The 72,089-nt window shown below is 42.1% G+C and overlaps 2 protein-coding genes and 1 pseudogene across 2 annotated transcripts; 2 read left to right on the top strand and 1 right to left on the bottom strand.

The window, feature by feature from the left end:
• Positions 1 to 23,496: 23,496 nt before the first annotated feature.
• SWP (RNA polymerase II transcription mediator) lies at positions 23,497 to 56,093 on the bottom strand. The gene is made up of 7 exons (XM_086495950.1): positions 55,748 to 56,093; positions 44,948 to 46,036; positions 44,227 to 44,321; positions 43,131 to 43,305; positions 27,264 to 28,535; positions 26,027 to 27,156; positions 23,497 to 25,399 (listed from the first exon to the last, which is right to left on the bottom strand). The coding sequence occupies exons 1-7, from the start codon at positions 55,964 to 55,966 to the stop codon at positions 24,502 to 24,504; spliced, it is 4,878 nt and encodes a 1,625-aa protein (XP_086352076.1). The 5' UTR covers positions 55,967 to 56,093; the 3' UTR covers positions 23,497 to 24,501.
• LOC147429706 (uncharacterized) lies at positions 40,036 to 43,079 on the top strand (annotated as a pseudogene).
• A 9,980-nt stretch (positions 56,094 to 66,073) lies between the features above and the next one.
• Positions 66,074 to 66,596, top strand: LOC147429704 (uncharacterized). Its single transcript, XM_086494921.1, has one exon. The coding sequence runs from the start codon at positions 66,074 to 66,076 to the stop codon at positions 66,587 to 66,589; it is 516 nt and encodes a 171-aa protein (XP_086351047.1). The 3' UTR covers positions 66,590 to 66,596.
• Positions 66,597 to 72,089: the final 5,493 nt, after the last annotated feature.

Genomic DNA, 72,089 nt, shown 5'->3' with positions numbered 1-72,089 from the left:
GATGATAGTATAAGGAGAGCTCACACTTCGTCATCGAAATTGATTTTCCCTTATCGAAGTTGACTTATGTTTGTGTTAAAGTCATTTAGGTGTTCTGCAACTGAACCATTCTCTGCCATCTTTAGATTGAACAAGCGCTTCATAAGAAATACCTTATTAGATGCTGATGGTTTCTCGTAGAAGTCGTCAAGTGACTTCATCAAGTCCTCCGTGGTCTTCATCTCCGAAACATTGAAGGCCACCGTTGACGCCAAGCTTAACCGGATTGTTCCCAGTGCCTTTCGATTACGGACAATCCATGCTTCATCTGCCATTGTTGCGGGCTTCTTCGCAAGACCGCCTAGTGGCAAATAGAGGTCCTTCTAGTAGAGATAGTCTTCAATCTGCATCTTCCAATGTTGGTAGTTTTTGCCGTTGAACTTCTCAATCTTGAGCTTCCCTTCCTCTGTCATAACTCCCACTCAATTCAAGGAATCCTTTCCTTGAGATAATTTAGCTACGAGCAAACCTTGCTCTGATACCAGTTGTTAGGAAATAAGACGTAGTTGAATAGATAATTGAGTAGATTACTTAATGGAGAGAGACAGATTTATATACACGAGATTATAGAGTAGAGAGAGAGAGAGAGAGAGTACACACGATATACGTGGTTCACCCAATGTGGGCTACGTCCACGGGAAAGCTGCCACTCAATGGCTTTAGTACTTCAAAACAAGAAGTAGTTTACAAAGGGATTATACCCTTAATGGAGCTCCCGCCTTGCTTCACTCTCACCACCTCACACTCATCTTGTTGCATCAACTTCACACTATGAAATGTGTGTAGAAATGGCCTCCTTTTATAGGCCAAAAGGGCTGCCCTCTCTTTTGAGAGACAGCCATGTGTACCCGCCCTTGTGCGAATAAGTCCAAATCGGACCCTCCAATCCGCCCATGTGTGGCGGCCCTTGAGAAGACAAGTCCGCTTTTGAATTCGGCCACCGGCCACCGGCCATTGACTTCCGACCACCGGCCACCGACCAACCGACCGGTTGTTTTCCGACCACTTTCCGGCCGCCGTCCGGCCATAATATTCCGGCGAAAAAGAATATTCCGATGAAAAAAAGTTCGGGGGCCTTTAAAGTTGCCCCTGATTCTTGTCCGTGAAAATTTTGGTTTTCGGTGAGTGATTTTCCTTCACGCACGATGGCTTCTCCTTATAATGGGGGCCTTACAAATGTGCGCTTTTACCACAAAAAATTACAAGGGTAAATCAGGCTCCATACTTAACATCTTGTAATCCCAACTAATAATGGTGGTTTATGTATACATCTAAAAGAATAGAAAAATGCAAGTCAAGATGACAAATTAAGTGACTGATATCGTATAAAAATGGAAAATTTTACAAAGTGGGGCTACATAATATAGCTAATAAATGTCTATCTATTAGTAGTATATATCTCTTATAGCTAATAAATGTCTATCTATTAGTAGTATATATCTCTTGACTCTCCTCTATGCACAAGGCTCATGGCACTATAAGGGATATGATCTATAATCCATGAATATTGAGATTACTCGTTATGGAAGAAGCCATCCAATTGAGGACAATGACAAAGGTGTCCTAGCACCTTATGTTTGATACAACCAATTAGGTCATTACACACTAACACAATTAACGAGGTCACATGCATGCATATCATTGTTTCTATATAAGCCACCTCTCATGAACACTCTATGGTTGAGTTGTTGAGTTAATGACATTGTTCCATCTCTCTCTCTCTCTCTCTCTCTCTCTCTCTCTCTTTCTTTGTGTGTGTGTGTGTGTGTTTCCAAAATGGTATCAGAGTGGCATTTTTGAAGTATGATTATCCTAAGATTAAAATTTATTTATATTTATCTATGCTCATATAGTCCTATTGGAAGCTGAGAGAAATTACCTTATCTACTTCACCAACTCTTGTGAGGATTCTCTTAGGCAAGTTTTCTTAGGCAAGTATGGATTATGGCTAGATAATCAATGAAGTCATCTAAGCTTTTAAAACAAAGGCTTTTTAAAGACAATTATCAACACATGTGGTATTTCTCTGTCCTGCTGAGCATTTTCACTTGCCATAGCTCTATAGATTGAGCTCTTATGCTTGCACTCTCATCCTCGAGCCCTCAAGGGAGCACTTTACATCAAGTGGGGCCATCAAGGCCATTCCCAACTCACTCTTGGGCCATCGATGGCTAGCTGGTATCACTATTATCACATCTTTAGCTACTTCCATGCACCATTTCCAACTATCATTAGGCATCATCCACAAGCCCTCAAAGGGTACCAAGTGATTGTTCCATACATAAGCACCCAATTAGCTACTCATGCGCCAAATTTCATCATCATAGGTGTCAAAGGTCACCACCTTAATCCCTGTTCAATTTTTAGAACTCAAAAAGCTTCAAGGATTATATTAAATTTACTCAGAGTTATTAAACCTAAAATGGATCGTTTTTATAATAAATTCATTCAAAGTTATTAAACCTAAATGTATCAATCATTTGGCAATAACAGAAGCCATTTAATTATATCTATTGCATTTGATGATAGCACATCTTCTATTAGATTGATGGTTTGCTCAAAGCATCGTAGCTACAAAGATCATCATGCTTGCAAGCTCAAACCTTGGAGGGAGCTTGCACAAAAATGCATTGAATTATAATTCAAGAAGAACAACAAGGGATTGACTGCAAATGTACCTTGGCATATAAAGCCCTGCTACTAGTAGCTACCAAGCTAGACCTAGCTACCATGCTAGGTCTGCTTCTAGCCAACAACATGGAGCTCTTAGTGTCAAAGATTTGTAGCACCCACTTTTGTAAGGGTAACGACTCAAGTTTTTTCAAGGATTGGAGATCCATTGAGAGGGATTATATCAACATTCAAGCTTAGTGCAATGCCCTTGACTAGAAACTATTCTCTCTCCTCAACCCCTTTGAATAAAACCATAAAATTATTGTTATTTTTATATTTCATTTGATGAATAATCTCAAAGCCTTTTCACTACAGCTTGTTCCTTTGACATGTACATATGCATTGTTTGTAGGGTGTAGACACTACCCATATCTTTGACTTTTGGTAAGAGTACCATGCATTATTTCCCTTGCATTTGCTTGAGCTATACTTTGAGACCACTTTTTCATTTCTCATCTCCCTAAAGGATTTGGATTCATGGAGGGTTGTGCGTCCTCTAAATCATATGTAGGACATGTATGGCCCAACCACTAGAACACATACCTCTAAGCTTATTGGCATGAATAGTTAGTTCATATGACATCATGTTGGTGCTTCACTATTTCTAATTCAATGATGCATATGCCAATTCCATGCCATTTTTACCTACACCAATCACTTTATTTTATAGTTAGTGTCATCTGATAGGTTAGCTCCCCCAATGAGTTGTAGGGGATTTGTTAGTTCTGTGGGGCACCATATATATGCTAGCAGTACTCTATGCTTGATATATTCGTTTAACTCATTTTACACAGACACAATCACTAAGGTCGCATGCATATCATTGTGGCTATATTCGCCACCTTTCATGTACATTCTATGGTTGAGTTAGTGATATTGTTCCATCATCTTGTTTCGTCTTAGCCTTCTCTCTCTCTCTCTCTCTCTCTCTCTCTCTCTCTCTCTCTCTCTCTCTCTCTCTCTCTCTCTCTCTCTCTCTCTCTCTCTCCACTTGGGTGTATGTGTGTGCTAATAAAAAGAGGACAATGGTATAACCTTTCTATCACCCAAGTGTGGTAGATTGGTTATGTCATTTTCCTCTTGAATAATAGGTCTTGAGTTCAACTCACCTCGTCGCCGTGGATATATCTTTAAGGTCTCTTGGGATAGTTTCCTACGACGTTAAAATACTATTCTTATGATACACCATATGTGATAAGGCATGCCAAGTACGCACCAAATATAAGGCCGTTTCCAAAAATGGGTCAATAAGTCGTTCAACCACGATAGGATCCATATGATAATAAAAGTGTCTATTCTAACTCTAAGAGCTAAAACAAGAAACAACTTTTCATGCAAGATTAAAAAGGTTTGGATCAACACTTGAAGATAAAGCATTGACATGACTGCAATTACTTAATGCTAAATAGTTTAGAGATGTGGATGCTCTTTAACACAAGTTTATAGAAGAATTCACTAAAATAGGCATCAAACATAACATTATTGGGATCCGCAACTTCAAACACGAACCTACAGCAATATGTAGATAGTTTCAAATGAAGGAATATTTTTTCACTTGATTGATTAAATATCTCTATTCTTTCAAGGATTCTTGTCTAGTTCAAGCAGGCATACAATCACTTTGGTAGGTTTCTTGGAGTTGAGGCAAAATATGTGGATCGATGAGGGTAGAAAGTATGAGTATATAAAAGTGAGAAAAAAAATCTCAAAGGATCAAGAACCCAACGTGAGAGAACCCAATGCCAACACTCAGAAACAAAACCCACATCTTGATGATAGTGCTTATGGAAGTTTACGCCAACAGAGTAAAGTCTCAAAAAGAATCCTCACAAACCAAGCAAAAGAAAACACTCAAAATCAAGGAAACAAATGATGCCAAGCAATGAACAAGACTAAAGATCCTAAAATGAAAATAAAATAAGGAAAACCGAGTGGAATGAGCTCAAATGAGTATTTAAGAGGTCTACATTATGGACTCAAGAGTGCGAGATTGGATGCAAAGGATGGCACAAGTATATCCCCCTTGTTCTTTAAGAGGTTTAGATTCTAGAATAGAGACTACACCGGCTCTCTTAGGACCTACATAGCCTACGCTCTTTAAACAAAGGATAATTTCATTACCACTAAAGGGAATGATGCTTCAAGAGAATCATGTAACAAAGAGGAACCTATTTAAGCCATGGACCCTTAAAAAACCTAATGAATAAAAAGATACAAGTGTCAAAAAATTCTAGATGATACAAATTAAAGATATTAAATGAATGGCGAATTCAAGTCTATCAAATATCAACCTACTACCCAATAAAGATTGTCTCCAATTATTCTATACTCAAAAGGTCTTCAATAATTACCATTTAGTCCAAGGAGGTATACAATTACTTTGTTATGTTTCTCTATGAATTTGGGGCAAAGTATGCGAATGGATGTGAGTAAACTCTTTTTAAAAAAAGGTTAAATTGTATTGTAGCAACAACCAGGGTTGCATGATTCATTATTCGACATTAGTTTATTTGTGAATAATGATCTATTAATACGTTTCAAATATTTATTCGCGCGTATTATTTGCCGCCACGTCATCAGCTTTATTCAAAATAACGTTTTACTACTTATATATCAATCGATATTGTATCGATCAAAAGTCTATCGATCAATAGGTATCGAGTGAAACAATATCGATCGATTCTGACATAGTATGAAAAGCTTTGATTTACATGCTTTAGGTACAATTCCCTACAACAAAGTGTCAGGTTACCCCCGACATAGAAAGGTTGAATTGTCAGCTTAAAAGATCCTTTCATTTTTGAAGAAAATATATTATTTTTAATGTTAAAACATTAAAAATAAAAAATTTGGATAGATTTGAATCATCTATAATTCTAAGCAATAGAAGTTATTCTTTAACTCTATTGTTTTAGTATAAATAAATAATTATAAGCACTAGAGGCTATATTTTTAGCTATAGTGTCTTAGTGTGAATGTATAATTCTAAACATTAGAGGCTATACTCTTAGCTCTATTTGTTTTACAATAGATAAATAAATAATTTTAAGCATTAGAGGCTATTTTTTAAAGATATAATGTATAATTCTAAACATTAGAAACTATACTCTTAGCACTATTCGTTTTAGAATAGATACTAAAAGTGATATTTGATGGTTAAAATCTATCATAGCTATAATATGTGCATAGATGTAGTGTTAATTCATACATTTTGGAACATATCATTCACTAGGTATATAAGACATTGATTTAGAATATTAAAAATAAACATTTCTATGTGCAATTAAAAGGTTACCAAAGGTTATTTCAATTGTAATACTTCTATGCTTGGTTGTTTGAGCATGGTCTCCTACTTCTAAGTATGGATAAGATATACACATACATGTAGGGTCTTTTGGTTGTCATGAACAAATGTTCTTACCTCCATATAGACATATAATAGGTCCACTTAGTGCCTCTTGGTTGTTATGAGATGATTCTCTTACTTAATTCCAAGTGAGGTTTAAGGTATGAAGTAGGATTCACTTGGTTGTTATCGAGCTTATGCTCTTACCTCTAAGTGAATTTTATGGTGGATCACCTATAAAATTCTCTAAGTTTTGATCGACTAGTGAATATTAGTCATGCATAGTACTTAGGAGTCACATGGATGTTATCGCACTCATGCTCTTACCTCTATGTTGATATAGAAATTAGAGACCTTAGTTATTTTAGGGTCAATTGGTTGTGTTTGAGCAGTAGCTCCTACCTCCGAGAGACATAGATAGCGGAATGTGAGATGACTCCATCACTCATCTAGGTTGTCTTGAGCAAACGTTCTTTACCTCCTAGTAGCCAGGAATGTCATATCCATTGGTGATTTTTCATATCATAAAAAAATATGTTATGATTTTTTGAATCAAAAACCTTGCATGTATGAGATGCTATCAATAGGAATGTGACTAATTCATACAAATACACATTATTTTACATATTACAAAGAATAATATAAAGCGTGGTGTCACGTGTGTATCCCTCTCATTGTAAGGATCTAAGCAAATCCTAAGCACCAGACGTAGGGGTTTTATTCTTGTTGTAAGAGCAAAGGATAAACGTTCGATCCAGACGCCGAGAACGATCACAATTTAAAAATCAGTAGTTCATCAAATAATGGTTCTTTTTCCACAAAATCGTGTCTGAGAGAAACTCCTCCCGTTGTAAGAACCGAAGATCGTGATGCGGGGAGTAGTTTAAAGATTACACTTTTCTCATTACAGATCTACAATGTAGATCTACGGATCATGTGGTCTATGAATACATATATTGAAAAGTGTATAGCTTAATGACTCACTAGATAAAAAATTTATTTGCACAGATCGTGTTTAGGAGTAACTTCTTCTGTTGTAAGAACCAAGGCTCATATGCAAGAAAAAGTATGATTTTTTGTAAGCTCACATTTCATTGGAGCTTATTTTACCTAAAGCATCATATAAAGTAAAAGTGTCGTAAGACATATCAAACAAATGCACGTGCATAATGTGCACATTCGATTTCACTCTTCTCCATTGCCCCAATGCCCTGTCTCGCATTGAAGGAAATGGGAGCTAAGACGAATGGCTGAGATAGTGCGTATCGCCGACAAGGGGATAGGCTCAAGCATGTGTGTGTGAGTACGGGTTCCTCTTTCAGTGAAGAACATGGTTTTGTAGTTGGGGGCAATATGGGTGGTGTAATGTATAAAGCATGACCCACCGGATTTTTCCCAAGCCGTAATACATTGACGTTGTAGAAAAGCTTCATTCAATTGGGAGTAAATTGAAGCATCATGTAGCAAGTGTAATACATACCATCTCCCAAACCACTTCTTTATGTCTTGCATCCATCCCGTGCTCAAGATCTTGCTTTTATGCATCTTTTGAACTTTTTTGCTTGCTTCCCATGCAATTGTAGGAAGTCGATGTGAGGGGTTTTGACGCATCTTTTTCATGTACTCCACAACTCTTTCCATGCCCATAACCTCAATTGGAAGACATCCTGACTCAAGAAGTAGGAGCATATATGGTATTTGTGTCTTCACTTGAAGAAAGTTTGTAAGAAAACGCTTTTGGACATTCTCAAACTCTTTCAAAGTAGACTTTGAGATGCTCCCACCCCACACTTCAACTCCATAAAGAAGAACCGGTGTCACCAATGCATCAAAAAGATACTTCTTGAGAACCCAACACTTGATGTTTCCCGCATTACACATGTTCTCAAATGCATAAATTGCTCTCTTTCCCGCTTCCAAATGACGCATAGCACATTCGTGCCACTTGTGATTGGACGGAATCTCAAGGCCAAGGTACTTAAAGCTCTCAACAACTTCAAGTGTTTCATTGTTGTACACAATGCATGGCTTCTCCTTATGGTTGGTTTTCACAAGCATAACCTTTGTTTTGGATTCATTCACAACCAGCCCACTATGCAAGCAAAAGTTCTCAAGGACAACCATAAGCTTTTGTGCATCTTCTAAAGTGTGTGCTAGAAGCACTACATCATCCGCATACAACAAAAGCATGATTATCGCATTGCAAATAGTGACCTCTTCAATGTCTTCTTCTTGCATAAATTCAAATACCATTTGTTCCAATTGATCGATGCATAGACCAAAGAGAGTTGGTGACAACGGACATCCTTGTTCAACCCCAATAGTGCTTACAAAAATTCTGAAATTTTGCACAATTGACAAATCACCTTCTCATAGATTCGAGAAACCACAAGCATAAACTCACTTGGAACTTGGTATTCTTCCATCCTTTTCCACAAATTGTTACGTGGAATCATATCAAAGGCTTTCTTAAAGTCCACAAAACAACAATACAATCGCTTGCCTTTCAACCGACTTTCCTCCATGAGAACACGAAGAGTGACAAGATAATCAATGGTGCTATGGCATCGACAAAAACCCGCTTGTCCCTTTGCACGCTTGTCATTCTCTTTAGCCCAATCACTCAATTTCATCTCCATTATGCACCCAAATAACTTTTCCATAAGAGACCCAATCATTATAGTCCGGTAGTTGTTTACATTCTTTACATCCCCTCCTTTATGCAAAGGCTTAACCCAATTAGTACTCCAATCATAAGGCATACCATGTTGAAGTGCAAGGTTGAACATATCACACATCCACTCATGGGTAAAATCTCCCATCCATTTGATCATCTCTGGCTTGATACCTCAAATATCTCCGCTTTGTGAGTGGCCAACTTTTCAAGCCCACCGCATAGATCATCCATAGTAAAAAAAAGAGGGCATACATGGGAGCGAACCATAAAATTGTATTTTTTCAGCATTTGCTTGCTCATATAATTGCCTACAATGTGTGTACATATCCACAAGACTCAAGTTACCAAAATTCTCAATCCGCTTGCCCCTCAAGTTTCTCCAAAATCTTCCATATGCATGTGCCTTTTCTTGGACTTGGAAAAGTTGTTGCTTTACTTCCCATCTTCTTCTCTTCTTTTGAATCAATGCCTTGTATGTATGCAAATGAATTTGATAGTTGTCTTTGTCCATAGTTGCATTAAGATTTATCAAGGACTTTCGAGCATCTTGACATTCTTTATCAAACCACCTTTTGCGTGCTCTATCTTTGTTGATACCATGGAGATGATTTATAGCAAAGCATTCTTTGGTACAAGAACAAATAACTTTCTTGAAAGATTCCCATTTAGTTTCCAATGGTGCATCATATTGAAGCTTCTTCATCCATAATTTTTGCTCAATCATTTCAATGTACATTGGTGCCTGTTTGAAATTCATACATAGTGATAATTTCTCTTTCCTTTGGCTCAGATTATCATGCTTAGTTGCTTCTCCCCATGAAAGGTCAATACATAAGGTGCGATGGTCAAATTACGGGGTCCATTGGCCAAACATAAAACTATTTATGCGATACATGATGGCTTCGGAGAGTAGCATATAGTCAATCACACTATCCCCATTATGTCTCCTACATGTAAATCATGTAAATCCATTGGTTTCACTCCAGAAAGATACACCATTGGCAATGAGCATACCCGTGCTATTACACATGTGTAAAAGTAACTTTTTACAGTGATTCGGCTCTTTCTTATCCATTGAAGAACGATCATACAAGTGAACTTCCTCCAACTCCCTTGAAATGTATGGCATATCAAATTGTTGAGTATCATGTTGCAATGTTTTTGTGCGAGCATTCATATCCCCAAATACAATAACATCACCTTTACCTTTGAAATAAGCAATGTCCTCTTCTGAATCAAAAAATGGTTGATCTCTATCCAGGCAAGCATAAAAGGGGGAATCATGATGAGGAATGTAGCAACCGGCTACACAAATGGGTGCTCTTTTTGGTGTCATAATTTTCAGCCATACATAATGTTTGTACTTGTCATCTTTCACAATTGATACAAAATCTTCCAATCCTTTCTTAACCATACATGCTATCCCTCCTAGTCATCTTCATTGCTTAATATTCTTTGACCACATCAATGAATGTACATTGTAATTTTCCAAGCCGTTAATCCTTTGTGTATCATGCTCCCAAGTTTCAACAAGAAGTACAACATCTGCTTTGTTTGTTAGTTCATCAATGTCAACCCCCACATTCCATGGGTATCCATTACAATTCCAAAAGCATATTTTCAATTGTAACTCGGTCTCATAGGTCACGCATCCCTATTTGCTCGAGGGATTTGCCTCCTCCTTGGGCACATTTTCTTCATGAGAGATCTCCTTGCTTTTCTTATTCTTTTCCTCATATGCCTTGCACCGCATTTTTTTTTCTTAATAGTGCGATCTTCACATACTTAACATTTTGTATCCCTCAAATAGATCCAACTATTATCAAGGATAATCTTCGCTTGGTCTCGTTTGCATGGTGCAGACAATTGGACGTTCTCCCGAGCGAGGAGCTCTTTGCTTCCCCACTCTATGTGCTCCATAGACCATAACTCCGGACTTGTCAAAGTGGGTTTTGAAGAAATCTTTGATAACAATGGCAAGAGAAGGAGGTGTCTCTAGCTTCTCTTGGAGAATTCCACGAATGACAATGTTCTTGGAACGTCGCTCCTGTTCCTTCAACTCCTCCATATCTACATTCTCAGCATTCTTTGTTTGAACCATATCTTGCATGAATGAGGAAATAGAAACCACATTGCTACCACATACATTAGCCCAAGACTTGTTTGTGCATACATTTTTCATGTCGCATACATCTCGGCTCATGGTGTCAAATTTCTCCTGTTTCAATATATGGTCATGCTCTACTTTGCTCATCCGCTCCTTCAAAGCATTCAAGTCCACAAGAGAGCGTTTACATTCCTTCACTTCCTTTTCAAGTTGCATCAAACGTGTTGTTTGCATCTCAAGTTTCCTCTTGATATTCTCATTCTCAACCACAAGTACCCTTAGTGTGCCATTCTCCATTGCAAGTGCTCGTAAGTCTTCGCCTCGTTTGTTCACGGTCTCTTGCAATGATACCAAGTATGCCATGATCATGGTTTTCAATGTCATTGGTTGGGTGGTTGGGTGGTTGTGTTCTATCTCCACACTTAGGAGATTTTGGATCATTTTTCATAATTGTTGTGGACCTTGTTGAAGAAGAAGAACCCTTGCGAGTGCCGGAAGACATTGTATGTAAAATAAGAGATGAGAGACAATTTTTCTGAACCTGTTCACTTCGAAAATTTTGTTACAAAAATGTCTTTTATAACTCTAAAAAATTCTATCTTTACATCAATGCGTAGAGGGCTTTGTGCTCTTTGATTGAGGCTATAGATCACCCAAATCGGAGTTCGGATGAAAAGTTATGATCAAAAGAGTGAATTGATGTCTACTAGGTCAAAAAACGGTTGCGTTTTTTGTTAGAGAGAGAGAGAGAGAGAGAGAGAGAGAGAGAGAGAGAGAGAGCTCTACAAGCGATCTCGATCAAAAACATATAAAAATGTGACGTATTTTTTTTTTAATGATCTACCGTATCGATCGATAGTCTTTCGATCGATTTCGGTATTGAACGATATAGTGTCGATTGATATTGTTTCAATAAAAAGACTATTAATTGATAAGCTATCGATCAAAAGAATAGAAATTATTCAAAAATACCACTTATTATACGAGAATACGCAAATATTGGCGATTTATTTGGTATAAATTGCATTATTCTGTCGAATAAATGCAACCTTGGTAGCAACCAAGCTTAGAATTGAGTGGAAGGACAGAGAGAAGCTAAGGTAGGACACAAAGGAAATATATATTAGCAAAGTATGTGAGTTTATTGTGAAAGTGATCAAAAGATAAAGGATCAAGAACCCAATGCCAACACTAACATATCTTGATGCTAATTTTTGTGGAAGATTATGTCAATGGTAAGGTCTCAAGATTTATGCTCACAAACCAAGCAAAAGGAGCAAGGAAAGAAAAAGAAAACACTAAAAATCAAGGAAACAAATGATTCCAAGAAATGAACAGACTAAACATCCTAAATGAAAAAAATGAAACTAAGAAAAGGAAATCCAAGTGTAGTGAGCTCTAATAAATCTTTAAGAGGTCTAGATCACAGACTAGATAGTGCCAAACTAGATGCAAAGGATGGCATAAGTGTGCCCTCCTTCTTGAAGAGGTCTAGATTATGGAATGGAGACTACACAAGCTCTCTTAGGACCTATAAAGCCTTTGCTCTTAAAATAAAGGACTCATGATATTTTCATTACCACTGAAGGGATTGATGCTTCAAGATATTATTGTGAACAAAGAGAAACATATTAAAGCGATGGATGCTTAAAGAAACCTAATGAGTAAAGAGATACATGTGTCAAAAATTGTAGATAGTACAACTTAAGGTTATTAGATAAATGTGCCAAAGGTTGGGGCCAATTGGCCAAACAGGGTATGAAATCTCATTTGTGAAGCAAATATGGATGTATGATTCTATAATCAAATGCAATTTCTAAAGTAGATTTAGATAGATCGGAGCTAGATCTTGAATTGCAATTCATCTGTGAAGGGGATTTCATGTGAAAGTAGATTTAGATAGATCGGAGCTAGATCTTGAATTGCAATTCATTTGTGAAGGGGATTTCATGTGTCATAGGACAAAAAATTGAAACTTCAGAGACCTTAGCATCATACATGGGTGAATTCAATGCTATATTGAACAATTGGATTGAGGAAGAATATGTAAAAAAAAGACCTGCATCTAAGCATAGCCTCTTGTTAGATAGAGAATTTGTTATCAAGTACAAAGAAGACTTGGCAAAAATAATAATTGATGTATTCAATAGAATTATACATGCAAAAATTTTGCATAAGGGCATGTTGGTGATGAGATCTAATAGTGCTTTGAACAACCCCTTTCAAACAAAGTTCAAGGCAAAAGGGGAGGGGTCTTTTTTTTGTACATGATGTGTTTGACAATGGTAGATATCATCTTAATAAAATTTTTGGGAAGATTCATAAGCCAAGAATCAATGGCATTTGGGTTGAGCCTTATGTGACAAGAATCATGTGAGAAAGCAAACCTTGGACATGGAACACTTGAAAGTGTTCCATGCTAACATGTATCTGCGATGTGATATGGGCCACCCAAACAAGTTTGAATGATTTTTTTAATGCTATTGAACTTCACATATGTAGATAAATCATGCTACAAAGATTACAATGGTGTTGTGTGCTAACTGTATTTAAGATTCGAGACAATTGCACAAGTAGCCTACTTTTGCAATTTTTGTACATAGAAATGTGGATAAATGAAAAAGTGATGAAGTAATGAAAAACAATGAAGAAACTAAAAATTTTCTAAGATTTTGGTTGTGATTGAAGTGAGGGTTTGAGGGTAGAAAAACTAGCACGAAGTCTTGATTGTCATGTACGGTGGAGCTATTTGGGAGTAGAGGAGCTTCTCTTACTAGTCAAGGGTCTGAGACAAGGTGTGTCCCTCCTATACAAGCTTCAAAGTAAGGTAGTTGATCTCTATGTTTTCGTGATGCTTTGCAAGCACGGGATGAAAAATGAATATCTGTATCTCATTTGTATGCATTATTGGAGTTTTTCCAATATTATGACTTATGCTAGAATGTGTTATGACATCAAATTAACTGAAGTGTATGCTAATTATGGATTTTAGGGCAATTAAATAAGGATTGATACCTGTAATTTAGGATACAAAGATGTTGTCAAAATGCAGGTTTAGAGGCTAAAAGTGCAATACTTGACACCCTCTCCATGCCGATCTTTACGGCTTGTCAAGTCCTTACGAGGAAGATATGAGCAGTACAAGACTTTGGCTATTCTGGAACCACCACGGGAGGTACACAATAGGGGCACCACCTAGCTTCGAATGCGGCTAGGATGCATGAAGGGGGGTTGGCACATAGCACAAGGAAGATGTGAGAGAAGGAGAGAGATGGATAGAAAGAGATCATTAGAGATTCATTAATATAGGCTTCATAGACACCATACAAACATTTACGAGAGGAATTGCACATAATCAACATCTCACAAGCTCATGTGTGCATTGTAACTCTAACCTCTTGGCCATTAAGAAACCAAAACGAAGGACCATAGCCAATACTATGCCATAGTAGAACTATGTGTGTGCAAAGGTGCATACATAAGGATGTACATATGAGAGCGTGAGTGCTAGATCTTGATTCTGTGTGTGTATATCATTTACAAAAGAGGAGGTCTCCTTTTATAGAACAAGAGAGTGATTAGGAAAGAGATTATGAGCAAGAGGACTTATTACAAAATAACCTCAGCTAGAGGCATTCCCCCAATGGTAGAGCTCCATGTGCCCTGCTTATTGACCAATTTCCTCCTAATCGCCTTCATCATGACGAGCTTTGTCTCCATGCCTCCTTCCATAGCTTGAGTCCAAGAGCTTCCTTATAATACTTGAGAGAATCTTGATAAAATAAGAGAAAATCCAGCAATAATGGAGAGAAACCTATAAGAAATTGTGTGTGTGGAGTTGGATAATCATGACTTCTTCCCATGTGGACACATAGGCTCCAACATTTGGTCCATATCTCCCAAACCGTAGCTCCAAAAATTATTTAAAAAATAGGCGCAAAAAGATTAGCTCAACCCCCATAGCTTTGATGTTGTAAACTTTTTCCAATTTGGAATGGAAAAAAATGAGAAAAATCCCACAAAATATGTGTCCGTCTTTTCTCTTCCAACTAGGTGGTCCCCTTTTGACTCCATGTGCAAGCCTTGTGTCCACAAGTAAATTATGATTGAATTTGATAATATTTTGTTGACTCCAAGTCCATACTGCATAATAATCTACTTCCTTTCACTATTGAGTCTTATTCTTCACCTGTAGTGATCGTTAGGTAGAGTCAACATTTAGTGAATTTTTTTGTTTTCATAGGGTTTGTTCCTGCCTTTCCTTATTTTTGAGATCCAAATTTGTCAAAACCATAGCTATGTACAAAATACATATATAGATTTTTTGTGATTTTCATGCATCAAACCCTCCTCCTCCGCAAAGTCTTGAAGCCTTGCCATCAAGTGCATACCAAGAGAGAGGTGGACCAAAATTTGAAAAGCGGCCCTCATTAGCCCTCCCTCTGAAGCTAGAGGCATTTTATGTCTCTAGTTCTATACTTGATTCTTATTCAGTTGAGGTGGAGGAGTCTCCCTCATAGGACAATGCAAGTCTAGGTACTTAAAGAATTTTATGACCCACTATGGGCACATTTGCCCATAGTGACACATTTGCCAAAATCAAAGATCAATATTGGTATGTATAAAGATGTGGTACAGTTTGTTGAAACTTGTGATGTATGTCAAATGTACTCCGCTACAAAGCATTGTGATGGATTACATCCAACATAACCATTATGCGTGCACTTCAAATGGGTAGTCAATTTGATTACCATGCTCATAGGTTTATGGCGAATGAGGTAGAACGTGCTTGCTAGAGAAGATTTAACAAAGTAGGTTGAAGGCAGGGCTTTACAGACCAAAACTACAAATTCGGTATGCAAATTTTTGATTGACAATGTAATATGCAGGTATGGTTGTGCTGGAGGAATTATTGTAGATAGAGGAGAGTTGGATGCTAATGAAGCTAGGAACTTTTTTTCTCGAACGTGTATCAAGTTATCGCTCACTACTGCATACAATCTAGAAGAGAGAATGGTAAGAGCGAAAGGGGGACATCCTTCCATCATCAAGGCATTGGATAAAGCATGTAAGGGTCATTTTGGTGATTGGCCTCGATTGCTTCCATATGCTTTACGGGTAGACCGTACTGCACATAGCACAGCTATAGGTTTCATGCCATCAGAGCTTATGTGTGGTCAAAAGACTATTATGCCTCTAGAGGAGAGACAGTGATGACATGGAGTATATTTCCCTAGGATATAAAAATGAGCAAAGAAGACTTACTTGCTTTGAGGATTCGACAGCTCAAAAGGAGAAGTGAGGGTGTTGAAGCTGCAAAGGAAAACCTCAAGAATGCTCGTTTGAAAAATAAGGATCTTTTGACAAATGGCACATGCTAAGTCCAAGTGCTATTCAAGAAGCTGATTGGGTTCTTGTTTATGATAGCATCTTGGACAACCAGTATATAGCTATGCAAAAGATTGTTAAGCGGTAGTTTGGCCCATATGTGGTTAAACATGTTTTTCCTTATGCTATCTATTTATAGGTTATGTGCGATGGATGGTACGGAGCGAAAGGTCCCAATTGTAGTAGGTAAGCATGTCAAAGTATATAAAAAGAGAGATATAGAGCTTCTAATTGAGAATGAAGACTTGAATGCGCCAGGAAACAAGGATTTGGATGATGAAGATGAGCTTTCACATGAAGAAATTTCCTTACCTAATTTTCAACTATGAGCACGGGAAAATGAAGTGGATGCAATTGAAGTTGTGCTTGACACTACTTTAGTCAAAATTTTGGGTGCTTGGCAATGCTTTGATTGGTATGCAAGCTAAATGTTAACTTGGCAGTGTTTGGGTTGATATGTATGTCATATGTGATGCTTCTACAAAAGCACATAAAGTTTTGATGGGCTATCTCTTTCGAATGTCGTAGTTTGAAATACATTGATTGAGGATATGCCCTACATGGCTATGGTAGGAAGCTTTGGGCTATTTGAACCGATGCTAATGGAAGGCCTTATTCGAATGCAGTCAGTGCAAGTGAGATTGTTGATCAGGGGAAGGGATCGTCGGAGAAAGATACCGTGCTTAGCGAAGGTTGGCACGTACTGGAGGATGTGCACGTTTAGAGGGGGTGCATGTCGTGCCTCTTTACATGCATGGGATGAAAAATAAAATATCTATAAGCTTTTTTGGAGTTTCTTACAATCTTATGACTTATGCTAGAATGTGTTATAACATCAGATTAATTGAAGTGTATGCTAATTGTGGGTTTTAGGGCAATTAACTAAGGATTGATGCCTCTAAGTGAGGATAAAAATATGTTGTCAAAACAAGCATTTATAGGCTAAAAGTGTAGTACTTGAAACGCTCTCTATGTCGGTCTTTATGGCTCGTCAATCGGAGTTTGAATGAGGCAGATATGGGCAGTACGGCAGGGACCTGACGCGTGATAGCAGGGGTCTCAGAGTTGAGATGATCACTTCTCAAGCTCAATTATGCGGGAAGGTCAATGGGCATAATGGCCTCGTATGGGACCCAAGAAAATGGGCTCATGTTTGGATTGCGGATACAGCTATAGTGGAATTCAAAGTGACCAGAATTCATGAACAGATGGAAGCAACAAGGGATCTGTATAGTTGTGATGGAAGGAAGATTAAGCGAGGAAGATCAGATCAGTCCCCCTATCGTTTGGAGCATGTTATGTATCAATGCGGGCCACATAGAAATGGAATGCAACCAACATTGATGCTTATGCAAGCCTTGGATGGGAGATGTATCCCCCTTGATGAAGATAGCTAGTTGGCGTGTGTAGTACTTGGAAAATACTACAAGTGGTGCGACGGTACCTATCAGCAAGGACTTGAGTGAATGCTAGTCGTAGATGGATAATGGATTCCCCCTCAATGAGGTGGGATGCATGATGGTGTGATGCACGCAATGAGTGCTCGATACAAGGCTCGGCATATGGGGTAGTAGAGGATTAAATTCATCAGAATGCATCAACGTTGGCGACAACGCGATAGCTGGCTATGCCCAAATGGTACAAGATTTAGCAGAGGATAGCGGATTATTTTGCATGGTTTGAAGCACATGTAATGGGTCAATGTAAGCACTGTTGGGGAGCAAAACCTCTAATGATGGAGCTGATGTCCGCCAAGGATGGTCGATGGATACCCCCTTGAAGAAGTGATTTGGGAGACACACACCTATGCAAGATGCATCCCATGATTGTCGTATTTTACCTAGATATGAGGTTTAGGTTTAATTTACTACCTGCATGGCATGGAAATGGAGGTCAGTGAGTACCAACCTACATCTATTGCATGTAGGTTGTTTACACAGAACATAGAGCTAGCAATAGGTATATCTAATGAAACTTATGGAACAGTCATAGATATTAAGTATAGCAATATAACATCTATTATATCAAAAATTATATTACGTGTAAATCAGACACAGTAGAATGAATGTCTAAATATAAAAAAAAGACATACAATGAAAAATGATACCATAAAACATATTTTCCACTAGCACTAGCATATGCAATGACTGGACATAAATCTCAAGGATGTACTCTTTGGTTAGTCATTATTAGTAGTTCAAAAATGTTTTTCTCCTGGACTATTATATGTCATGTTGTCTCAACCAATTGACCGAAAGAACATTAAAATATTGAATTCAATTACAATCGATGATTTCTAAACGAAGGCCAATTAACAATTCTTATAATTACTATCACATTTTCTTATTAAGATAAATTATTTTTCTTTAAAATATGTATCCTCATTTTTAAATATTGTCATTATACATATAAACATCATTGACTTACAAAAGTATACTCCAAGGATTATAACAAAGGTAATATACGTAATTATTTTTTACCAAACTTAAGATGCTATAATTAATTACACACAAGAAACTATAAATAAATTTATTTTTATGTTTTTAAGATTTAAAGCTAAACAATATGGAGGTAAGCCTATATCTCTAATCACATACTTCAATATCTATAACTTTAAATATATAACTTTTGTAAAAATATATTAGGTCGACAATTCTATCAAAGCTAAAGCAAAATCCACAGTAGAGCTACAAGAAAAATAATTAGGGAAATTTGGACTCTCAAAGGGGCCCTATAAGGAGGTTTGACTTTGCCTCTCTTGTCCAAAGTGGGCAACCCAGTGAAGTACATAAACTTTTTGTCAAAACCTTATCAACCAACATATCATTGGAAAGATCTTAGAAAGTAAGTTCTAAATCCCCAAACTCAGACAAATTCGGAGTTGATTTATAGAAGTTATGGCCTAATCTTTTAGAGTATAAGAAATTTGATGGCATGCTATATATCAATGGATAGATCTCAATGAGTACATTCTAAATCCAAAAGGTCCTACAAGTTTTGATTTTATTTGTAAAATTTTACCGTGCACTCGTTTTGGACAAGAGGGAGAAAGTCAAAGTCCTTCTAGGGCCCATTTGAGAGTGCAAAATTTTTCTAATGAACAAGAAGAGCAACGACAATAAAAAATGCAACACAGAGAAAATTTCTTAAGAATCAAACAACTTAAATATGCAAATATCTCAAGAGGTGATCCAATAAATTACATTTATGGTTGGTCGTCTTATGATGAGCTAAAAAAATATATGGACGCGGTCGACAATATGTTTCCAACATGAAAAAAAACACATACTACTAGAAAATTCCCCGCATACATATGGTACATAATTCGACTTATGTTTTAGAAAATTTATTTATATTGTTCATAATTCCAAATATAACTAATTCAACTACACTTACTTTGCAGGTCTAACAATAAGAATTCTTAAGATATTCAAAGAAGATTTACCAAATAAAGATATGATGCTTGAGCAATACGAAGCTCAAGCTTTATTAGATAAATACGCCAATGGAATGTCAACATATGTTATGAACCTATTGCATTTTGGCTACAATATTCCATTAGACTATTTACAAACTCTTGATAATAGACTAGCTTCAATCATTCTAAAAGAGTATGAGCGACTATACAACGTAAAAAACAACAAAATCAAATCACTTTGGAGAGCATTACAACATCACTAGATATGGACTTTGCAAGAAGACAATATGGCACTACTTGCAAATTTTTCATTGCTATGAATCAAAGCAATGGTATAAAATCGTAATTTCTTCTCTATATATAAATCATGATATTTTTCAAGCTAAAAATAAAATTTATTGTTTATAGATATAGCTATAGCTGATAGAGGAGAATCATCTTCGCAAACAAATTCAATACCTACATATTCCATTTATTAGTCAAGGTACAATCTCACATTTTATTCAAATACCAACAAATTCAGTATATAATTTTTTACGAAATATCAACATATAGTCAAATAAGACATTCTCACAGTTCTCTCTCAAACTCTCTCTCTCTCTCTCTCTCTCTCTCTCTCATGCTCTCATGTGATCCCCTGCTTACTTGAAAATGACAATCTACATTTCAAAATATTTAAACAGATTTTAAATACCTCTTATATCTACACTAAAACTCATAAAAATTCCTACAAAATCACTTTAATAGAGTGTAATTGTTAATTTTTTTACAAAACTAAAGTCTCTCCGAATAACACACAATCAAAATACTTCTAATAAACATAAAGTGTTGATTTTAGAATGTTATATTCAAAATCAACACTTTACACTCAAAATACATTATAGAGGTAATCTATTGCAACAAAGGTATATGTTTCACATTAAACCTAACCCACTTTACACTCAAAATACTCTAATTTTAAAAAAACTCCTAAACACAACCAATAGCTAACTGCCCCATACTAGTTGATATTATGGTGGTCTATAGGTAGGCTTGTCAAGTAAATCTCCCAATTCTTTGCAACGTATGGCTTGATTTAGTTACAATTACAATTGATGTGGATCAAGTAATATCTTCAATCACTTCGAGATCTTGTAGATCTAAATTGATCCACGATATGATCTAATTGGTTGAGAATAGGAGGGCTTTATTGAGAATCCTAATGAGGGGGATCATGAAGGATTCTTGAGACCCTAGATGATGTAATGCAATCCTAATCTCTTTTCAAAACAATCTACCTAAAAGCATCTTGTATTGAAAAAGGTGAAAATGTGGGATGGTGATTTATAATTGATATCTTTGTACTTTGATAACATGTTTCTCAGTCATCAAAATGAATCGCATATTGTTGATTTCAAGGCTAAAGTCACATTTGATTGTTGGGGAATATGGTTTAATGATGGACTTATGACTATATTCAATAAAAGTATACTAACACATCACTATGTAGATTTTCTCTTGATGACTCCAAGTCTATTGTTACTCCTATGGAAACATGTTCGAGTTGAGTCCTAATGGTGTTGGAAGTTAGTTATGATATCATGATGGTTGAAGGTGGTCAGATGCTATATAATATTTGAAGACGAGACAATGACAAACATTCAATTTGCATCCTAGCAGAGTTATGCACGGTCAAGAACTAAACGATTGGAAAACAATTAAGTGTTCTTTCAATTAAGTGAGTAGTGTCGGTTACCAATATTTTATCCCAAAGGGAAATCATTGACACTAGATTTACATTCTTCTATAGAATACAACTCAGCTAGTTTTTACCATGCTCACATGTCAAGAAATGATTTTTGCTTCATGCTTTGAAACTCCTCATGCATATCATGGTTTTACTTTCTATGCATACGTTGAGTTGTGAAGCTAAATAAAGGATAACCTTCACAACTACAAATGAGTGTTTTTTTGCTTAAATGCCTTGTTGGGTGTTGTTTCCATCTCAGTACCACCCTGTTGATAGCCAAAGCGCATTAATAGTTGTGAGGAACTTAGTGTAGTGTTTGCATTTGCACGTTTTTACACTTGGCATATGTGCCAGCACAAGACAACCTTGTTGATATTTGTGCCAAGGCTTCCCCATGTGAGAAGTTGGAAGCTTCTTGCAAAGCTGTTGGCTTATTGCCCTTTGTTAATTAGTCATAATCCATAGGGTCTAGGACTTCACATGAGTGCTAGCTTTGCACCCCATAAGATTTCAAAGAGGGGTTTGTTATCTTGCTATTGGTAGTGTGCGCTAACTTTTTTATCAATAAGAGAGGAAGACACTCGTGTCTATTTTACAAGACAATGAAATGTGTTAAGATTGGAAAATATTGAGATTTCATCACAACGAATGTTTTAAGGTTATCAATGATGAGATTGAAGTAGATCATTGATAACCTTAAAACATTGGTTGTGATGAAATCTCAACATTTTGCAATCTCTAACACATCTATATTAACTTTGCTTATTATATGCATCTTTATGCTTAGGCTTACGTAAGGAAAATTTAAAATGACCTAGCCATATATTAATGATTGACTTAAGTGTAAACGAGTACAAGGAGTTGTGTCATGAAAAGGCTTCATGCAGACATACATACATTCCTTAGTAATACGATCCTCAAAACATGGCATGACAATGTTGTTATATCTTCACCTCCTGGCTCTCCCTTCTATGCCTATGTGGGCCTCTGTATCCAATAGCCCTTGGAAATTTACTAGCTCTAATCTCGTGGTAGACGATTCACCGCGCTATGTGATATCATGAGAGTTGGACTTCATGAGTGGGTGTAGCCTCTGTTAGTTGAAAGGACTAAATGAGCTTAGTTTGCCAACTTCAACAATTTGGAAACGCTTCAACAACTATGAGAGATGTATCAAACTCCTCTCAATATGTCACAAGGAATAGATGGACTTCAAAAACTTTATGGGCGTGCTAGCCTTCTCCATTATGAATCCTTATGCGAACACATAGTCACCATGAATCGATTTTGGTGTGCAGCTAAAGAAAGGTGTTGATAAGTGTGATCAACTCCAATGGGGCATAGGGAGCCAATATAGCAACCTTTATGTCCATCTAGAATACTTACTCTATCCTGCACTACATCGGCAACCAATTCCGTGCACCCTCAAAAGGAATGTTAAGGAAAATTCATAGATAAGGGATTTTGATAATATCCCTTGAGCGCATGCAACAAAGTAGTTTTACAAAGAGTAAACACCTCGAGAAGACCCCACTTTGGACTTTGATTTGTCTTTAAGAGCATAACCACCTCTTTGCACCATCATCTCCTCCCTCCTCCCAAGATGAGTACACAATGACCAATCCTAGTGATATCTTAAGCTCCAGTACTGTCCTATTTTGTCTCACAAGCAATAACTTCTTATGTGGCCAAATGAAGGCTCCTACCTTGCTAGCAACCGCTTGCAGATTTGAGAGCTAGGGAGACGCTCACATTGGCCCAAAAACCATTCACACTTTTGATGTGTTAAGATTCCAAAAATTTGTTTGTAAGACACTTAATAATGAATTGCACAAGACATTCTGGATCAGTATTGCTAGCTTTAGAACATGGAGATTCTAGTTCAGAAAGGACCACAAAAAGGAAATGTCCACCGCAGACTTCAAACTTTAATGGCTATCGCATAGGGAGGAGGCAGCATGGTCAAATTTCTGAGCCTGAATATGAAGCATGGAGTGCTCATCAAATTCTACCATAAGGAATTTGAACAGTTCAAAAAAAAAATTTGCCACGGCCGATGCAACACACAATATAACACAATCAATTAGGGAAAAAGACTTTAGCAAATAAAACCATGACAGAATGCTAAAAATTTTGGTTTGTAATTAAAGAAACCACCTCTGCTGCCTGGAAAAGATGAATGGAATTCCTTGCAAGGATCAGCGGAGCACTTATTGATACATCGGGCTCTACGTATTTTACTGCTTCATCAAAGGCCTGAATCTCATATCTTCAAGTAATTAAAGCTTATCAACTTGTTATGGTGCTACTGATCCCAGAACTAAGACAGGTTTTTTTGGAGCACAACACTCCTTGAATCTGAGCCACAGTTGACAGCAGAACAAAAAGTCGAATGGCACAAGTAGGGGAAGTGCTACACATGTGGAGAGGCATGACATGAGCCGCTGGAAAGTAGCTGAGGAATTTGCAAGGCCAAAAAGGCATTACTCTATAAGCAAAGTTCCCTCATTCCAATCCAAGAAACAGAACAAAAAATTAAAAGCTAGATGATGTTGGAGGGCATCAAGTGAGGTGATGGGGAAGTCTTTGCATAGCAGTACATTATAGTAAACCCCTCATGTGCCTGAACAGAGGATTATCAGTAAAAGCTCATTTCACATATACAATGGCCTCAAGTCTTTTGCGACAAAGACTAAGAACGAGCATGTGGCAGGAAGTGTGATAAGCTATTTTACATGTGCCTCACTGTATGAAAGGCATATTGCCGCCGCTGCTGCAAGTTCGCCTCTCATGGAATTGTTAACAGATGTGTAACAAAACTTGTAGCATCATCATTCATATACAAGTTTACAAGATCCTCACTATCTCCCCACCATGTAAAAAACTGTACAGGATTCTGCTCAGAGCAGACTTGAAAAAACTATACAGCTGTTAGCGAGCCACAATGCAACTCGCTCTGTGGACATTCAAAGCAGCATGAATCCTCATTCTGTCAAGACCACAGCAAAGTTTTGCGAGGAGGAATTTCACAAGGGGACACCCATGTGCAACGCCATCGACTCCAATGCCACCCCTTGAGCATTTTCTCACAACGATGCAGGCTGCCTGCCACTCAAACATCTGTTCACAGTGAGCTACCTGTGGGAGACAGGACATTGGCCGACCCTTTTCGCAACTGTTGTAAAGCAGATTGAAGAGTAGTTTGAATAGCTTCGGCAACTGCCCGCAACCTCCCCCCCTGCCCATCAGTAGCATTTCCGCTCCCTGACACCTCCAATGCTCTTGCAATTCTCTCTTTGCATCTCTCCCAGTCTTCAACTCTAGACCAGCAAGCCCGACCACCATGACTACCTTCCATATGAAGAAGCAAGATGCTACTGCTCTCCCCAAACGCATACCTCAATCTTATTGCCACACACTGGGGTAACCAACCAGCTCCCCCTGCCACGTTTATGTGTGGGACATGTATCGGGTCAAAGATTACTGTCAATGTAAAATCCACAATTTTTCGAGCACGATCATAGTCAATACTACTCTTTGGAGAAGAGGTGCCACCTCCTGAGGCATGTAACAATGTGTTATCCTCTTGTCCACTGCCATGACTTTGACCCGATCGATTTTCAAGGCAAAGCTCTATTTTGGGGCGAGGAATTAGGTTCGAATCTGTGGATTGTAAGTGCTGAGCTGCTTTGGCAGCATCTCTTTTCCAGGCTATGAGACAAATGAATTCACGCAAAACGGGGACCGGAAGAGTCAGCATGGTTACAAACGATGCTAACCTCGATGCATCGTATGGTTCAAATGCAGCACGTCTAGCAAAAAAATCTCCAATTTCTTGCATCTCTCCAGGGCTGAGATCACTGTCTGACCCGGCCGAGGGCTGCTGCGACGTTTGTGATTGCTGTTGTTGCTGCTGAGATTGTGCTTGGGACTGAGGTTGAGGCTGATGCTGGAAACGTTTCACATTAATAGCTTGAAGCACGAGCTGCTGCCGGTGCACACTTACAGCAAATACACAATTCCTGCACAGAAAATGCAGGGTTTCTTAAAACAAACTTGAGTGGATCATGTTGAAATCACCATTACTCCATAGAGAACAGCAAAACAGAGTTAACAAACCACATCCCACAGGAAAGGGGAAAAAAACGAAAGCTGCTTTGCCACAAGTCTGTTAATTGAATAGAAGGCAGACAATGTACTAGCTTTAGCCATCCTGACTCCTTACTACGCAGATGAGGTATCTTACTTGCTACTCAGCCATAAAACTGGAGTGTTGGTACAACGAATTGATGATATGTTCAATATTTTACCAATGTGGAAAAAATTAATGTAGCAGTCATTTCGGGCTCAAAAAACCATGCTTTCAATCAAATGTGGAAATGTCTAGACCCCTCAAAATGGTGCCGCCTTTGGTATTGTCCACAACTAAGAAAAGTTTCTGACTAACAAATGATGCCCTAAGCAACAGGTCTTGGCCTTGAAGTTGTTATATATAAGCCACGCTAATTTTCCTCATGGTTTCTTTTTCAAAAAGAAAGGTCTACTATGTAATGGTTACACTCTTAACAACAAGCATTGTTCCTTACTAGATCTCCAACGACAATGTTAAGATTTCAGTTCGACAAAATTGAAGAAGGTTGAAAACTTACTGGACGTAAAATCGCAAAGCTGGGGTCTCGGGATCATGATTTAAGAGAGATCCTTCATTCTCCTTCAAATGTGAAGCTAAAACTTCTTTGATAATATCAGGAAATTGGGCAAAGAGCCAGACAACTCCGAGGTAACGCAAGGTTCCTCTCAGCACTTTTCTGAGAAATGCAAGGGGCACCCACACCCCTCCGTAGCCACCATCATCTGAAAAAGTATAACCAGCAGCATTCGACTCTCTATGAGAGGGATGAAAACCCATGCTCACTCCAGGGACAATGCTTCGCCCTGGTGCCATGCTACTTAAAGGAACCAAACCTTGGGAATTCAACAGATTTCCGGGAGTTCCCACGCGCAAGAGTGAAGGAGCCTGTGGATTTCCACTGCCTAGACCTGACCGTGCAACACCAACTGTGTTTGCATTGACCCTACTTGGCATTCCTTGCATCAAACTTTGAACAGAATTTCCAGCAATTCCCAATGACCCTCCTTGACTAGACTGTGCTGACAGTACAGCAGCACCAGCCATAGGTGATGCATCCATGCTACCATAACCCGTTGTGATCTGTTCCATGACAAAAGGTCGAAATTGTGGACAAGGAAGTGAGCCCTTTGATCCAAGTCCAACCCCCCGTGGTGGCGGAGCCGGCTGCAGCCATACCTGATCACCAGCAAAACACCTCATATCAACTGCAAATTGCCTACGATAGACAATGCGGATCCAGAAAGGAGATCGTAGAACAACTGATACATCCGTTGGTAGCAGGGAGCTAGGCACTAGGCCTGTTCCTCTACCATGCCCAGAGGCAATTTCTCCATTTTGTGAACCCTGAGTAGAGCTCATGGGCACATTGTTGGAGCTTCCAGGCAGGGCAGCACTCGAAACTCGTCCATTATTATTCGAAGGAGATGTAACCAGGGGAGCAGTCGGTGAGAGAACCTGACCAACTGCTTGGATTGCTCTTGCAGAGCCGGCAAGAACCAAGTTAGCTGCAGAGGTTATTGGAGTGGTAGCAACAGGCATACGAGCAGGTCTTATGGCCCCAGCAAGGGCATGTAGCGGTCCAGCAGTAACACGAATACAATCAAGAAGTAAATGCACCTCTCCTCCATTTATGAAGTCCTCCAAATACTGCAAACATAACAAACCACAATGTCATTCCCTTCAGCAATAAACTTATCTTAAATGCACCCAATATTTTCTGAATTAAACAATCTATAGATTTTGGTTACACAAACCTTTGTGTGAGGCCACAGTTGATCTGGTGAAACATGCAATGTGCACCCTATTTTTCCTTTCTCCCATTCCACCACAAAACGAGCAATAAAAGAACCAACATAGCTGAACCACACACTTGTAAGCCCAATAGCTTCAACTCGGAATGCCCTTCTCATGACTTCCCATGATTTCTCACCTTCACCTCCACCTCCTAGAAGCCCTTTACGATGCGAACTTGGAATTCTATCTTGCCCAAGTTCCCCTTTTTCATCAACCTTATTTTCTAGGAGCCACCTCATTTCTAATGCAAACGCTCGATTGTTCCATAGGCGATTCAAATCTACCATCATGTTTCTTATGCTGTCATCCTCTATTGAATAATAATTCAGAACAAGTCCATCACTGGTGCAGCAGATGTGAGAGTCAAATTCACAAGCTATGACTTGAGCAGCTGCAGTAGATTGTGGAAAGGACTTCTGTTTTAGTCTCACACTCCATGCTGGGCTTCCAGGGTTGCCAAGACACAAGCAAATGTGCTCCCATCCACACAAGTCCCTTGACCTGGGGCTTAATCCAACTCTAAAGGATTGTAGCCGAAAACACAACTCATTAGAAGATTTTTGCAGGCCTACTTCCTCAAGGTAAGAAATATTTAGCGCATCCATTTGACTACACAAGCGGGCCATCTTGATACTCGAGGAGCATTCTCTGGATACTTGTAGAAGAAAAGCAGTATAGGAGAACAATGGTGCTTTCCCTTCGTTGGCTGCAGCTATGAGTTGAGAATACTCCTGGCCCACAGATATCTGTGGGGCATTAGAAAGGCCACTGCCATCCGATGATGTGACTGTAAATGATTCAATCGGCTGAATAAATCCTTCAGTGCCGACTTTTCTTCTCTTCGAAACAGGGGATCTTTTCACTCCTTGAAGAGAGGGCAATGAGAGAAGTGAGTCTGAGCTCTTACGTTTCTGTTTGTTCACATCGTTAGTTGCCTTAATTATTGCATTTGAAGGATGTACCCAATTTGAAACTGAAAATTCATCCTCTTTAACAAGGAGTGAACCCACATCAAGATTCTTGTAGCGGACAAAACGCACTGGGCCACTGAGCATTGAATTTTGTTGTGGTTGCCCTTCAATAAGGGTAAGAATTGGCATGAAGTCACTATTCATCTGAAGCATCAAAAAGAAGGACATGCAACAATCAGGAAAGGCCAGGATAAGCGTGTCTGCTCCAATCCTGGGTCCTTCAGTTGGTGGTTTGAGTCTAAGAGTGCCTTTCTCAAACACCTGTCATAAAGCAAAACCAAAAGAAATATAAAGCCTCTCACTTTGAGCAACAAGCGGTTTGAGCATAACACACTAAAAAGACAGTTATATAGCATAATAACACAAACCTCACTATGTTTTCCAGAAGGAATCTTACTAATGATATCTTTTGAAGGTCTTAGAGAAAATATTCATTTACTGAGAATGTTGATATTTGGTTGTTAACGATGTACATAAAACCATTCATAGGGTGCGTCATAACCACAAAGAGAGAACAGCTAAGGCCCCGAAGCTAAGATATGCCTAACTACAGAGAATGGAGTTCATTACAACAGAGCAGATACTTGCTTCACAAATGGAAGCACACTGCATTATTGTGGTTGCGGCAGTACCTCATCAAGTTTGGCTTGAGCAGGACTTGTTACAAAGAATATCCACTTTGTTATTTGGCAGATTACACACGTCATGCATTTACTGCCAATTTAAGCTGGAGGGCATGTCATTTGAGTTACCTTTCAATGCACGGTTACAATGTGACATAAAGAAAAGACCTGCATAAGCATTTCAGGCATAGCTCACAGTTGTGGGATGCCATCCCAGAAAATTTCTGAGCAAGCTTCATTGAATAATTTGGGCACGTGTTTGAAAACTCAATCCTTACACAAAGTGAGCATGTTACCTCTTGCATATAAAATTTGCGCTTAAAAACTTACTTTAAAGCTCTTTTGCCAAAGCAATACAGAAGTTTGTAATGGCCCAACTAATGCAACTTGACAAGCTTAGCCCCCCCCCCCCCCCCCCCAAAAAAAAAGCCTCATATTGTTCATCATAAATCATCCAACGGCATGCTACAGTCTGTATCAACTGCTCTCAGCAGAAAGACGACAAATTCGTAATGCCATCTCCCAAATGCTTGTCCAGCCCAGGTACAACAGCCTCAGTGCCACACATCAGCTTTCAAGCGACCAGAGCGGGTGGCCCATGAAAATCAAGAATTAATCACTCACTTCAATAATCGCACAAGATACTGCAAAAATGAGTGCTTGCACAAAAACTGCTTAGAGAAGAAAGAGAAAATTGTGTGGCACTACAGACCAGAAGAAGGGCTGGTCTTCCCTCTTTCACAACTATGACTTAATACGAGAATTCAGACCCTACACGACAACACAAGCAAAAGACGGAAGAGCAAATTTTTAAGTAGTAATGTAAGCTAAAGACTAAAATGAGATTCTGGTATGTACCCACCTATAAGAGGCGAAACATAACCACCTAGAAGCGCTTTGCAAAGCATGGGGCAAGGTACGAGATCAGGAGGCTCTCATTTTCTTTGACAACAGAACCAAGGCCCGCTTTATTTCACCAGAGGGCAGTTCGACTCGAAGTAAAGCTTGAGGAGATACAGCCACAAATGAACGCCGTTCTAGGGGCACCACGGCATGAGGTTGCAGCGACACCTCTAATAGCCTATAGGCACGCTTGGCTTGAGCTATTAGGATCACATTGGATAGGAGGATTTCCATACCATTCCACTTGACGTGTCACATGCACATCTAATGTGCATGTGGACAAGCTATAGCTCCTACATCTAGGGTTTAGCCTAGCAAGTGTTCTGGCACTTGGTAAGCCTATTCGCAGGGCATGCCTGTCTAGGCACTTAAGTTAGTTGCATACCCTCTAATAGCATAGGATCACAAACAATATCTGCGGCACTGGGAAGTGGTCGCATTTAGTACTTTAGTATCAGGCCTAGGTAGTTAGGAGCATGTGAAGCACCTCTTATTAGTAAGTTCATAACTTATTAATAAGTGACAGTTTAAGCAAAGTCGTGGGCCATGTTTTATGCTTCCGCTCGACCCATCACATTTGTAATATAAAGGAAAGCTGTCACAAACTGGTGACGTGGCTGCCCCACAGTACACACCCACACCCGCCCCGGCTGGCTGCAGTGCCACGTGGCCACCATACGGACTTCCGGAAATGCCGCCGCAAAACGCGCTGACAGGGTGACGTGGCTGAGCGTACGGATTTTTGTGAATTACGAGCAGCTGTACGGACGCTTTTTCTATGCAAAAGCTGGGCAGAAATCCTACGCAATGCTGATTTTGGGTCTATTGCTTTATTTCTGAATGAAGCTTTTGATTTTGAAGCTTTTGGGGCTCTGCTTTTAGCACCCCTTGTAAACCTTTATAAGTATGGGCAGGGCTCCCACTCTGCACAGCATCTGGATGTAGAGTCTGAGAGTGAGACCCTCCCACTCCCTTGTACATTGATCACACAGTGATACAAAAAGAAATACCGAAAGGGGCGCCAGTCTTTGCAGCCAATATCTCTAGGCACGGAACTCCGTCGGGCCGTGTCGAATCAATTGTGAACTGTGAACTGTTTTGAAGTGAATCTCTAAAGTGTCGCGGTAGAATCTCGACTTGGAGTGTCCAAGTTTGTTAACAGAGCGCGGCAGATTTCTCTTCTACCGGGAAATCGGATCCTTTTCTCGCGACACTTATGGATTCAAACGGAGATCAATCGACTTCCTCTGCATCTGGGGATGCGGGAAGAGATCACGAAAAAGATTCTCACGAGGAGTACGGCCCGCCTCAGCCTACTCAGGCGGAGATTGAAGAGATGAAGCGTCGACAATTGGTTGACGATGCGACAAAGATGATGATCAACATTGCGAAGGATCCCAAATTTGCAAAATTTTTAACGCAGACAACCTTCGACGAAGTGCACTCTCAGTGGCGGAAGGCCACAAAACCATCCCTCAAACCGGCACTCAAGAGCAAGAATTAGAAGAGGTGGTTGATACACGGATTACACAGCTTTTTGACGCAACCAACAAAGCTAAAAAGCAGAAGAAAGGAACTGACTTCCTGGGGTATTTGGGTCGTCAATTTGCTTTTGCCTTGACAAGAAAGCAGAAAAAGCATGTCAAATATGAAGGAGTATCCAATTCTTCTTTTTCTTCTTCTTCTTTTGACAGTTCTTCTAGCTCTTCTGACTCGAGCGAGGAAGACAAAAAAGGGAAAAAGCAAAGCTTCGAAAAGGGCAAGAAAAAGGCAAAGAAGCCTAAGTTTCGCCCAATTTCTGACAGTTCTACAGAGGACTCGTTTTCAGATAGTTCAGACTCCAATGATCACAGATTTTATGCAAAGAAGAAGAATTTCTATAAAGCCAACCAGTATGACTTTCTGGAGGATAAAAGCAAGAAAGCTCGAGAATTTAAAGAAGGTGGACAGTCGATTAAATTTGACACTTTTTCTAGATTCCGAGACGCTTGGAGGGCTTTGGCCTTCATACAGCAATTTGACATAGCTTTCTCTGGAGGACATTACTCAGAGCACTCCAAGATTCGAAGGGCTACCTCTTACTTCAAGGGAAATGCTCGAACATGGTGGTCCACTCTTCTATTGAACAAGAAAGCGCCAGTTAAATGGCTGAAATTTAAAAGGCTTTTTATTTCTTCTTGGTTGACTCAAGAGTACGAACGCGACATACGAACTACTTGGAACCATCTCCGGATGACCAAGAAAGATACCTTGGACGCATATTGTGAGAGATTTTGGAGCTCTTTTCTACCCGCTTCTTCATTTAAGAAGATCTCGTTTAAAGAACAGATTCAGCGGTTTACCTTGGGACTTCTTACGGAGATCCGAGATCACTGCTTAAAGCAAAAGTCAGATTCTATTCAAGAACTGATGAGTCATGTGAAACGGGGCTTTGCCATACACTCCGGCAATTTGACTTACCCCGCAGATAAGATCATGACGCAGAAAACAGAACAAACTTCTAAAAATGAAAGTAGAAAGAAGAAGGCCAAAGATCGATAAGGATGCACGACCCTAGCTCACTCCGCGGGAGAAACTACATCAAAGAGGGGAAGTGTTTTGGATGCGGGGAACAAGGACACATCTCCACGAAGTGCCCTAAAAAGGCACATAAAGATCAAGATGAAGAAAGGCCAGAGAGTTCAAAAGCAGCTGAGGAACGTGGACGAAAAGGGAAGATAAAAGCAGCACTAGTTCCAGATTGCATGGGTACTGACCCTAGCTCGATTGATGAGAGTACGGAACTTTGTCGAGCTTGGGGCAACGTGACAGATCAAGAAGCCCTTTGATGGAGGAGCCAAGGCCAACTTCATTTCACCTGAATTGGCGGCACGGCTCGAGATTACACCCAATCAGATGGGAGCACTAGCAGAGGCAGTTCTAGCGGCGCCCAGCAGGGACGTAGCCATTACACCTGTCATTGGCAAACTTCGGTTGCATTGTCAGGGGTATTTGGGGCACAAGGACTTTGACATAATGCCTTTGGAAGGTTGTGATGTCCTCTTGGGAATTCCCTGGTACTATAACAACAACGCCGTGGTCGACTATCAGGCGAGAAAAGCGACTTTGACTACAGAAAAGGGCCGAACCATTGTACTTGATGTAAAACTTAAGGGCGAGTCTGTCCCTATTGTATCGGCTTTGGCCGTTTCAAAGTTAATGAAATCCAGTCTGTTTGTTTATTCGATCTTTTTGAAAGAGTTGAATGATCATCATAGGACAAATATGTCTAATCTAGAAAAAGAACGCCAAGATTTTCTCCACACTCATGTCGATTGCTTTTCTGAGGGCCTGCCAAGCAAGTTGCCACCAGCTCGTCCTGAGGATCGTACCATTGATTTGATACCTGGAAGCACACCACCGAACCGACCACCTTATTGTGTGAGCCGAGTTCAGAATGAAGAGATTATGAACCAAGTGAAAGACCTCTTCGAAAAGGGTCTTATCCAACCGAGTACTTCACCTTACTGCTCTCCGGTGTTGTTGGTTTTCAAGAAAGATGGATCTTGGAGAATGTACATTGACTATAGAGCTCTCAACAAAATCACCATCAAGAACAGATTTCCGATTCCCAGAATCGATGATATTCTAGACCAACTACAGGGATCCTCTTGTTTCAGCAGGATCGATTTGAAGAGCGGTATATCATCAGATTCGAATCGCGTCGGGAGATGTCTACAAGACAGCTTTTCGGACGACTTTTGGTTTATTTGAGTTTTTGGTCATGCCTTTTGGCCTAACCAATGCTCCAGCAACATTTAACAGAATGATGGACAGGATTTTTAGAGAGTACAGATCTTTTGTTGGCACTTTCTTTGACGACATCATTGTTTTCTCCAAGGATGAGGAAGAGCATAGAGAACATCTGCTACATGTCTTTCAGGCATTACGAGATACACTTTTTGGGACACATCGTCTCAACAGCAGGAGTGCAGATGGACCCGGCCAAGATAGAGACTATCCGTGATTGGCCCGATTTGAAGAATGTCCATGAAGTTACAAGCTTCTTGGGCTTATGTTCTTACTACCGACGGTTCATTAGAAAGTTTGCAAAGGTTGCTTCCCCTTTGCGTGTCTTGACACAGAAAGGAGTCCCTTTCTCGTGGGGACCCACAGAGGTGACTGCCTTTCAAACATTGAAAGAGAAATTGACTACAGGACTAGTTTTGACTTTGCCGGATTTGCAGAGTCATTCGAAAGTATATTGTGATGCTTGTGGTCGTAGTCTGGGTGCGGTCTTAATGCAAGAAGGCCATGTCATTGCCTATGAGAGCCGATTGTTCTCAAGGCCGAAATTGACATCACAGATTTATGAGAAACAGCTTTTGGCGGTTATCCATGCTCTTACTCAGTGGTGGCATTACCTACTCGGAGCGGATTTTGCTATCTTCACAGACCATCAGAGTTTACACTACTTCTTGTCACAGAAGCAACTATCGGAAAAGCATATGCGGTGGGCGAACATCTTGTCACAGTTTCACTTCCAGATTGTCCATGTGCACGGACAGAAGAATTTGATGGCAGATGCTTTGTCTCGGAAAACGTTGGTTTTGGCTATTTCCGCGATACAACATAGGAGCTTCGAGGATATGGTCGATCAGTATGCCACAGATATGGAATTTGCAGATATTTTCACTCAGATACGGAATGGGGAGGTAGTAGCGGGATATTCCATTCGGGATGGCTACTTGATGAAGAAAACGATGTTGTGCATTACACAGCCGTTAAGGGAAAAGGTTCCAACTGAATGCCACTGTCCACCATTTACCGGTCACCGCGGCATTGCGACCACCTTGAAAGGTATGGAGAGATACTTCTTTTGGCCGAGACTCAAGAAAGACGTGGACAATTTTCTACGCAATTGCTAGGTATGCCAGAAGGTCAAATTTGACAGGCATAAAGCACAGGGATTGTTACAGCCTTTACCCATACCCACACGCCCCTGGGAAAGTATTGCAATGAATTTCATTTTTGATCTCTCGAGAACACAAAGTGGTCACGATGGTATCTAGACTGTTATAGACAAATTTAGCAAGCAAGCTCATTTCATTCCAGTGAAGAAAACAGTAAAGCCGGATCACTTAACGAGACTGTTTGTGGCCCAGATCTTTAGATTACATGGCATGCTTGAGACGATTGTCTTCGACAGAGACCCCAGATTTACGAGTTTGTTTTGAAAGGCTATTTGGGAGAACATTGGCACGCGGTTGCAATTCTCGTCATCGTTCCACCCGCAGACTGACGGGCAATCAGAGATTGCTAATTCAATAGTACTAGATTTATTGAAGTCTTACATCCCAGATCAGAAAACTCAATGGGAAAAGTATTTACCTTTGGTGGAATTTGCCTACAATAACACGATACACTCTTCGACGATAAGGCGCCATTTGAGATTATTGAAGGTGTTACGAAGGTTCCACCCTTCCTAAGCACGAAAGATAAGATTTTTGAAGCTGACGAGTACACACGGGACTTGGACACGGCTTTTGCCAAGGTCTGGGAGGCTTTGCAAAAATATCAAGAAAGACACAAAAAGGCAGCAGATCAACATCGTCGCGATTTGAAATTAAAGAGAATGATTGGATGCTCTTACGTTTTGAGAAGGCACGCCTGAGAAAGAAAAAGGGAAAGGAGCGGCTTTTTCCAAAGCTTAGCATGAGATACTATGGACCTTTCCAGATTTCCGAAAAGATAAATGATGTCTCCTTTCGACTAAAGTTGCCCGATATTTGGAGGATTCACAATGCTTTTCATGCGAGTCTCCTGAAGCCTTTTAAAGGCGATGTGCCCGATGATGGAGAGCATGATGAGCAACCCGAAGTGGAGGAAAACGAGGAGATACTCGTTCCAGAACAGATTTTGGCACATAAAGAAAGAAAGGTAAAAGGTAAAATGATAAGGCAGTTCTTGGTTAAATTCAAGAACTATCCCACATTGGATGCGAAGTGGATGGAGCAAGAGGACCTGGCAAATACTCCTCAGATTGTGAACTTTTACCTTGAAGCATTTGGTTTAGCATAGTCTATTCCAAAATTGAACCCCGAACTCAGCTGGGCGGAATTTGGTGCAGTGGGTATGCACAAGAGGGGAGTCGCTCCACTCCTTTGTCAACAAATTGCCCCGATTCTGATACTAAAGTCACGGATGTCTCTTTTGAGTTTCAGGGATACTGTGAGTTGATAGTATTCTGTTGTATGACTTTATGAACTGGAATTCCCGATAATATGATACTGATTTGTTCTTGACTTGTCTAAGTGCAGGAACTGATAGACGAAATAACCTCTAGAGGAGCTCACTTACACAATGACAGACACTTCAGGATGCAGGGGTAGAGGCATACCCACACACTGAGCCTGGGCGACGACGACGTTCTGGGAGCATACCCCAGAATACCTGGTATGATGAGGAGTGCAGAGAGACGAGAGTCCGACTCTAGCGGGAGATACATCTAGGAGTCATCACTCACATGCACTCACGGTCCACAAATTGCTTCTCGATGCTTGGTGTGACCGAAGAAGAGGGCGATTATACTGTACAACTAGAGGGCGGTATTATTTCAATTACCTGTTAACTTTACACAAAGCACTGAGAAGGAAAGAGAACACAGTTGCGTCCAGTGACTAGAATGTCACTGCGCACACGAGACCGACATCTTGTAGGCCCCAGAGATTGGCGCCCCTTTCGGTATTTCATCACATCTTCGTTCAGCACTGCCTCATTGACAGGGCAAAGGCGTGGAAGAAGAGGCTTTACTACTGCTTTGTAGATTTCTACAAGGCCTTTGATACAGTTCCACGCGAGAGGCTCTCTCAGCGCCTTCAGAGTCTTGGGATACCTATTTACCAGCAGACATGATTTGGGCCATAAATGCTCTCTATGAGAGGGTGACTGGTCGAGTTCGATGCCATTGCTAGCACCATTGGTGTTAAGCAAGGATGCCCACTCTCCCCGACACTCTTTGGGCTCTACATCTGTTGGGGTTAAGGCCTATGTGCCTTGACCGGTCGCCCAGGTCATGGGCGCCCGGCGCCCGCCCACTGTTACCCTATACTTATAGTGAGTATACTGTATAGGGGGAGCTGCCACTTCACAGTCTCCCCACCCACATCGTGTGTGTGTCTCCTTCTCTCTCTCACTCTCCGTTTGTGGTGCTCCCCGATCCCCTTCAATTGGTATCAGAGCTATGGCGACCACGGAGAGCACGACGGCTTTGAGAGCTTCAAGGCAATAGCTCGCTTGCTCTCGGTGGTGGAGAGATTAAGAAAGCTTGGAAGCTTTGTGAGAATACAATGGGAGCTTGTGAGCTCAGTTGAGAGTGATGTATGCTCTTGTGGAAGCTCAGAAAGGAGTGTGGAAAATTGTGTGTAAGTGAAGGTGCTGCCCTAAAAATTGTGCGCGCAGCAGCACTATTTTCAGATTCGTTTTTCTCCTTGTAGAATGCAGATCTGAGAATTCTGTCCGGCAAAGCCCATCCGTTTCGACGTGGTCTACAACTTTGCAGAAGAAACTTTTTGCAAATTCCTCACCGTTTTTCTGATATTCAGCTTAAACTGACTGTATACAGAAATTCCAGATTTTCTGTTGTCGCATTGTGTGCGAGTTTGATGCACTTTTGGAAGCACGGGAGATGCTTGAAGTTGAGTGCATAAATTCTGAGCTGAAGATGCAATTGCAGCTTGTGTTAAGCTTGTGGTTTGAGGGTTTTTTGGTAGACTTGGGCAACGAAGTACGGAGGCGTTTACACACCACCGAAGCGGTCTCTTGAGAGAGAGAGTTTTTTGGAGCACACAGGTGGAGCTTCTTTCACTGGTTTTCACAGGATACTTTGGCAGTGATTTTGTGCTTGGATTCATGGTCTTTGCGGATGGTTTGCATATGGTTATGGCGCATGGTTGATGCCCATTATACATGCATTTTGGCGAGCACTTTCAAGTGCCGGTGAGCTCTCTTGAGAGCATTGTTTTCGCATTGATCAAGTTTCCGGATTACAAATCTTTAGGCGCTTGCTTATGCGCGGTCACTCCGTTGATGTACGTTGAGTGCGGATTGCCATTGTATGTGAAAATGTGGAGCCATTTTGGCATTTTTACTCATTGGCATTGAGTAGTGTTATGGTTTATGGTAGAGATTGTACTTGAGTTTTTGCTCAGTTTTCAGGGGAAATTCTATCCGATTTTTCCCAGATTCTCGCCATAGTTTGTGATCGAGTGTTTACTCTCACTTTGACAGGTTTTGTCAGTTTGGACACAGTTTTGTGTTTTTGTATCCACTCTCGCAAGAGTGAGGAGTTGTGTATCTTTCTTTGCTTGAGATAGTGGTTTGCTCTCGGGTGGGAGAGTCTTGTGATCTCGAGCATTGTTTGCCATAGTTTTGCAGAGCTTATGCATGTATGTTGAGTGTAGTTTGATGTGCATTGATTGCTCATTGTATTGAGCTTGCAGGACAATGGTTATTTTGTGTTGATAGCCATTGTGCGTCAAAACTCTGGCGAAATTTTCCCAGGAGTTTTATGCGTATCATTTATGCGATCTACGTAGAGATTGTGGATTGCACTCAGCATTTGCGTGCGGTGTTCTCTGTAGGTGGGAGATTTGTGCGTGTGTATGCATCGATACCGCACAGTGTGGGCTTGGTGATTAGCTCACAGATTGCAGTGTGATACTAGAGCAGGCGAGGCTTGTATTGACATTGCGGGTGCTCTACTTTGGAGTGTGTCTCACAAGCTTTACATTGTGTTTCTAGCCATATTTGTAGACAGTTTCCAGGTGTTGTTGGTGAGGTGGTTTTGCTATCTAGCTTGCTACTTGTGCTCATGGCAGAGACAGGTGATCGATCAGATTGTGACCTCTCACAGATGCGCTTGTTTGATGGGTCAGACTTTGCGGCATGGAGAGATTGTATGCTTGATGCACTGACACAGCGAGGGTTGCATCGACCATTGAGTGGTGATGCAGGTAGACCTTCAAACATGTCTGACGATCAGTGGCAGGAGCTAGAGGAGATGGCACTATCTACACTCTCTTTGCACCTTGCAGAATCTGTATATGTTCTTGTTATGTATGAGACTACTTCGAGAGCACTTTGGCGCAAATTACATGATATGTATGATAGATCTGAGTCATCACGGACTCGTGTGAGACATATACATTCACGAGCACGCCGACAGGTGACATGTTGGTATTGTGGTCATTCTGGACACGTTAGACGACGCTGTTTTCGTCGTATGCGACATCGTAGGAGACATGGCAGTCTCAGAGATGTATGTAGTGATGCCATGGACTCAGTTGCTTTGACAGTTGAGACAGATGTAGTGTCGGAGTATACTAGTGACGGGGATGTCACTTTTACCTCGAGCTATGCACGAGATGCTATACATGTGGATAGTGCACTCCCTTCGCAGTGGTTGCTAGACGCAGATGCTATGTTTCATGTCACGCCGCATCGTGAATGGTTTTGTAGCTATTCTAGCGGGATGCTTGGCAGTGTACGTTTGACCGATGGATCGGTGCATACGATAGCAGGTGCAGGAGATGTGAGACTGTCATTACCGAGTGGTGCATCTTACTTGTTACGATATGTGCGCTATGTACCAGATTTGACAGTGAGTTTGATCTCGATTGGTCAACTTAGAGATTGTGGATGTCAGATTTTGCTACGAGAGCGAGATTTTGTGATGCATTTGGGTTCGCTAGTGATTGCGAGAGGTGCCAGGAGTGGTACAGGTTACCCATTGCATGTGGATCACGGGAGAGACGATGTTGTCTCTCTGATCATGCAGCCAGGTAGACAGCGAGAGAGCAGGCGAGTCTCTTTTGCTTGTGGGTTGCAGGATGCTTTGCATGGAGTGCAGAGCAGTGACCTTGTTGTGCAGGTTGCGTCTACGGATGCACAGGTAGAGCGGGATAGCTCTAGTGAGTCACAGCAGGATGAGTCATCAGAGGTGATGACAGAGATGACTCACATGGATGCTGAGATGTCGGCTATTGTGGAGTCATTTCTTGATATGCTTATGCCAGAGCTTGATGCAGATTCAGGACAGATGGATACTCTTGGTACACATGTGATATGTGGTGGGTACAAGGAGTCACTCCAGAGCTCGGAGTCAGAGTGCCATGGTCTCTATGATAGGGGACAGGATTGCCATGAGTTGAGTTCTGAGTTGGAGGTGGCAGAGGTTGCCAGGGTTGCATCAACGTTCGGTGTCCTCATGTACGAAATGCTGATCTCGAGGCCCGACATAGCAGCTGCAGTGGGAGCATTTGCAGCAGGGTTGATTAGTTGTTCGATGACTGATCTCGGCATAGAGCATAGGGGAGGTTTGCAGGTATTGGACGGATACTTGCAGGAGTGCATGAGCTCTTGTAGACTCTTTGCAGAGCTTGGAGCTAGCTCTGTGTGGCTTCCGCAGCGGGATGTTTGTCTATCAGTAGAGCCGGATGCACTAGCTCATCGAGAGTCAGTGGGCATAGGTTGAGAGAATATCTCACCTTCTATTAGTTGTACACTAGTAGATCTTGCTTAAAGGCACATTGGCCTTTAAGTGGGAGGTTGTTGGGGTAAAGGCCTATGTGCCTTGACCAGTCGCCCAGGTCATGGGCGCCCGCCCACTGTTACCCTATACTTATAGTGAGTATACTGTATAGGGGGAGCTGCCACTTCACAGTCTCCCCACCCACATCGTGTGTGTGTCTCCTTCTCTCTCTCACTCTCCGTCTGTGGTGCTCCCCGATCCCGCCCACTGTTACCCTATACTTATAGTGAGTATACTGTATAGGGGGAGCTGCCACTTCACAGTCTCCCCACCCACATCGTGTGTGTGTCTCCTCTCTCTCTCTCTCTCTCCGTCTGTGGTGCTCCCCGATCCCCTTCAACATCTTCGTTCAGCGCTCCCTCATTCACGTGGCAAAGGCGCGGAAGAAGAGGCTTTATTGCTGCTTTGTGGATTTCCACAAGGCCTTTGATACAGTTCCACGCGAGAGGCTCTTCCAGCGCCTTCAAAGTCTTGGGATACCTATTTACCAGGAGACATGATTTGGGCCATAAATGCTCTCTATGAGAGGGTGATTGGTCGAGTTCGATGCCATTGCTAGCACCATTGGTGTTAAGCAAGGATGCCCACTCTCCCCGACACTCTTTGGGCTCTACATCGACGAGATCTCCGACTACATACTACGAGCAGGAGGGGAGGGGAGCGACTTGGCAAGTACACCAGTCCACATCATGTTATATGTTGATGATATTGTGTTGATTTCAGAGTCACCCGAGGGCTTGCAACGACATCTTGGGGCCTTGGATGATTTCTGCACACACAAGGGGATGACAATGAACCTTGGCAAAACCAAGGTTATGATCTTTCACACATCCAGTGCAGTGAGGAGCGCTGCCACCTTCACAGCAGCAGGAGGATGGGTTCATGTGGTCACCTCATATGTCTACCTTGGAGTTACATTCACCGGCCTACCAGGACCCTTCACTATAAGGCAGGCAGCTACTGATAGGCTCACTCGAGGATATGCAGCCCTGGCCATGCTAGAGCGGAGATGCCATCAGGCACACTTTCAGAGCCCCGCACGAAGGGGTGGCTTTTCGACACCTTAGTCACCCCGGCCTTGATGTACTCAGCCGTAGTATGGGCACACGATTGACAGTTGACCAGTGGGCACAGATGGAGAGGCCACAGATATGTATGACCTCATGCTTGCTCCGTAGCAAGCAGACTGTGCCACATGACATTATCAGAGCAGAGCTCGCCACACCACCTATGGTAGTAGAGGCACTATTCTAGAAAATCTGTTTCATCCAGAGGATGAGAGAGCTACCTCCCGATAGACTTACTCGTAGGGCTTTTGAGGCAGCTATACAACTATCAGAGAGTGGGCATGAGAGAGCATGGTACGTCAAAGCATGGTTTGAGGCACACGGTCTTGATATGGAGAGTCTACCACCCTTCCAGTACGGCCCTGACTCACCCTATGTTCACCTCTAGGCTTTTTCGCGGCGAGAAGAACTTGGTGTTTGAGACAGGACCTTTGGCAGCTATACACCAGGAGAGTTTGGGAGTCACTGGGCTTGGGGACGAGGATGTCAGACTACAGAGACCAGTTCCTTACTATACTACCTGATGGGTTCATACAAAGACCACGCTACATGGACACATACATGCCACATAGCTCACGGGTGGCGATTGGTTAGTTGAGAGTGGCATCACACAGGTTAGAGATTGAGACTGGGAGACACACTAGGGTCCCCAAAGAGGAGCGAGTCTGCAAAGCATGCACAGAGGAGGTGGAGAGCGAGGAGCATTTTGTGTGTCGATGCAGCGCATATATTGAGATCAGAGGCAGGTATGAGGCCTTATTCAAAGGGCAGCCCACTCTCCGAGAGATCATGGACTCTTGAGATCAAGAGACAGCTAGGGCGTTTCTTATTAGAGTTACAGAGCCACCAGGACACACTACTACACACGCAGCTACACAGACAAAGGATAGACAGTTACAGCTCACGGACTTCTTTCAGAGAGTTATAGCCCCCCCCTCGTCCGACACTCAGAGGGGAGTGACACTCCCACAGGCCGAGGCGAGCCGAGCTAGACGACGACCACGAGCCACCAGGACACACTACTACACACACGCAGCTACATAGACAGAGGATAGACAGTTGCAGCTCACAGACTTCTTTCAGAGAGTTATAGCCCCCCCTCATCCGACACTCAAAGGGGAGTGACACTCCCACAGGCCGAGGCGGGCAGAGCTAGACGACGACCACAAGTCACTAGTTACAAGGGTGTGAGCCTCCACCACCAATAGATCAAGGAGATCCGGGCCCGAGAGCGTCATGCCACTAAGGAGCGAGTGGCTTAAATGAGGGCCGACCCTGCAGCTTTCATCCGGGCAGCCCTAGCACCAGACCCGCCCATGCACCACATATTACGCCCCCCCTTGATGCACTCTCATGATTGTACTACCCTGAGCATATAGACATGCATATACCCCCAGAGATAGAGCTCCATCCCCCCTCAGATATATCACCACCACCATCTCCAGTACATCACTACTTATTTCCAGTTCAGTTCAGTTTTGTATCAGTTTTATTTCATTTGTCTTTCCGATAGATGGATGACATACACACCATGTATATTTGATTTGTCTCTTAGGCCGATTTCGGCCTGACATAGACGTAAAAAATCATTCTCTCTCTCTCTCTCTCTCTCTCTCTCTCTCTCTCTCTCTCTCTCTCTCTCTCTCTCTCACATGTGCACACGCAAATGTTTACACAAAGGGCAAGTTTCCACCTTGAGATTGATTGAAACCCCAATGTCCGCATAGAGCTGTAAAAGACTCCTGTTACGAAGAGAGATGAATATATCAAGCGGACTCAACAAACCCTGATTCAATGAGTCCTCAGCGTCAGCAAGTAAAGCTGGAGAAATTGATGTGCTATGACTCCGCAAAACAAATTTGCCAGACCTAGCAAAGTACAAACCAAAATCACTCAAAAAATGCGGTCTAAAATGATTGCAGTAAACCAGCTTGCCAGAAAAGTACATCATTATGCACATCACAACAATACAACGGTATGAACCAAGACGATTTTCGTACTAGTTTGCATGTTTCTCATTTCCACCATCACGCATAGAGCATAAATTTTGATTGTGGACAAGAAAAAACCAACTTGAAATGTGAGAAGGATTGGATTAACACTCTCAAGTTTTCTTTTCACTTAGAAACTCGATGTTAGAACAACATCAGCAGCAAACAGCTAATATATAAGTTGCCACCAAACCCATGGGTACATCCACCCCCCTCCCCCCAAAACCCCCTCTGCACAATACATCAAAAAGGAAGCCAGTAGAATGCTAAGAATGTGTTCCAGTTTTGAGATAAAGGGAAGAAATGATGCATCACTGGTCGTAAAAACTTGCAGTATGAAAAAGCAATCAGTTCATATCTGAAATCAAAATAATGCAAAGCTTAAGTAATCGAAGTGGAAACACAAACAAAACTCATAATAAGTGTAGCCTCACAAAAAAACGCAGAGTGTACATAACCTTCTATGCATTGCAAAACCCCAACCTCATCACCAAAACCAGCAAAGTTTCTTTTGAAAGGATAAAAAACCATTTGCTACCTTGACATGACATTGAGTGAAATTGAAATAGTAAAACAGTCCTTGTTCCAGACCTCAGTACAGCGAGGTTTAGTTTTAATTACGGATATGTGCCTTCCTGTAATGCTCCTGGCTCTCTGACACCTTTTTACCATGAATTTCATTGTGCTTACCAGCTTCGCTCAATTTTGATAGAATCTCAATAGAATGAGCAGCTGTATATGAATTTACAGAAACGCAACAAATGAATAAATAACAAGAGCCAAGCATGCCAAGCTTACCGAATATTAATGCCGAGAGCCACATAGCTCTTCCCATATGCTCTAACACAAAGCACCTCTTCACCAACCTCTCCATCATAATGTCTCAGCACATCCTGAACAGTAAGGTCCTTAGAATCAAACTTCCACACGTGTAAGCGAAACATTTTATTAAAAAAAATCAAATTGCCTAAAATAATCTCCTCAAAATGATTTCAAAGGGATTTTAAGAATGCTGTCCCATACTCTTATCTTCTTTCGTCGCAGTTGAAGTGGGACAACCTGCTACCAGCGACAAGCTTAGCTACAACAGTCCAGCTAGTATTCCAAGCAAGCATGAACGATTGTGTTTTAGAACTTACTAAAAGTTCCCCCATGCCCAACACCACCTCTACCCACTAGACTTTGAAGCTAACCTGTGCTTGGCCATAAGGACAGCATCTTCAGAATGCTAAATCACACAAAAACCCAAATACGCATAGTTACACAACAAAGAAAATAGACAAAGCGTCCATTTTGAAGCAAGAGCAAGGACATTGATTTTCGAGTTGCAAACCCACTCCTATCTAGATTACCTGAATCATAGCCATCATTAGGGGTAAAGGATACAAAATACCAGCCTAAAGATTGCACTGCTATACATAAAATGTAAAAAAACTGTCAATCAAGAAGTTAAGTGACCACAGGTAGGTCCACCCTTGAATCATGACATAGAGAAACTTGAAGGAGTCACAATGCAGACCTCCGTGGTGAAAGCATCATCAATTCCCGATATTGTCTTTGTTGTATGCAGAATCACATCAGAATCCACTCTGCAAAGCCGAGAACTATTTCTAAAGAGTCTATACAATTCGAGGAGCCGAGTATGAACATTGCACAGAATCGCCCTCAAGAGAAGCCTCTCCACATCAATTGAAGTCAAGTTTATGTGAAAATGTGCCTCATAATTAGTAACTCCATCAATTACAGGTGGTACATGGGAGCAAGAAATGTGATGATCAGATTGTTGCTCTATCCTTAAGGATGGGAGTGAAGAGGTATCTGTACCTTTGACAAGGTCTAACCAGTATAGTATCTTCAAACCTGGAGAAACATGTGCCTTTCCGCCATCAGCTTCTCCATCTATCTCAATCCCCAAGCCATGACCTGCATTCTGAGCTGAATTACCAGTTGAACCCTCTTGTATGAGTTCAAAACGAATTGCATCCTTCCACCTTCCCTTTTGCAATGCACGGACTTGTCTGATGATAGTGTTCATGACCCAAGCAGAGCAAAACTCATGCAAAACAGAGTATAGAATCTGAAACGGGTCATCAAGAGCAGCCATTCTTCGCTCCAAGTCATCCTTAAGGCTGCTCTCCTGCATTGCAGTGAGTTTTAATGTGCCACTGTGCTCGCCCACAAGAACTTTCAAATGTAAGACCCTCCATAACAATGGGTACCCTCTATATCCAAGAGTAAGCTGTGCTTCAAACTCCTCCTCTACAAGAAGAGTGACCATTCCTTTTGCTACCTTCACTGAAGTTATCTCTCTCGGTAATGGAATGTCAAGCAATCGAGATCGCAACATTGTGTCCAATTTCTGTAAGGTTGATTCCTTTTCGTCGCCAGCCAGCATTGGTTGCATACCCAGATCCTCAATGCATTTAGGTAAACGTTTATAGCTACCTGTGAGTAAAACTTCCACTGCCGAAGGAATATCATACATAGGTGCACGTGCTTGCTGTAAGCCATCATGCAGGAAGAAAAGTGAGTCCGCAGCTTGAACAATACTGTTATCATGATTGGAAAGGGTCCCCACAAGCTGCTGACAGCACTCTACCAGAGGAATCTGAAGTTTAAAATAGAGCTTTTAATCAGATAAAACCATAACAAAGTAAACAAGACCAGTTCTCTCGACAATTGACGTGCATACAAAATTCTTGTAAGTACTTGTAAGTTCTCATATTCAACAGTCCAAAAAGATCGCACACATCTTTAAACCAAAAAAAACCTGGCAAGTGTAAGCCAGCTGGGTGCAATCCAGCTATTTAATGGGTTTTGAAATGGGACCCAAGATAAGCATTAGTAAGATTAGTAAAAACTGGAGAACCCTCTCTACTATGGAGCTCGTTTCTAAAACAATCAACATGAGATCAGTCTAGGTGCACCATTGGACATTGTTCTCTTGTAAAGAGCACGCGCACACGTCCATAACTAAATGGTAAAGCTTGGTAACATTGGAGGATATTCTCATGAAAAAAGCAACAAGGAAATTTTTATGCCAGCTCCTAACTTGAATATACTTCTTCAAGGGTTGCAATTGGTTCCACATAGAGTAGTGAACAAACTTTATTGTTAAAATTTGGTCATGTTTGTGACAATTTTTTCCTATGACTTAAAATGAAAAGATTTGAATCCAAATTGGCAAGACTAACAATTAGCATGGAATTTGAATAGGCCGTCTAGTTACACCCTTTTAAAATCTGCATTGAATCAACAACCATCATATTCCGCTGCTGATGCACCCATACTTGCAGACAATGGACTGCCTCACAATGCTGTAGATTTGCATTGAATCAACAACCATCATATTCCGCTGCTGATGCACCCATACTTGCAGACAATGGACTGCCTCACAATGCTGTAGATTTGCTACTTACAAATTCCCTCTTTCACTTGCAAAATGCAATAAAAGAATCCCGCATCGTGGCTGATGGGATAATGAAAAAAAAATCAATCTGCATATTGATGAGTGCCTTTGCATCTTTAGTTGATGCAATGAAGTTGCCAAATTTTTGAATTTGGGTAATTCATAAGGTCAATACATCCTAACTCACAAATTGCACACAAGGACCACAAAAGACGGATACTGAAATAAGAAATTGTAAGAAGTCCAGTCGTACACAAGATCTTCCCAGCAGATGTTTATCATTTAGAATGACAATAACCAATAGCATGTCCACGTGGCGCACAAAGCCAATGGCCATGTTACAAATGTCAAAAGGTTTCATGTAGATCTTTTGTTCATCCTTAAAAAAGCATCATACAATGCTTACGAGTTTCAATTATTAGGAGTAGTGAGTGCATCAAAAAGGTAATAGATTATGAAGAAAAACACTAATGTTGATAACCTCGTCTCAGGAGATGAGATAGAGGAACTTTCTAATATATCAGTCGATTCCTCGTGAACCAAAAAGGATATTCATAACTCGTCTCAAGAAATGAGATAAGAGGACTTTTTAAAGATCGGCGATTCCAAGTGAACCAGAAAGGACATTCGTAACCATATTGATTCCCTTTTCTCTTAGGGTCAATTCATCTCAAGAAATAAGATAGAGAACTGTCACGTGCACATCTAACCCTATGTGCATGTGGACAAGCTATCTCAGGTCTAGGGTTTAGATCAACCTAGGAAGTGTTCTGGCACCTTTGTGAGCCTGTGCACAGGTTGTGCATGTCCAGGCACTTAGATTAGTTGCATATCCTCTGATTGCACACAGCATAATCATTAGCATGGCATTCAGTACCCATCATGAGCATTTTACAGAGCATAGAACCCTTTTTCCCAAAATACACATTTTTCACTTATTTATTAAAAAGTGACTTTTATTGGAAAAGTAAGTAGGGCAAATTGCTAAGGAAATATAAAAGAAACATGACAGTCACCCAGTAGAAGCAGGAGAATATAAGAGAGCACGGGCATTCTTGCAGCAAGCCCTCTATAAGGGAAGTATGTGCCACTTCCCCCAACTTGCGAGCCCCGTTTTCATGTGATTCTTCGCGTCCCTTGTATCCGGCACTTTCTTATGATATTGATAATTCCTTTGCGTCCCTCACTCTCGTGTCCCTCTTGCGTTCACTTTTCAAGTTGTGTTCTTGTGTATGTGTTTGCTTGCCTGCAGGTCCCGTTTGCAACGCAGGTGAGCCGGCGCGGCCCCTTTTCCCCGACGCCTCGAGCGAGGGCGTCACACTTGGTATCAGAGCTTTGGCTCGAGTCCCCGCCGACCCGACGTCGGCTCGTGGCCCGTGGTTGTCACCACGTTTTTGGCCCGTTTGCCCCGTTTTCACCACGTCCCTTGCGTTTTTGCCCCGTCCCTTGCGTTTCCTCCACGTTCCCCACCGTTTTTCACCGTTTTGCCCTATTTTCACCGCGTTCTCCGCGTTCTTGGCCCGTTTTGCCCCGTCCCTTGCGTTTTCTCCACGTTCCCCACCGTTTTTCGCCGTTTTGCCTCGTTTGACCCGCGTCCCTTGCCGTTTTGCCCCGTGTTGACGCGTTTCTCCACGTTCTTCATCGTTTTTCAACGTTTTACCCCGTTCTGTCCCGTCTTACACCGTTTGGGACCGGTTTTCATCGTTTTTGACCCGTTTTTCTTGGTTTTCGTCGCTTTGAACCCCGTTTTGCGTTGTATCATCGTTTTTCGACGTTTTCAAGCCCATTTTTCGCAGTTTTTCAATTTTCGACATTTTTGAGTTTTCTTTCGGCTTCGGCCTCAAAAGTACAGAAATGGCTGGAGATCAAGAATATGACGACGGATACAGGACCGAACCTGATCTGAATAAGAAGGAGAAGAAGAAGAAGGAAACGAAGACGAGACAAGATGCCCAATACACAATAGAAAAGAGACTGGAGGCAAGCATCATGGCCTCCGTGGAACAACAGATCAACTTGATGTCGGCTAACCTGGGCGACCTGATTCAAACACAGCTAGGCCAACGATACGAAGACCGCCCAGGCACAAGTAATGTCAACACCCGACGAAACACACAAAGACGACCGCGGCCAGGAAGGCTAGGGACAGTCGACGAAGATGAAGACTATCAGGATGACCAAAGTGAAAGGTGCTACTACAGCCCTGATAGAAATCTAGAAGATGAGAACAGATTGGGGAAATTCAGACCCATTCCCCAGAGAAGTACAAAGGCCATCGCAACTCACTGGAACTCAACAAGTGGTTCAGCGAGGTCGAAGACTGCATGCAGTGGAACAACATAGGCAGACGCAGATGGGTGCAAGTTGGCCAAAACCTTCCTGGCCGACGACGCCTATGTATGGTTCCTCACTGAACAGCTATCAAAGCACTGGGAGGACTGGGAGGACCTACAAAGAGACGTGATCAGTTACTTTGTCCCAGAGAATGAGGGCAACAAAGTCAGAGACTCGTGGCGCGATCTACGCCAGAACGGCCACATATCAGAATACATTGTCAAATACCGTCGACTCATGCTCCAACTCGCATTGATGCACACAACCGACCGACTACATGGTTTCTTGTACGGCCTTAAGCCTTGGGCCCGTCGCGAAGTAGAAAAGCAGAATCCCACCACCTAGGAAGTGGCCGCCAATATGGCCGAAAAGCTACGCGACACCAACTCAACACCAGGCTGCCCCCCAAATAACCCTCGCCCCAACAATTTTGCCCCCACTACCTCCAGCAACTGGCCTAACCCAGCCGCCGGGCGAGGTCGCGGATTTATACCCAATAATAGAAGCAATGACCCTCGACCACCACCACCACCCAATTTCAACCATGGACTAGGCCGCGGAAATGGCGCCTTAGTCCCACGCAGCTCTTTTGCTAGCAACTCTTACAGCACCACGTCCAACAGTTTTGTCCCCAACACGTACAACGGCAACAATAACCAGCCGCACCCCGATCGCATCTGGTGCAGTGACTGTAGAATCGCCCATGGAGCCAACTACGCATGTGCTCGCAAGAGAAATCAGGCATCATCCTCGTCTAGCAGGGTCAACACCCTCCAAATAGAAGAACCACCCTCCCCCCCAAACATAAGAATCGAAGAAAGGGATACCCCTGTTGCTGACCAACAACCACGTATTGGAGCGGTATCCCTCCACCCTCAATGCATGGCGGCAGCTATCACGGACATCCAGAACCTGTATGTCCAGGCAACAATTGGATCACAGCAGGGCGCTACACACAATTTTCTATCCCCGCAGTGCGCCGCTCGCCTGGGCCTACACCTCACCACCGTAAATGAAACCACTGTCAAGTTTGCCCAAGGAAAGGATAGCAATGTCAAGGCAGCCCGTCAAGTCAAGATTCAGATGGGTGAATTCACATGTCGACTTGACTTCATAGTGGTACCAATGGACGACTTCGAGGCAATCATTGGTCTGTCCTTCAACAAGTATCTCATTGCACTCCTAGGCATGAAGGTGGACCAATTGCTTCTGAACAATCAAGGCAAAGCAGTTACAGTCCAAGGCGCTAGACTCACAACAAAGCAAGCATTCACACGTCAGGCGCATCTTCAAACCAACCCCCCCCCCCATCAACCGCAATGACCCCGCTCAATTGGCAGCAATGAAAGGTAAACAAAAAGTCCCAGAGACATCTTCCCCCAGACTCAATCTCATGAGTGCAAAGCAAGCAGAGAGGGCTCTCAAGAAAGGAGCTCAAGTTCACCTCTGCATCATGCAAGCACAGGAACGGCCCACAGCAAGACTCAACTCCATTACCCCCATTCTCCAGAAGTACAAAGATGTCATGCCCCCAGAACTTCCCCCCAGCCTACCCTCTCCCCGACAAATTCAACATGAAATTGATCTCATCCCCGGGAGTACACCCCCGGCCAAGGCCCCCAACCGCATGAATGACACGGAGCTCAAAGAGCTCAAGAAGCAACTCCAGGAATTAGAGGATCAAGGCTTCATCCGGCCCAGCAGCTCTCTTTTTGGGGCCCCAGTCCTGTTTGTCAAGAAGAAAGATGGCTCGATGAGACTGTGCGTGGATTATCGGGCCCTCAACAAGATCACTATCAAAAACAAGTACCCAGTTCCCCTCATGGAAGACCTCCTGGACAGACTACAGGGTGCCAAGTACTTCACGCGCATCGATCTCCGCTCAGGCTATCACCAAGTCCGCATTGCCCTTAAAGACATTGCGAAGACCGCCTTCCGCACACGCTACGGCTCCTGGGAATGGCTTGTCCTGGGTTTCGGTCTCACCGGCTGTCCTGGCACTTTTTGCCGAATAATCCATGACAGTTTCCGCGACATGATTGACGATTTTCTCATCACTTACACTGACGATCTACTCATCTACAGCAAGACCTTAGAAGAGCACCAGAAGCATGTCGCCGCAGTACTCCAGCGCCTCCGCGAACACCAACTTTATGCCAAGCTGGAAAAGTGTGAGTTTGTTGTCCAAAGCATCGAGTTCCTCGGTTTCATCGTCACATCCAAAGGTATTATGGTGGATCCCAAGAAAGTCGACGTCGTCATCAAGTGGGCTCCCCCGACATCCATCAAAGAAGTCCGAGAGTTTGTGGGCTTCTGTCAGTACACACGCCGCTTCATCCGCGACTTCAGCAAGATTGCAGCACCACTTACAGAGATAACCAAAGGCCACAAACCCTTTCAGTGGACCTCCAGAGAAGAAGAAGCTTTCGAGAACCTGAAGATAGCCATGTGTGGTGCCCCCGTCCTCCGACTACCCGACTTCACTAAACCCTTTGAAGTTCATACTGATACCTCAGATGGTGCCATTGGGGGTGTCCTCATGCAAGAGAATCAACCCATCGCCTACGAATCCCACAAATTCACATATGTAGAGACAAGATGGACCACACATGAGAAGGAAATGCTCGCTGTCGTCCACTGCCTCTGAAAGTGGCGACACTATGCCCAAGACAAGCACACCAAAGTCTACACAGATAACATCTCGCTCAAGTACTTCCAAACACAGCCCAAAATTATCCCCAAGCAAGCCACGTGGCAAGATACACTTGCAGAGTACAACATCGACATCATCCACAAACCTGGCACCACAAATGTCATGCTAGATGCCCTCAGTCGAAGATCCACCCTCACAGCCATCTCCACAGCAACCAGCACCCTACGCCAACGCATCCTCGACGCTCAAGAAGCCGACCTTGCTGTCCTCCGAATGCTCAACGACCACATCTCTGGCAAAGCTGCCCTGGGCCTCTTCGAAGTCAAAGATAACCTCTTCTACGCGCATGGTAAAATCTACATCCCCAATGATCCAGAGCTAAAGAAAGACCTCATGTGGGAGGCTCATGACTGCAAGCTAGCTGGACATGGTGGCCAGAAGAGATCTTATGACAAACTCCACTAACACTACATGTGGCCCAAAATGAAGGACGACGTCATCGACTACGTGAGCACCTGCCCAACCTATCAATTGGTCAAAGCTCAAAGAGTCAAGCCTGCCGGCCTCCTCCACCCCATGCCAACACCCTCCCGGCCTTGGGACATGGTAAGTATGGACTTCATCGTCGACCTCCCCCCCTCCCACGGCCACACTACCATCATGGTGGTCGTCGACTACTTCACCAAGCAAGCCCACTTCATACCTGCAAAGCCTCCCGTCACCGCCTACCAAGTCGCCAAACACTTCTTCGCCAAAGTCTTCAAATACCACGGCCTACCCTTAGCCATAGTTTCTGATCGCGACACCCGCTTCCTCAGTGACTTCTGGCGCGAGCTCTTCAAGCTACTAGGCACCCAGCTACGCTTCTCCTCCGCCTACCACCCCGAAACCGATGGGCAAACTAAAAGAGTCAACCAAGGCATCAAAGACAACATCCGCAGCTACGTCAAGGCAAATCAGAAGGACTGGTCCGAATACACGGACGTCCTGGAATTCCACTACAACAACTCCATCCACAGCAGCACTGGCTATACCCTATTCGAGCTCTCCACAGGTAAAGAAGTAATCACCCCTCTTGCACTAGCAACCGGCGACGTGCATGCCCAGAATCTGGAATTGAGGAGTTTCTTCAACAATGGCAAACGCGCATGCAACGCGCAAAGAAAAGCCTCGAGCAAAGCAAGGTTCGCATCGCCAAATACGCCAACCAAAAACGACGGCCTGCCGAACTCTTCCAAGAAGGTGACTTAGTCCTCGTCAGCTCCCAGAATATCACCCTCCCTCAAGGCCTCTCCCCGAAGTTCAACCACCGCTACTATGGGCCATACAAAGTGCTCAAGTCCTACAACGACATCACCTACAAGCTGGATCTCCCATCACACATCAACATCCACAACGCCTTCCATGTAAGTCTACTCAAAAGGTTTGTGCTGGATAACACCTATGGTAGAAGCCTCCCCGAATATGTAAAGGATGGCCCGCCACATAAGCCGGAGGCCATCTTAAAGTCGTGCTTTGGGCGCCGGGGACAACTCTTCTATGTCAAATGGCGCAATCGCCCCATGACGGAATGCACTTGGGTACCTGAAGAAATCATGCTTCGACTCGGAAGACCCCTTGTGCTGCGCTTCTACAACATGCCAACTGAAGAGGAGGACAACACACCAAATGAAACCCACATAGAGTAGTCCTCCCCCCCACTTGTAACTAGCATCAACCTAGGTAGCTAGACATTTTGTGGCAACACCGCACTCCCTCCTTGTAAATATCCGCCCCAAAACCTCGGCATCAACTTTTGTATCGGCACCTCTCAAAACCCCGGCTTGACGTGGCCGTCAAGCTCGCTCAAACCGGGGGTGTATATAAGGGAAGTATGTGCCACTTCCCCCAACTTGCGAGCCCCGTTTTCATGTGATTCTTCGCGTCCCTTGTATTCGGCACTTTCTTATGATATTGATCATTCATTCGCGTCCCTCACTCTCGTGTCCCTCTTGCGTTCAGTTTTCAAGTTGCGTTCTTGTGTATGCGTTTGCTTGCCTGCAGGTCCCGTTTGCAACGGAGGTGAGCCGGCGCAGCCCCTTTTCCCCAACGCCCCGAACGAGGGCGTCACACCCTCTAGCATTTCTTCCTCAGCAAGACCCCCCTCTCAGTATTTTCAGCAAGGCCTCATCAACGATTTTAGCCCATCATCAAAAGCGTTTTCAGCTAGTCTCCCTTAGCATTTTCAGCCAGCCATCCTCAGCGTTTTCAGCCAGCCATCCTCATAGAGTTTTCAGCCAGCCATCCTCAGGGTTTCAGCAAGACATCATCAGCGTTTTTCAGCCAAGGATCACCAGTGTTATCAGCTTCAGAATTCAGACAAATCACTAGCGTAAATTCAGCCAGATTCCAGCCTTCTGTTGCAGCGCAGGTAATGTTTTTGGTCAAGCTTAGCACTACAGCAGAAATCACAGATTTCAGCCATTCTCTCTCTCTCTCTCTCTCTCTCTCTCTCTCTCTCTCTCTCTCTCTCTCTCTCTCTCTCTCTCTCTCTCTCTCTCTTTCCTTAGTCTCTACGCTTCGACATCGTCGACTTTGACATGTACACCACCGGTTATGCACTTCGTCGATCGGATGCTTCGTCAAAAATTTTGCATATAAGGGATCCTTCAAATATTGGAGCATCTGCTTAGCACAAGCATCAACCTGCTATTGACGTTGCATCTCCATTCGTTCATACTCCGAAGGCCGCGGTGGCCCGTATTCTTTATCTGAATCGTTAGAAGGTGGTTGTCATCCATTTGAATTTTCCGTGCTTTCACCCGATCCAGAGTTGTCGAGTAGGTTTATCTGATTCTTGCGGGATTCGTCACTTGAATCCATGTGTAATCTGGGGTTCTTTATGGCTTATGCCCTTTAAGACAGAGCAATGAAGATGGGAGCGCGCACGATGCGCGATGTAAGAAGGGTGGGAGTGGCTAATAAGTCCAGGGTAATAACAATTTCCAAAGTGCCAAAGTGCTTTGTCTGCTCTTTGGTAAGACCGGTATGCTTTGAGAAAAGCACACGCCTGAAGCTCTGATACCACTGTTACAGACTTGGGCACCAATTTGATCGGGCTGGCCGCTTGTGGCCCCTTTGGTGGGTGCCCTATTTTTCCCCTTTTTTTCATATTTACCAGTTTTAGGGTTGTCGGTTTTTATGGGCTAGGTCAGCCATTTTATGTGCTCACCTATGTAGGGAGGAGGGGGGCAACCCATTTTGATATTGATATTATAGAGTTGCAGAGCCTTGTACTCTCTTGTGAGAGCAGAGTTTGCCCCACAAGGCTTGTCCATATTCTCTCTTTCTCCATCTTCTCTCCCTGGCGTTTGCCCCTCTCCCCACGCCATCCACTACACTTTGACAAATATCTAGTAAGCAAGCTAAAATGACACCACCTAAGCATATGAAGAGAAATTTACCACATCTTCACCATGTAGTCTTTTCCTCATTTGTACCCCTAATTCGTGAGCTAGCAACTTCTTCTTTCTCATTGTTGCTCATTCGTAAGATGTCACATACTCTTGAACAACTTTATGAGTGCTCTATCTACCCATAATGGCATTTTCTCGTAAGAAATGTTGGTAATTTGAGGGAACATCCTGAATAGACCCATCCACCTTTATATAATGCTTTCCATTGAGATTCATGAGAGAAGATGTTGTCCTGGCACCCATCTCCATCTTTCACACACCTGGCCGCATGCCTATTGGTAACATGTCAAACTACAGCCCCCAGATTACAATTGCCCATGACAGTAAAAAACAACCCTCTCCCACTACTGAATTATTGGCAGATTCGTGTACGTGAATTTTGATTCTGCAATCAAGTGTAAGTGCGTGTGCACACAATTGGGTAAGGATGATCATGATGCGCAGGCCTGCAATTGATGGAAAGCTGACCTGGTAACACCATTTGGACAAGACTAGGAGGCGAAGTAAACGCTGTCTTGTTTTGTTGATGAACTTGAGGAGGCCTATTTTCTTTTCTGTATCAGAACTGTCGGAACTAATGTCGCAAAGCTCCTTGAAGGCGACGAAAGAAGTCTGTGCAGTCTTCTTAACCAAAGCAGACAAATCTACGGTCTGCTGGCCAGGCTGAAACACGAAAGGTTCTGCCATTGCTTCCTATAGGAGAAGATCGTTCCCCTCCTTCTGCTCCTCTGTCTGCCTTTTCTAGCTTAAACTCTTACTGAAGCTTACATGGCGTGCGTCAGCGGTTCTGTAAACGCGCCTATACGACTTAGGCTCGATTCGTTTATAAGAAAATATTAGACCATTTAGATAGAGAGAGAGAGAGAGAGAGAGAGAGAGAGAGAGAGATGATTAGGTCAAATAGGACCATTGGCTCATAGCTCTAGGCTTTATCCACAGTAGGAACTATGTCCAACATGAATGCCTTGGTTGTATAGTGTCAATCAATGGCTTTAGTTCCAACTATTAGAGATTGGCTTACTCCTTGCAATGCTCACAAAGTCCAATTTTTCTTGTTGTTTTACCAAAAACTTGTAAGAAATTGCTCACTCATAGCACTACACTTGAAAATTTTCATATTAAAGTAGAAAACTATTGTTCATTGGGATGATTTCCGCACACATATATGTGTCCTTCAATTATCAAGTTTCTACGCCTTTGTTTTCAACTTGCTATTGTTGCTAGTGGGTAGAGTATCAGTTTTTTTCTAAAGCAAGATGACCATCATATTGCTTTTAGAGGCAAAAATAAAAATTGATGAACAAAACTATATTGCTTATGACAAAGAATTCCTCTTGGTTGTTGATGCTCTTAATAATTGAAACGTTACCTCATGGGATTTGGCTAAGTCTATTCAATAGAGTGTTTGCCACCTTTTTCTTTTCCTCTCATGTCACATGGACACATAAAATGGGATGCATTTGTTAAATCATTACAACCCTTGATCCAACATCAAACTGGATCCGAGAATGTAGTCATGGATACAATTAATAGGCATCCTTCAACCAATGATTATTTATGTCAATACTATTAATAATGCTTTTCCTATATTTGGAATGTTATGATGCATATCAGTTGGATGCCAACTAATGATTATTTTTTCTATAATGATTTGCTCTTTCTTCTGTGTAAGTTGTGTGTGATTGTATGTATTAGACATTTGGTATTGCAAGAAATGTATCTGGCACCATAAAAGACTCATGGGGGTTGAAAATACTACACTCTTTACTTGTGAAGAACAATTTTGTTAGCCTAACATGGAAGAGATGCATTCATTTGTCTCCACTTAATTCTATGGCAACGTCATAATCATGTGCATGGGAAGTCCCAAGGTTTTCTTGTGCCTTTGACTACTCCTTGTAATGGAAATGGCCTATGAAATTGGCGAATAGCGGAATTAAGAGAATTGGTGTGAGCATTTTTTTGTGAGACTACTTTGAGAACATAGAGGGTGAACTTAATTAGCGGTAGCAACTACTTTGAGAACATAAAGGGTGAACTTAATTAGCGGTAGCAACATAACCATTATACTCAATTAACTTGGCATGAACAATACTTTTGCAAGAGAGAGAGTTGGAGAACTTGACAACATTTGAGGACCGGATTTATGTGGAGCCGGTTCCCCCGCCAACAGGCTTTTGTATTATAGATTCTCCCATCAAGAGAGACTTGGTACATTACAATCTTTGTGTTCCTTGTGACCTAGGTGATGTAGTGAAGATGAAAATCTTCATGCATCACGAGCATAACATAGACTTTGTAAAAAGCATTAACCATCCCGGGCCTCAGTCCCAAGGCCTCAAACACCTTCAAAGGTGGAGAGAGCTAGCGGGGAATGAGGGTAGGCTAGAGGAAGAAGAAGCATTCATAGGAAAAAGAAATAGTTCTTCACTTATCATCACTCTTCTTGCTTAGCATAGCATAATAGCATAGTAATGAAGATGAAGAAGATGGAAAGCTTGAGCATTGAAGCATGGCTCTTGGTTGGACTTGCATTCCATAGCCAAGAGTGTTGGTGTAGGCTCTCAACTTCTCAATAAGCTTGGAGAAGGAGATGGAGATCTTGCACTTTGCACTTCACACAATGAGAGTGTGTGTGTGTGTGTGTGCATGTGTGTCGGAGAGTATACCCTGCAAGCAAGCCCCCAACTTCCTCGGTCGACCCCCACTTCTATCTCATGATGGAAGCTCATTGGACCCCTTCAAGCCTGGCCAATCACGTGCAAAGTGCATATCAAGCAAGCATGCTAGCCTTGGGACAAGTGTCCCCCTTTCCCCTTTGAGAGAGAGGACTTGATAAATGCATACACAATTAATTAAATTAGCTAAATTATCATTGGACCCCTTGAGAGGCCAACCAATAGGCTTTAGGCACCTTATGAGGGCAACATGGAGAGGAACTAAACATATGTCCATGTTGCTTCATTAGGCAAGGCTTGACTTGTGTGAGGGTGTGTGTGTTCTCTCTCTAGCTCCTACAATGAGGGCTCGTCCCCCCTTGTGTAGGGATGTGCTTTGACTTCCTGGAACACCTCAAGCCCCTCAAGCACCTTAGTCATGGAGCACCTTAGCACCTTAGTCATTAAGCACCTCAACCACTAATAGCCGTTTTTCGGCTCTCTGTAATTGCCAGAGTGAGCTACCTCACACTACCAAAATCACCCAAATAATGTGACTATCTTCACCCTTTCACTATACATAGGCGTGTGTGAGTTAGGGGACTTTTCCTATATCTCCTTAAAAACCCTCACTTAGCTAGTCACTGTGCTAGTTGAACCCAAAAAAATAAATAAAATTAAAAAACAGGCCCATTTGTGTGTAAATATTTCATTGTATATAGGGCCTAAATATAAAAAAATTTCATAATTATTTTGATATTTATTTAAATATTTCTACTTAAGTGTGCGTTGTTTTTCTATGTATGTTATGTACATTGACTCACCATTACACAATTTTTCTTACCATTTTGCATACTCTTTATTCCATATAGATATATTTTTATGTAAGCTTCTCTTATTTTTGGTGTGAATCCACTCCAAGGAAAAACCTCAAAAATATCTTCCACCATCAGTCATTGCCTTTCACTAAATTCCTATTTCCTATAGGTACTCTTTCTTACCTCCTGTAAATAAATATACATCAATAAAAACAAATGAGGACCCTCCTTATGTGATTCCTTATATTTTCATATATTTATTCTTTATATATATAATCCACACTATTCTAGATCCCATAAATTATTTATATATACTAGCCTTTTTTTTTCATCATATCCATATATATATATTTGTGCATAATCCACAACCATGTATATTTTCAAACCCCTAAGAATCGATTAGGTCATGCTCTATTGCAAGGAGGGGCTCACCTTTGGAGTCTTATGCAAATTCAACAAGAAGGGGGCCACTGAAGATTTTTTATTGTGAAGAAAAATTGGCTTTTTGGTGGGATTTTTTATATCCATCTTCACTTCGAATTTGAAGTGGTGGTCAAAAGAATAAATGTGGACCAAGAGCTGAATAATCACCTCAAAATTTTTGATAATTTTTGGAGCAACCACCGATGAGATAAGATTTTTTGAGTGGACCCCAGTCTGCCCACTTTTCTCACAAGTAACCCATGGTCTTCTCTCACCTCCTTTCCTACTTCCACACACACACACGCGCACACTCATTTCTCTCAATCCCTCACTCAAACCTGCACCTTCCATGGTTTCTCTCACCTTCTTCACCTTTAACCTCCCCTCTTACTTCCATAGCTCTCATATGAGCTCTACATGTACATACACCATCTCTATGCTTCTCTCTATTACTTCCAAAGTACAATTCCATATTACCCCTTCTCTATATACATAAAATTCAGCATGTAAACCATGCTTAACCTCTGCTGCAAATTGAGAGATCTCATTAACTGAATTGCCATTTTCATCGCGATAATCAACCTTGACAGCAGTGGCATAAAGAAGAGAAGAAGAAGAAGAGGATTGATAGTCATTTTGGGAACCTACACAAGTAAGTCCAAAACTTCTTCAAGCTTCACCATCACAAGGATTTTTTTACTTCATTCAACCATCTTACTTCAACCATCCACCTCATTCTACCCATAGTAAATATATCATTAACTTTCTAGTAATTATTAACACTAATCACTAACATACTAACACAAAATAGCCATTGACCTAACCATAAAAGACACCTCACCTCAAGACATGTGCATAGTAACTCCCTCTCTCTCTCTCTCTCTCTCTCTCTCTCTTCCTTAAAACTCTATTTTCACCTTATCTACCATCAATAATGCTCTCTTTTGAGCCCACATCCATGACTCAAGTAGACAAAGAAGGCCCGCAACGTTTTGATAATTTAAAAAAATCATAATCTTGATTTGTTAGCTTGTAAATTAGGATTTCCAATAATCTTAATGAGGGTCTCCAACCTATAAATAGGCCCCTCTCCTTCTTGTAAAAGAAAGCCCAATATCTCACATAGCACCCCAACACTCTATGCGGGAGGAGAGACTTAGGTGTAGCAATCACTTTGTAAGCTTCACTTTTGGTGTGAGAGAAGCTTTCAAGCTACACATTACAAGTGAAAGAGCACGAGTTCAAAATCTCAAAACCACTATTGTATATGTTCCTCCATGATCAATAAATTGAGGTTTGGTGTATCAAAGGCGTGAATTAACATTCAACTCTTCGTCCTTCCATTTGTGCATACGGTTTGGTGAATTCAAGGTGACTTGTGTATTTTAGTTTTCTATCATTTGATCTTGTTTGACAAAGTGTTTTAGTGTGTTTTCATAGCCAATTTTGTGTCCATTGTAAGAGGGTATTGTGGTGAGAGGTCTCCCACACTCTAAGACAGTGTGTGTGTTGGCAATGTTTAGCATTCACTAAGCATTGAGTTAGCTTTGTACAAGCTCTATGATAGCATCATAACGAACCATATCCATTTGCAAGTCACAAATAAGGTATTACACAAGTTCCATCCCTCTCTCTCTCTTCGCTTTGCTCTAGCTCTCTCTGCTCCATTTGGTGTGTGTCTTGGTGTGAGATTGCTTGTGTGTTTTGTGGCGCATCTTCTTGGGTGTGACAAAATCTCTCTTCTTGCGTCCTAGTTCGCATACCATAACTAAGTGGTGCCCCTTCACTTGTTTGGATGTGGGTTTGTTGTTGTTTCTTGCTTGTGGTTGCACCAGCCCCAATTAAGCATCACGGGAGTAGCCTTGAGGGGTGTTTAGAGGTCGCCTCTCTTGTTGCTCGCCCCGGACCGCCTCAATTTTGGTGCCCTTACTGAGGAGGGCTTGTGTATCCGTTGGGGTGGTAAAGCCCAATGTGCCGCACCTAAGTGCTGGGTGGTCGGAGACTACAGGGAACTAACACTGACCATTCATTCTACATAAAAGAATAAGGACTCATAACCCTAACACTATTGTGTTTGGAGTCCACCCAAAACCTGTGTCTCCTCTCTTCTCCATTGTTGCACACACACACACACACACACACACACACACGCTCTCGCACGCGCTCTTCAACTGGTATCAGAGCTTAGGGATTGGGAGCACCATTGGAGCTGAACGGGGAGGCAAGCGGAGAAGCAACAAAAACTGCAGCACGTTTTTGCAGATCTATTTTAGCCTACAAAAATGTCTTCATTTAAGCCGATTTTCGTCAATTTCAACCGGTCTTTCGTCCTCTTCAACTTTGCAAAAGAAAGGCTTCTCAAAATATTCACCAATTTTGAGATACGTCACTCAGACTACCTGTAGGTCGTGAAGTAGAAGCTGCAAATTTTTACAGATCTGTTTTGATATGTAAAAACTGCTTATTTCAAGTCCATTCCCACAATTCCCAACCGTTTTCGCGTGGTCTACAACTTTGCAAAAGGAAGTTTCTGCAAATTTTGCACAATTTGAGAGATATTCAGTTCAGACAGCAGGGTGGTCTACCCTCGTCGATTCTTCTGCGTACAAGTTTTCGTTGCAGACTCTTTCTGCAATGTCTGTCACATGCATATATGATGTAAGGTCTTGAGAGTCTGTTATATCAGACAAACCACCACAGCGGTTACAAAAAAGAGTTTTTGTGGTTGATGTAAGATCTTATGCGGTTTATGTATTGTGATGGAAATATGCAAAGCCTATTGTTGAAGGTCGTGGTAAGGTTTTATTGAGCTGGGGGATTCTCAAATGTGGAGATCCTTTCAGTGATACAGGTTTTGGAGCGAGCCCCCGACATCCCCATAGTTTCGGCATCCATTTCTGATTGCATAGCTTTCTCCCACTTTGCCTTGTCATCCATTGACATGGCTTCCTTATAGCAAGAAGGCTCTCCGCAATCTGTCAACATAATGTAGTCCAATGAGGGGAAAATCTATCAGGAGGCCTTGAAACTCTAGTAGACCTTCTAATAACTGCTTGAGCCGGTTGTCCCTCAGCAACATCTTGTACTGCAGGAGGATTCCGTACTTGTTGTCTGACATTAGGAACTTCAGCCCTATTGTGGACAATTCCATCTTCTTGGAAGATAACTCTCCTGACCTCCACTGTATGCAAAGGCTTCTTATGCATCTTTTCTTCATTGAAGTATATGTCATTACTACGAACTATCTTTTTAGCTTCAGGATCCCATAACCGAATTCCCATCTCGCCAGGATTGCCATAGCCAAGAAATATGCATTTCTTTGACTTAGGATCCAACTTGCTTCGAAACTCCTTTGGAACATGGCAATACGCTTCACATCCAAAGACTCTAAGATGCTTGTAAGAAGGTGTCTTCCCAGACCAAAGCTCTTCAAGTACCTTCTCATCTAAAGCCTTGTTAGGAGATTTATTAATAAGATGGACAGCAGTTGCTAACGCTTCCACCCAAAATCCATTAGGCAACTCTGCATTAGACAACATGCTACGTAGCTTCTCTTGTATGGTACAGTTCATCCTCGCAACAACACCATTTTGTGGAGGGTTATATGGAGCAGTCAACTCTCTTTTGATGCCTTTGGAATCACAAAAATTTTGAAAGGCTTTAGTGACATACTCACCACCATTGTCTGACCTCAAGCACTTTACTTTCTTTTTAGACTGTTTCTCCAGTAATGCCACAAAATTTTGAAATTTTGAAAGAACTTCATCCTTCTTCCTGAGAGGATATACCCACACTTTCTTTGAGAAGTCATCAATGAATGTAACAAAGTACAATGAACCTCCCATGGATACGTTAGGCATAGGTCCACAGACATCACTATGCACTAACTCTAATGGCTCACTTTTTCGAGTGCTTCCCCTTTTGTGTGGTGACTGTGTGTGTTTACCATAAAGACAATGCTCACAAACTGAAAAGTCTGAGAAATTGAAGCCAGGCACATAATCAAAACGAGACAAGATTTTCATTCCCTTTTGAGACATATGTCCTTACCGGCGATGCCAGAAAGAAATGCTTGGCTGCTCGGTTACACAAATTACATGGTTTTTAACATTGGATACATGTAGCATGTACAAAGTCCCAGACTTTGAACCATGTGCTACCACTAAAGAACCTTTGGCGATCTTCCACAAACTATCACCAAATATGCAGTAATATCCTACATCATCCAATTGTCCTGTACTAATCAAGCTTTTGGTAAGCTTCGGCACATGTCTCACATTCTTGAGGATGAATGAAGAACCATTCTGAAATTTCTGTTGCACATCGCTGACACCAACTATGTCGCAAGCAAAATCATTGCCAAGACGAACACGACCTTTACGGGCTGCATCATATGTACTGAACCACTCTCTGTGAGGAGTCACATTTAAGCAGCAGCAGCAAGGTATTGACTTTGATAAGATCTTTTCTCTGGTTGTTAATATGACTACTCTGTAGTGTGTACTTGCATTGGTTGCTAAAGACGACATGGAACTTGACCAGATGGATGTCAAGACGGCGTTCTTGCATGGTGATCTTCAAGAATAAGTTTATATGTAGCAGCAAGAAGGTTTTGTTGAGAAGGGCAATGAAGACTTGGTGTGTCAGTTAGAAAAGACGCTTTATGGTCTAAAACATTCATCAACGGAGTGGTATCATAAATTCTACTCGTTTCACGCTCTCTCAAGGCTACAAACGTAGCGATATGGACCATTGCCTCTACAATAAGCGAGCTAACGATGGTAGTTTGCTGATTTTGGTCCTTTATGTGGATGATATGTTAATTGCTGAGAAATGCAGGGATGAGATTTCAGCCTTGAAGTCAGAGTTACATGCAAACTTTAAAATGAAAGACATGGGTGAAGCAAGCCATATCCTTGGCATGCGCATTAAGCGAGACAGATACAATAAATTGGTCTATTTGTCTCAATCTGAGTACATTGCTAAAGTGCTCAAGCATTTCAATATGGAGAAGGGGAAGGCATTGAGTACTCCATTGCCTCCATATGTGAAACTTTCTAAAAATGATTGCCCTAAGTCTGAAGAGGAAAAGGCTGAAATGGCACAAGTGCCTTATTCATCTGCAGTTGGAAGTTTAATGTATGCTATGATTGCTACACGTCCTGATATTGCTTTTGCAGTGGGAGTTGTTAGCAGATATATGTCAAATCCAGGCAAGAAACATTGGGAGGCAGTGAAAGGGGTTATGCGATATTTGAATGGTACAAAAGACATGTGCATTTGCTTTGGAAGAAAGGAAGCATGTGTAATTGGTTACACGTATGCAGATTATGCAAGAGACTTGGACAAGAGAAGGTCCACTTCAGGCTATGTTTTTGAATTCACTGGAGGTGCAGTTTCATGGTGATCTTGTTTGCAAGATTGTATTACCTTGTCTACTACAGAGGCTGAATATGTTGCAGCTTCAGAAGCTTGCAAGGAAGCTATATGTCTTGGTCGATTGGTGGGAGACTTGGGAATCAATGTTGAGATGCATGTGCTACATTGTAGCCAAAGTGCTGTACAATTGGCAAAGAATCCAGTGTTTCATGCAAAGACAAAGCATGTGGATGTTGTTGGATATATACGGATCTACGGCGTGTGAAACTTCCCTATCTTCATATCTCCTTTTCTATGGCCAATAAGCATGCCTATGTGGCCTCCTCCCCTTCACGTAACTTATAGCCACACTTTGTACCCTCTCCATTTCCTTTATATTCCCCACTTGTAAACCTTTTGTTTCAAGCTGATCAATCAATCTTCAGATACGTGTACTCTTTTTTTTCTCTCTCTCTCTCTCTCTAACACACAAGGTCTCTCTCTCGACAGTTTTGGCTATGGAACATTTCCCTCCTTAGCTCTACAATCTCTACATCCAATATGGTATCAGAGCCAGGTTCTCCTATCTCGGGAAGCCGGGGCTAGCAAAAGCAGCACCGCCCGCCACTGTGTGTTTGTACTGGCAGAAGCACTGTAGAGCTTCCACCAAAGCACAATGCTTGGAAGGAAGGATTGCCGGTCATCAGTGTGGTGGGAACCAAGCAAGGCAGCACCTGCGTGACTTGCATCTCACACGGCCGTGAAGGGCGATGCAACCAATAGGGCAAGGAGGTCCGGCCCCTAATTGTAGCAGCAAGGCTTCGTGCTGTAGAGGCCAAGCCTAGGTGGTGGTGGGCTCCTGGAAGTTGGCCAGCACGGGCGGCGCAAGGGGCTGAGCAGCTGGTGGTGGTGGCGGTCTCATGATAGGCCTGCCGGCCAAAACGGCAACTCCTCCTCTATAGCCGGCGAAAGTGGAGGAGTAGCGTTCACCTTGGGCGGAACCGGTAGCGCTCACAACGGAGACAACATTTTTGCATAGTAGCAACCGTGAGCTGTTATTTGGCACAACAGGTGGGCGTCAAGCGGAACCGCGGGTAGCTCTTGGCGTAGGCGGACATTACGATGAGGTGAGCACACTCTTACATTTATAAGGGAGCAATTTCACGCAAGAACAAGTTCACGTGCAAGCCATGGACAATCCACGCACCTCTAACCTCACTAACATTGAAAAATTTGATGGGGTAAATTTTACGCACTGGCAAACTAAAACGCAGCTTGTCCTCATGCATCACAAAGTGTGGCGTCTAGTTAAGGGGCGTGAGCCTAAACCCGAGGGTCATGAATCAAGTCCATAAGTAATAGCATGGAATGATAAAAATGATCACGCACTTGCAATCATAGGTCTTGGGCTTGGAGATAACTACATTCATCACCTTAACCTTGAATCAACCGCAGATGTAGTATGGACCAATTTAATTAAAGAATTTGGCACCAACTTGAATAACTCAATTCTCTTTCTCAAGCAACGCTTCTACAAAATGAATGTTTCCAATGCACCATCACTCAAGGAACATTTAAATGCCATTAGCATCTTAATTCAACAACTCTTAGCACAAAAATTTCCCCCTCACGACAACGACAAGAAAGCTATTCTTCTCAATAGTTTGGAAGATCATGCAGAATATGTTGAAGTTTTAGGCGGTCTTTGCATAGCACGGGAAATGCGCTATGAAGAAGTAGTAGCACACATTCTTGACCATGAGCGCCGACGTTTACAATCTCAAATAGGGGAAAGAATCATGGTTGCACGGGTTCGCTCCACTAGAACCTCTTCTTCAAGAGCCTCTTCCTCGACACTCCATTGTACTTATTGTGAAAAAATAGGTCACACTGCTATCCGTTGCTTCAAACGGCTAGATGATCTTGATGCCAAAGGTAGTGCCAACTTTGTCGAAGTTCACTCCGACGAAGAAGAAGATCCTCCATCCGAGGAAGCTCACATGGCTCACCTTTCCATTGAGGATGATCTTGGCCCCGACTCTTGGGCCTTCTAAATTTCCCTTCCTATGTTTGTAATAATGGGTTCTCTACCCAGAGTAGTACTCCAAAAATTTGACTATCTATCTTTCCTTGTGTGTTTTTTATCCTTGTGTGTTTATCTAGCCTTGAGAGTGTGTCTTCCACATCAGCTCTTATCCTTGTACCCCAGCGTGGCTCAAGGGGGGATGTCTTATGAGCAAGCCTTTTTTGTTTTTATGGTCAAGCCCTTGTATCATGCCTGCCATGAGAGTGTAGGTGCTAGCATTTCCATGACATGTGAGTTCTTGGGGTGCAACTTTGGGTCCATACCAAATTACCTTATGCTTGTCTCTTAGCTTTCCACCTTCGCTCCGAGGGGGGATTTGTTGGATATATACGGAGCTACGGCGTGTGAAACTTCCCTATCTTCATATCTCCTTTTCTATGGCCAATAAGCATGCCTATGTGGCCTCCTCCCCTTCACGTAACTTATAGCCACACTTTGTACCCTCTCCATTTCCTTTATATTCCCCACTTGTAAACCTTTTGTTTCAAGCTGATCAATCAGTCTTCAGATACGTGTACTCTTTTTTCTCTCTCTCTCTCTCTAACACACAAGGTCTCTTTCTCGACAGCTTTGGCTATGGAACATTTCCCTCCTTATCTCTACAATCTCTACATCCAATAGATGTGAAGTATCACTTCATTTTTGAGGTGCTTGAGGACAAGCGATTGCAGGTTGCCAAGATTCACACCACTGAAAACCCTGTTGATCTTCTACCAAAGTGCTTACCTTCAGAGCGGTTTGCACATTGTCGGGCACTCATGGGCATTGGTAGATAATCATGGTAATTGTCTACCTGTATTGTGTATATATATACATTGTCACCCTAGCTTAAAGGCACATTGTCCTTTAAGTGGGAGGTTGTTGGGTAGCCCAATGTGCCGCACCTAAGTGTTGTGCGGCCGGAGACTATCGGGAACTAACACTGACCATTCATTTTACATAAAAGAATAAGGACTCATAAACCTAACACTATTGTGTTTGGAGTCCACCCAAAACCTGTGTCTCCTCTCTTCTCCATTGCTGCACACACACACACATACACGCTCTCGCACGCGCTCTTCAGTATCTTCTTGTGTAGGTTCAACATTTAGCATAGTCAAGTAGTTTGCATGAATCACAAGAATTTGTATGATCCTTTCATTCCCATTGCAAGGCAAAAGGTAAACATAATTGGTAGTACCAAATTACAATTTCAACGTGTAATTTATAGAATTTTAGGTCCTCTTAGGTTAACCGAGATAAACGCTTCCGTAAATCCTTTTTTTTTGCCTCTCATTAGGTACGACCTAAGTTTGGATGTCTGTTTTTTTTTTATAAAAGCATTAGGTCATGCATAGACAATGGATAATGGCCCAGGAATAGAGGTTTTGCCCTTTCATTTCACTCCACACATTAGAATAAACGTTGCAATTAGTAGAAAGACCCATTTTCAACAACGTATGGTGTTCATGTTTCATGCCCAAAGAGTAGGAGAAATTCTTGCATCACCAAACCTTGTCATCCTGCCTCTTGTTGACTATCATAGGTCATTTGATGTGCATATTTTTATTTTGTTGTAGAATAGATTGTAATTTAGAAAACATTATTGTGTAAATTTTTCAAAGAAAGAAAAACAAAAACTTGTTATCACTTTGAAATTGATTCAATGGAGGCCCAACACCAAATGTCAGGATATCCTCTTTGGAGAGTCTGGCGAGGATGCCAAGATTTTTCTAGCAAATTTCAAAATGTCTTGCCGCATAAAAAGAGTGATAGGAGATGAGGAGCGCTTAGAAATGTTGGAGGTAGTTCTGAGGAAGGATGCTAGCACTTGGTTTGACTCTCTATCTCAGGAGGTTAACTATAACGAAATCGTTGATCATTTCAAGAGATACTTCTTTGACCCCCAAAACACTCAAAAGCTATGGCAAGACATCGTTTCTCACAAATAAAAAGACTTAGATGACTATTACATGTATAAACAAGAGTTTCTACGTCTTTGGGCTGTATGGGTGAGAAATGTTGCTAACCCTGGTGACGGTGCAGAGTTTCTAAAGAAGGAGAGGTTCATAGCCAGTCTCTTTCCCACATTCAAGATAAAAGTTGAGGTGGGTGCACTTGCTACCTTTGATGCAGCTGAAACTAGGGCTATTGAGAAGTATAAGAAACTCAAGTGTCTAAGAGGAGAAGTTCCAATAGAGGGTCCTAGACCAAAGGGGAAATTGTAAGCATCAACATCCAGAGAGATTCCTGAGGTAACAACAACTGAGGTAATTGAAAAGTTAAATGAATCCTTAAGCAACTTTTCAATCCACCTTGCACAAGTTGTAGGTCTCAAGGGACAAACAAAGAAAGCAGAGGAGCGAGAGCCACTACTGTAAGGACATGGGTCCTATGGGCAAGGCCACCAGCACGGCCGGATAGTGTGTACGCTAGGGGGAGGCTATAAGATAGCACGGTTGGGTGGAGACTAGCACACGCATTACCACCGTCCTTTCATTGATATCCGAGCTATTTTTGGGAGGAGGCAAAAAGCAGGTTGTATGTGCGTGTGACGCTCTGCTTCTCTCCCACGTTCCGCAAACAACGACGTCTTCGTTGTGCAACAAAAGAAGACATGCACATTTTCCTATGCGCAGTGCGTGGACAGACAACGACAACCGGTCGCGACCGCCCTATCTACGCCCTCCACAATGGGAGACCAAGGCAAACTCAACTGGCAACTCGACGGCACGGAGGCTCCGATTGGCGTCATTGGCTGCACGCATAGGAAGGCCTGCTTAATGCTTGCGTGAAGGAGGGTTGAACCCACCCATGAGGGTAAGAGGCCAATACTTTACCATCAAGCTATTGACCCTTATTGTGTATAACAAGAAAAGATAACATACTTGTGTTGAAAGGAAAATTAGAAGGAAAGGAAAAGCTTCAAACTTCAAGGAAGTAGCTCCACCCTTCCTTTTCACTTCTTGGAGAAAGGCAAGTTTTCCTCCAAAAATTCTTTTTTCCTCAAGGAGGTAGCTTCAAAGTGAACAAAAGCCTTCACAAAAAACGATGGGTTTTTTTGAAGAATCGTCAAATGTGTTTTTACAACGAACGACAAGTGAAGCTCTCAAATTTTCGCAAGGCAAGGTTCGCTTGCAACGCAAAGATGCAAAACACAAAGACTTCAATTTCTCAAGGTACAAGTTGTCCTTTTTTTCTCTCTCTTTGCATTAGTGTGTGTTTACCATGGCTAGTGAGAATATCCCACCTACACACATGTTTGATTTTGAGCACGTAGATCAAAATCAGAGCACCACGGGTACTGCTGACACTAAATCATGATGATGATGATCTAGAAGATCATGGGCTTGTAGATATGGCTTCTTTTAAGACTTTGGAACATTGCCAAAGCGTACTTGAAAGCAACCTCTCTGCACTCAATGAAAATGTTACCAATCTTACGGAGTCACTTGTGAAATTTATGAATTCACAGACGACTCAAGGAGCCACAAGTGGCACGGTTCAAGGGAACCAAGCTTGCACGACTCAAGGAGTCCAAGAGACAAGTGCTGTAGAAGATGCAGAAGGTAGCAATGCATTACTTTAGAATATCACCATTCCTGAGTTTCACGGGGAAGAGCATGATTGCAACAAGGATGCAGTCAATACGTTCTTACACAAATGGAGTGATATTCATAGATTGAGACACACCTTGGATATAAAGACGGCTGTGGAAACAAGTCTATCTCTTAAAGGCAAGGCCTATAAGTGGTGGATGACATTTCCAATAGATGCTCGTCCTCCGTCTTGGACTGCGTTTCAAGCTTCTTTCTCCAAAGAGTTTTTGAACTCCAATGAAGAAGATAAGAATTGATTAGCATGGGATGCATGCCACCTGTTTGGTCTCTCTCTCTCACACGGTACCTTTTGAAGTATTGGGAAATCATATTAAAACTAGAAGGTCTAAATGAATTCCAAAAGATACGGGGTTTTAATAGGGGTCTTGACAAAGACTATCGTCTTCATGTCAAGACCCAACATCCAAAAACTTTGGAAGAAGCCATCAGTCATGCCCAAAGATATGATGATGACCAAGAGAGGAAAGGAAATGTTCCCTACTCTAAAAATATGTTTGCTAAGAGCAATGTGGCCAAGAGACAATGGCAAGGTAGATCTCCCACACGTTCCAAGAGGAATAAGAGACAATCTACCTCTTCACGTCCACAAGAGGCTAAGAAGCCTAAGCAATCACGAGATACTCCACGTGGGTCTCTCAGCACTGCTGATTTTGAGCATGCAAAGAAACACAATTTGTGTTTTAGATGTCTTTCGGACCAACATAACAAGAAAGATTGTCCTCTTTTGCAAGGCAAAGAAAAGGCCATGCACACGGTGCAACGCCTCACATTATATTCATCTCCTGAATATTGTGCTGTAGAGGTTCTTCATATGGAAGAAAAGCACAAGTGTTGTGTGTCTGCTTCAATGTGACAACCCACCTTTGGCCCCCATGATTTGATTTGCATGCATGGAACTATTAACGGACAACGTGTTCGTATTTTAGTGGATGATGGTGCAACTCATAACTTCTTGAACTATAAGCTAGTCAAGAAATTGAAGCTTACACAAACTCCCTGCTCTCACAAGTATGTGGTGGAGAAGATGCCTGAGAATGATAAAGAAGTATGGGACACTGTAGTTCAAGGGGTTGAGCTTATTGTTCAAGATCATACGATGACCCTTGACTTCCAAGTTATGAACATGGACCGTGCTAATATAGTTTTAGGACGGGAGTGGCTGCATGGTTTAGGAAACACATTGCACACTAGTTATGAACACAAGTCCTATCCTTTATGCCAATGGTAAATATGTGCTTTTGCTTGGTGAGAAAAATATACCATCTGCACCTCTTATATGTACAACTGTGCTTTCTATTTTGTAGAAAGCAGATTTAATAGATGAAGTCTTTTTGTGTTACTGCTTGTCTCAAAGTCTTGTGAATTCTCAAGAGCAAAGTGCGACGACTTCTAGTAATGGTATGCAAAGTGCAATGGATTCTACTGGTATGCAAAGTGCAATGAATTCTACTAATAAACAAAGTGTTAACAAATCTAACGAGCAAAGTGCTCTCAATCTTAATTCTATAGAGCAACGTGCAACTGTTGTAAAACAAACATTACAGGAATTACAAGATTCTCCATCCCAGCATAACTCTAGTTTACTTTCTCCTTTTGCACGGAAAAAGCTGACTCACTTACTCACGGAGTATAGTGATGTGTTCTCAAGTGATTTACCACTAGGTTTACCCCCTACACGTGATGTGCAGCATGGCATAGATGTCTTGCCAGGCACTAAACCGGTGAGTAAACCACCTTATCGTATGAGTGCTAAAGAAGCCAAGGAGGTTGAGAGTCAGATGGCTGACTACCTCGCTCGTGTTTTCATTAGACCTAGCACTTCGCCTTGGGCATCACCAATTCTATTGGTAAAAAAGGAAGATGGTACTA

This window comes from Adiantum capillus-veneris, chromosome 22 (genome assembly GCF_014529385.1).
Source record: "Adiantum capillus-veneris isolate H3 chromosome 22, ASM1452938v2, whole genome shotgun sequence".
Lineage (NCBI taxonomy): Eukaryota > Viridiplantae > Streptophyta > Polypodiopsida > Polypodiales > Pteridaceae > Adiantum > Adiantum capillus-veneris.
Note: the sequence above shows the minus strand (reverse complement) of the source record. Positions and strands in the feature narration are given on the sequence as shown.

Bases quoted from the DNA above. Each gene is read 5' to 3' on its own strand.
- SWP (XM_086495950.1), bottom strand. From the start codon at position 55,966: ATGGCAGAACCTTTCGTGTTTCAGCCTGGCCAGCAGACCGTAGATTTG. The intron at 46,037-55,747 runs GTCAGCTTTCCA...TTTAAACTTCAG, and splicing joins TGTCCAAATGGTGTTACCAG to ATTCCTCTGGTAGAGTGCTG. The intron at 43,306-44,226 runs GTAAGCTTGGCA...GTACTTTGCTAG, and splicing joins GCTCTCGGCATTAATATTCG to GTCTGGCAAATTTGTTTTGC.
- LOC147429704 (XM_086494921.1), top strand. From the start codon at position 66,074: ATGAATGTTTCCAATGCACCATCACTCAAGGAACATTTAAATGCCATT.